Raw genomic sequence first — 56,362 nt, 5'->3', positions numbered from 1 at the left:
CATCGTACGTTTGAAATATAGCTTTATATTCGTGGAAAATATGCCTTGTCTTGTACAGATTTTGTAACAGATGACTGCTCCATTCCTCCATTTTCATACTTGTCAAACTGTATGATCGACATGGTATTATATTTGTTGTATTTTGTTGGAATAGTTCCTACAATATATCGGTCAGCAGAATATACAAAATGTAGTCTAAACAGACAGATCTCCCGTCAAAAATTGGCGAGAAACACCGCTTGACCTTAAATAAATGATATACAAATATTCTTGTTACAGAAGTATTGTTTGGCAAAATTGATCCGAGACATTTGAATTTTTAATAACCATCGGGTTCTCCCGAAAGTTAATCATTTTCAGGTCAGTATTGATAAACAATAGTAAAATGTCCATATAAAGAACCAAACTAAAAACAAACAAAACACGTACACCGCTGCACATGTTACCATCTCATACTTTTATCATGTTTTCGATCTGGGTTTTTATTTGTATGTTTTTTTAGTTCCCTTTTTTTCTTGTTTTTTTTTTCAGCTATCTTTTTGTTTATCTCCGAGATCTGAGATAACTTTAGCATTTCAACGATTGGTTTGTGATCTATTCTTTCAACTAATGTTTTAAAGCTACTTCCTTCTATCTTATTGGCCTTTCCACTATCTTCAAGAGGCTTATAAGTATCAGTTGTGGATTGACTTGAAACATCTCTGGGCGAAAAGGCTAGACTGTAAGTACACTTTTAGCTTTCGGGTTTTCCTTTAATTGTAGGATAATATTTTTATTCTCTTTTTATATGACAAATGCGCCATTCTCTGTAGATCAATTACATCACATTATACATATATTTCGATATCGCTTATGCTTATCTTTTCTCTTCTTTTTTTACGTATTTGATTATGATATAAATGTATTAAGATTTTAATACAGATGAAAGATTTTTTGGCGCTTAAAACTTGTTATGTTTTGTCTTTTCATTCGTGTCACTTGAGTTAAATGTGATATGTTTGACGAGGAAGTTATTTGACTAGGGGAGTGGGGCTGAAAAAAAGATGAGAGGATTATATTAATTATCTTTTTGATGCTAGCTGGTAGTACAGTAACTTTTAAAAATCACAAAAAAAATCTACAAAATGTTCTCTGCAAGGGAATCCTGATTATTCTGTACAGATGGTTTAGGAAATTTGACAATCTGAGTTGGAAGTAATGGGTGGTTACAAATGTCAATTACCTATTACTATAACAAATCAAAGCATCAACTGTTGATAACAACCGTACAATATAAATTTTATATATTTTATATCGAGATGAATTTATCATTTCTTCTTTTTTTTTAAATTGTTGATTCGCACGAGCACACTGATATGAACATGTCCATAAAAGTGCTTAGTGTTACTTAATTAATTGTTGTTCAGTGTATGATATAGATGCACATATATTAGCTGTCTTTAAATCATATTTTAATCAAAATCATATTTATTATATATACAATAATACTTTTTAAGACTGGCAGAATTGCTTTTTGTGTTCTAGCAGGCGTGCGTATGCGTGCATGTGTGTGTTTTGTTGTTGTTGGTCATTTTCATTGTTAACTAATCTTTGAAAAAACGTATTTGCATTAAAGATAGTAGTCTGTATAAGTTTTCCTTTTCAGAGAAAAATGGACAAAAGGACTATCTACTTTTCATATTCTATGTCTTTCCCCTAACCATGACAACTCTGGCGCTGTGTTTAAATATTAAGCAACAGCTTGAAAAGGAACAATTGACGAAAGAAGAGCAGGAAAGTGTTAAACTCGCCAGGCAACGCCGTCAAGCTGTACTGCCAATCGCGGCGTATGCAGGCATGGCCGTGGCACCATACGTGTTTGCAGCTTTAGTGGCGGCTTACGGCATATATTTGGTTAGGCGGTATAATATCAGGAAAGCATGTATCCTTTGTTTGTGAAAAAGTATGACGTATTTAACATTTATTAAACTCATTCCTAGTGTTTTATTTAATAAATCTTTCTGTTAGTCTGTCTATTTCTATACATCCGTCCCTCCATCCACCAATCAAGGCGTTTGGGAATTTGGAGATTTTATTTGATTTTTCATGAAAAGTTTTTGTTGTTTCTGCTTTTTGTTTTTCGTGTTGTTAGTTTTTCAAAAGGGAGGGACACAAAAAATTAAGTATAATTTTTAAACACATTACGAACATGTAATGTATTTTGAAAGTAAACAATTATGTTTAAAGCGAAACGTCAATCTTATCGGAAGTTTAAATCTTGTAGCGTATACTGATTTGTATCTGCCACTGGTTTCAAGGCTTATTGTCTTCTCGGCTGTCAACGATCCTTTTGTTTTTGTAATTTTCATAATAACATTTTCTCACGCAATTTAGCAAATATATATTTGAGAAGGAAGTTTCAATCTAAAATAGCATTTATTTACTTAAAAGGGATCTTCCCATCCCTATTGTTATCAAAATATCTATAGTAGAAATACCGGTAATATTATATTTTATATTTGGACCTTAACAAGAATCAAGCTGGCTGGAGTATCCCATGCGCAAATAACAGGGGTTGGTGTAGACCTACATGCCGTTCTAATGAGTACATTGATGATTACCATAGTGACATCTGCGGAGGAAATTATTGTTGCAGGCCAGGGAATCTTGGTTAAGACGCCTTTATGAAAAGAAAAGATAATTGTTATGGACTCTCAATAAACACAATTTAACAAGAACGAAGAAACTTTTTTTCATAATTTCTTAATTAAGTTAATGTTCTTGTCGGAAAACATCATTATATATTATCAAAAAGTAAATAAAGCAAAGTAAAAGTACATATGACTTATTGACTGTGTGTTGTTTTTTTTCCCCAAACGCAATATTTTCGGCCTTTTCTGTCACCCTTCGAACACAAGAGTATTAATGCATAGCACGTATACGGTATTTCGTTATAACCTACGCTAAGATATTAAACATGCAAAAAAGTTATGCTGGGAGTTGTTGACAAAGATCTTTACAATCTATCGACTAGATGTTCACCTGTATCGGTAAAAAATATATGTGAATTTCCGCAACTCCAGGTATGCTGATTTAGCACAAGAAACACATTGGCAGTAACAAAAGTTATCATAAGAACTCTAGGACATATTTTGAGTTATCAAAAGAACTCCGGGACATTTGAAAAATCGGGTATACATTTGTTACCCGGGGCTTTATGTTTGCACTTTTGCATTTTTATTAGATAATTATGTATTGCAAGGATGAAGAGTTGAAATAAACAGGTCAATACTTGCGAATTGGCAAATAATCTAGAAATTTTACTCTGAAACTATTAGATTTTAAGCAAGAGGCGATGAAAAATGGACTATGAACCAGTTTTTGACACATCATACAATATGTAAGGCAGACTTAATCATTAATTTAATTTAGCACCTAAACTCACTTTTTAAAGATGAAAATTACCATTTCTGAGGAGTGTTTTTGCAGTATATACAATAGTTTTCCGACGAACTCCGTGACGTGACAGTTATCACAAGAACTCCTTGACAAGTTATCATAAGAACTCCATCCCTCGTGTAACACTTCCTCCCCGTGGGTTTTAGGTTGACAGTTAACAACTTAATTCAATACGCATGGCGTTGAGGCAATTGCATATTTTGTTAACTGTTCTTTTTCTTCTCGTATTTCACATATTTAATTGAACTTACGATAAGATACGATCATTGTTCCTATACTACTAAACATCGAATGCAGAACTTTTCTATAAACAGAACTGTTCTCGCACATATTTATGCCCCATTTGATTGATTAAGCAGCATGTCTCTAGACTCATGTTAATTTCCTTGAAAATAAGAGAATATGTATTTTAAAAAAATACAAGTGAACAAAAAATTAATTTACAAATTACGGATACTTTCAGTCCACGTAAATGTGGATTAAGATGTGAAATACAGTCCTTACTTCATTTTATCATACGGTATACACATCGCAAAAATATTGTTTTTGCAAATGACATATAATTCAAAATTTAAGCACATTTTTCCCAATGTTGAATTTCTAATATTAATCTTGTTGGCTCATCTGTAGGACTGTAGCTTTAGGTCCTAGCCGATATCATTGTACTGTTGAGTGTATTGGTTTAAAGTGACGCTGTTTTCCTTTTTGCACTGTCAAGGTCGTATTTGTAAAATAATAACTATTTTAATAGCGGATGTAAAACAATGTCTTATTACCAATTGGTTCGGTAAATATAAAAGCTGCCTAAGATATAAAAAGACTGTTCAGCTCTGTTAAAAATGAACATTATCTATATAATTTTCGATGTTTATATGGGTTACATTACTCCGATGACGTCCACTATCAATATGTAAAATACTAGTATATGACACATTTTGTGGGGCGTCCGTGGCCGCGTGGTTAAGGTCGTTGACTTCAAACCACTTGCCCTTCACCGCTGTGGGTTCGAGAATCCCGATAGGGACTTTGGATTCTTTCATGTGATGAAGCTATCCAGCTAGCTTACGGTTCGTCGGTGGCTCTACTTAGGTGCCCGTTCGTGCCTGAAATAATGCACGGAAGGGCACCTGAGGTCTTCCTCCACCAGTAAAGCTGGAACGTCACGATATGACCTATATTGTGTCGATGTGGCGTAAACCCCCACCCCCTCCCAAAAAAAATACAAACAAACAAACACATTTTGTAAGTTTGTAATCATTAACCATTTAACCTACAAGTAAAAAGCTATCCTTGTTCCTGGAAGTATCCTCTACATTTTATAATTCATAATTTAATTAAATTTAATAAAATTTAATTTGATAAATTCATTGAGACCAAAATGACCTTGTCTGTATTAAACTATATTGGTTAATCCTTTAAAAAAGACATATATCACTAGATGCAGTGCTTACGGAACATATGTCAACACCGATAATAAGGCAGTGAATACCTTAAGAAAACGCACAATGCATGGTAGTATTAAGTTTTTGAAGATTTAACTTTGTTTATCCATCAAATAACACATTAATCATATTAACGGAAGAATGGTTTACGTAATGGCACCCCGAATTATATTTATAATATATCATCTGTAAATGGTCATTGAAGTGGGAAAAAAGGAAAAATTGCATGATGTCGAATATTTTATACTGATAATAGAGTTAATGTTTAATAGATAATAGAGCTTAATGACCCTGAACTACATATATGATACATGTTACACACAATTTGAATCAGGAAGTTATGGAGCTGCGAATTTATGCACACTTAATGTTTTTTTATCGACGAGGATACCTTTCAACGTAAGTCGCTATTTATTTAACGTTAACTGACATAAAGTTTAGAATACATAAATATCTTAACATATTAGAAAAAATATACAAACTACCAAATATACTAAGTATACAAATAAGTATCCGCTTATGTTCGCTTTATGTTTTATATGAAAAATGTTAATGTTATACACATTTAGTTCTTCTGCTCACAAAGTCTAAATATGTAAATGTTTGTCTTCGCTCTGTTTCCGACATGCCTAATGCGGTGACTAATTCATACAACTGGCCTGGAAGGCCCCCTTTTAAAAATAAAAATAAAAAAGTTATTCTTTGTAGAACTGTAGATGTCAAAGTCAAATTATGAATCTTCTTGTAGAAATCTGAATTATATTTGTATGTGGCTTTGAAATTCATTGATTATTTTCTACTTAAATTGTTTAAAGTATGACATTGGAGTTGACCTAAACTAAATTTGAAGTATTTGATTAAAGCATAATTAGTGGAGTAGGTAAATTATTATCAACGTTGTGTTAAATATTATAGATGCCATAAACGGATACGCTATATTTAAGGTGTAGTGAAATCATTTTTTTTATTATTGTTTAACGGAACAGGCGACGGACGATGGTCATTAGTCGGCCGTAATTGCTTACTCTGAGCCAGCTCAAGTGAGCCAAAAACATACTTTCTTCGTTGGCAAGACATAATTAAATTTAATACTTTTACTTTTTAATTCTCCAGTGAACTTATGATAAATTATCGAACTGCAATTACTCAGCAATGAAGAAGAAAAAGAACAGGACATTATTGAACATCGTTTCTAGTATATGTGTAGTTTTAGTCATTTTTTGTGTTTGTTTATGGTATGACAACATTGTAACTAAAACTAGATTTCTTGTGTTTATCTCAAACGTTTGATGCTCTTATCTCCTATCATTGCCTTTTCTTCTGATCACTTTCTTTGTACTCTCTATAACAGTGATGTGTTATAGGGATTGTATTACATTAAACTTAAGAAGAAAAATAGATGAACAAGTTGTTCGCAAGCAAAATATTAACGAGTCATTTTCAAAGTAAACAAACGCTTATATCCATTCATTTTTTTTTCGATACAGTTAAGGGTATTTAGAAATTACCAATATGTTCGATTGTTTAGGTCATGTGTGAAGTACGATGTGAATATGTTCAGTAGTTTCCGAGATTACTTTTGTCACAAAAATTGAACCAGCGACTCTTAGTTTTCAACGCTAATTTCATACATTTCAAACATGAGACAGAGTTATTGACCTTCAATACAAAAGTAATTTACTACCCTAAGATGGATGTCGAGTTTGAAGTAAATACCTTCAGTAGTTATGAAGAACTTTAACCAGGAAGGTTCCTGGTTCAATTCACTAATAATCAATGCAAGACTTATGGGTATTGAGTAGTTATTTGTAAAACTGACTTAAAAGGCCAATATGGAGTTTCAAGGAATTACAAGCGGAATTTTGCAAAAAACTGATATCCACAATCCCTTATTTGACTTGACAGGTGAGCTTATCTTACCTTACCATAAACAATATTGTTAAGATGAAATTTTAAAGCAAAATTCAAAAATACCTAAAATTCAATGAAATGCATACTTGAGTTATGGGCCGTGGATAGTGAGACATGACTGTACCTTACCTTACCATAAACAATAACTAGATTATTGTTAAGATTGAATTTTTACGCAAAATTCAACCAGAATTTTATATTAAAAAATACCTATAATTCAATGAAAATGAAGACATGACTTGAGACATGAATGTATGGATTGTCAAGAAATACTTTGAAGGGTTTAAGATACGTCGATTTTAAACACAGGACAGTTTTCTTAAATATTACCTATGCCGTAGTTTGGTCATTATTCGTGTCGTCCTGTGTGATTTTAATCTACTTCTTAATTTGGCATTCATATCAATACTGCAAGCAGTTTTATTGATGTTTCAAAGAAGTTTAATTTCAAATTGTCATTGTCAAAGAAAGTAATTAATAATCAGGAAATTATCAAATTTACCAGTACAACTAATAAAAGTCGAAAATAAAAAAGATGCTAGGACAGTCATTGAACATTTGTTGCATCTTTTTTTAAGTTTCGTAAAATCTAAATCCGGTTAGACAGTTGTGTAGTACATGTACAAAATATGAATTTTGCTTAAGCAACACATTTCTATATTTCTGTATTTGTTTGGTTATAAATCACACCGACATTTGTGTAGGTCATATGACTTAATTTGGGGAGTTAGACCTCAGTTGCCCCATCGTGTGTAAGATAGAGGAAAATAGCATATATTAGAAATAGCACTTCAAATAAACAGAAACTAATGCTTTATTTATTTTCGGCCAAACGATATTGATATATCTATGGTCGTGGCACATGGTTTGTATTTTTAAAAATTACCTATTGTCACATTGATAGAAATGGTTTCTCTCACATTTCCATCGTCGCAAGCAAATGAAAGAGTAGCGTGAGACGAATTCACCGAATCTATAGTGAGCTTAAATTCCCCAGCACTTTCATTGAAGGTAAATGTAAATGTATATGGTTTGTTTGGAGAATAACCGCATGTGCCTAAAAAACAGTCTGCGTATGGTTCATTGTCCACATACCAAGTCATCTCATTATAATAGGGAATAATTGTGCACACAAGTTCTACTGAAGACCCTTTAAAATAAGTCGTATTTCCATCACTTGTTTGCAGCAAAACACTTGCCTCTGAAAAAGTATAAACACTTTGTATAAGAAAGAGATTACAGTTTCCATGTTTAAAGTTACCAAATATGGTTTAAAGACATCGTTCTAAGAAAGGTAACTGAACTTATAAGGAGCAAGATATACATTCTGTTTTTGTTGTTGTTGTTATTTCAAAAATGTTTAAAGTTAACAAGACCTGTAAGGTTTGATTATTCTCAATTTTTGATAGTCAAACAAAAGCCTGGGTAATAAGCTCAAAAAGGGCCACAATTATGTCAGCATTCGTGTTAGAGTTATTGGTCTTAGATATTGACCTCAAATAAGAGTGCAAAGCTTGAGTCCATTCCCTTTTTTTAGTTTTAGAGATAACAACTGACATTCAAACACTTAGCCAAAGTTCTGTTCTTCAAATAGTGAAGCTAATAAACTTGAAAATTGATGTTAAGTAAGATGTTTCAGTGGGCAATATTATTTACCTTTTCAAGTTAAGATGTTTATATAATTAAAACTATATATAATGTTACATAACGAGTTAAACACTTAATAAACGCGAGAATTCAGTGATTAGTAGTTACATGAATGCACATTATGCCTTAAACATAAATAAGTTTTTTCAATCTTTGGAAAAACCAACCTGATTTTATAACCTTTAAATAAAGATTTCATAGCATTTTATATGTTTATCACCAGACAAAAGTAGCTTTGAATGAGAAATAATGTGTTATAAAAGTAGCAAAAAGTAAACAAAGTAGTATTTTACCTTCTATTCAAAACACTAGATCCCAATATTCTTAGTAATTACCAAAATGCAACAGAAACAAAGATGGTAATTGGCAAATGAGTAGCTTTTCGAAAACAATTACAGAACAAATTTGAACTAAAAATAAAAGCATTTCTGGAGCATTATGGGTCTTTATCTTGTTGCCGTGTCTAGTCTTATCACCTAGTTCGCTAAACTAGATTCTATAATTTTTAAATTAATGAATATTTTACTGACTGTTGATATAGTTTTCTAAAATGATTACCTGTGACTAAAATGTACACTCCAAAGATACAACTTTTTAGGAGGAACAATCGTATCGCCCACATCACAAAGGCTTATGAAAACAAAAAATATTACATTCATATTGATGAAAAAATCGTGCATTTAGATTTAACCTTTCATATATAATACGTTTTAATATGCGGTTTGCATTTAAGTAAAGAAATGTCTATCTACAAATATGTATAGCCATGTCCAAACATTTACTTAATAAATAAAAAATATATCACATATGATATGCTGTACAAAATTTATAAAACTAAATTTACTTACTTTTCTGAATCTAGATAATTAAAGCTATGTGTTGAACAGGTTATTTTTATTGATATCCAACTACTCAAAACACGTCAGATTGTACACGTTGATTTTTCAGTTAACTAACGTCTTGCTTTGTTATCTACTACATTTTACATGCATTCATGTTAAATGAAACGAAATGCGATAAAATGTAAACCATGACGAAACTTTCAAGCAGATTTAATGTCAATCAATTGAAATGTATGAAAGATTTTATGCTGGTCGTATCATCTTGCGAACCAATTATATTATTGAATCCATTTGTCAGTATCACGTTTATAACTACCAACTTCGTTATAATTGTGTTTTTTAAAACGAATTTAAATATATTTCGAAAAATGTATTCTCTAAATTAATTGTCTTTTGATAGATGTATCTATTGTTTGAAAAATCTATGCATTTAGTTTCGATTACACACCGATTGGGTTATCTGTTATTTAAAAAAAACTACACTTTAATCATTAACACATACACATGTCAATATTGATATCAATAAAACTGACTAACAAAAAATACAATGTATATCTATTTTGATTTGAAAAAAGTAAACAGAGTAAACAAAATAGTAGCCAAACAACTTTTGCAAGACTTACGGATTGATGTTTGCAGCACTCTAAAATCTGCAAGTCCTACATAAAAACAACTAAAATATTTGTCATTTATACACTATTTTACTTAAATATGCTGAACAAAAAGAAACTTCCACTGTGTTTAAGTGAAAATATACGAAAATATGGATAGCCGGTTAAAATATTCTTTACTTGTATTTTAAGATTGCGTCAATGTGAATATTGTGGAAAATTTTACTGCACGAGGTTTACCAGTAGTGATTGAAATAGTTGATTAAAGGTGATATGGATTATAGACCAAAATCATATATTGAAACCGTGTGTGGCCACTTTGAACACGGAGTACTGCCTGGCGTCACACATTCTGCAAACAGAATCGTCAAGTGTATTTATTTTTGTCTGTGGATTGTTACTTAACTCCAGGATTAAGGCTTGTTATAGTTCAATGATGTTCGATGATGAAATAGGGCTACGTTTAAACCGTCAGTCTAAATAATGCAACAAGTGATCTTGACACTTTAGCTTGTGGCATTATCTTAGTGAAACAGAAAATTATTGGGATTATTTTCTACCTTCAGAATGACGTTCCTTGCCCAAGATTCTTATCTTGATACACTTGGGCATCCTAATTCACATCGGTCACGACGAGAGGTGTGCGATAACCACGTCAATGAATTAATAGTCTCGACTCGTCGGAGGAAATATCGCTATTTTATTGGTGTCCTATCTTGCGATAGTATATACGTGTGCCCATTTAATATTTTATTCACATCCAATGTGTTCATTAATACAGCGCTCTTGACCAGACGTCTTGAAGCGCGGCCATCTTCATGGTAAATCTTTTGTTTGTCCTGTTGCTTGGAAACAATGCCAAAGGTTCTGAATAGAACGCCTAAAACTACCGACAAACCTTATTCGTTGCCAGACCAGAATTAAGCATTCCAACTAAACGTTCACGTAAATTTAATGGAATTATAGGGATGTCAAAATACTCTTATTGACAACAAAGACGATACGTGAGACTGAAATACGGATTATACTGGCAGGTGCATATACAAAAAAAATCGAGTTTAACGGATTCCCTGTGTGCTGTCCGAACTGTGTCTGTAATAACATGGAATTGAAATTATGGTGTATTTAGTTTCTACGAATTTATACGAAGTTCAATAATGTTGGAAGCTATAAACTTAATAAACACTATCAAATTCGTTCCTTGAACCAACCAGTACTTAGCAGCAATGAATGCAATGCTCAAGGAAACAACGGTTTCCCCATTCAAAAAGGTTTGAACCAACCGGCTCTTTTCTCTCTAAGCCACATATTACTATATTAAGTTCCTTTAAATTATGTTCAGTTGTTTAACCCATTTACTGAGCGTATAAGGAAGTTGCCATTAAAAACAGAAATGAAGATAGATTAACGGTTTTAGGCGCAATGCACTTTTTCTTAATGCCTTTCTTTTTATAGTTTCTTTGAATTTTCATCAATAATTCAAAGTTATTATCCGGACAAACCCAATCTGTACAGACAAACTTCTCCTATTTCTCGAGAGGAAGTTTCACCCTCTTCTGTTTATGCACATAGGTAATCATACAATAGACATGTAACACTCTATGCAAAGTTTTACTTTTTCTTTATTAACATGTTATGCAAAACTGATCGAAATAAACTTTATAAATCAATAAATATATAATATGAAGAAGCGAATGAAGAATTTGCAGGAGAGGGAGTTTACATGTATAGCAAGTTGCATTACATTTGTAATTATATTATATTTATCATGTTTTTTCATAACAAATGTTTTGTTTACTTGCAGATACTGTAAAGCAAGTTTCTTTTACATTTTGCAATTGTCACAATTAATAAATGTTTGAACGTCCGTCCTTCTGTATGTCTGTCTTCAATGATGTAGTAGATGTGTTCCTTTTTATATGCTATGATTTATCTCAATTGTAGTACAAAAGATAACATTTAGAATTGACAAAATCAATAGTTTAAGTTGTGGGGTTCACTGACCTCGTCTTGAGATATCTGAACTTGAATTTTAAATTAGTTCTCATGTTAAGGATAGATAAGTCAATATTAATGTTTACAATGGCTATTTGTTCTGCATTTTTTGTAGCTGACTTCAATTCTGATGTTTGTGCATTACTTATGAGAAATTCTTTATTTTTTCTAATGGTTATTTGAATCATGGTACCATACATGTCCAATGTTTATCTTCTATAGTTATAATTTGTCAGATAGCTATTCTTTGGTGATGAAATTGTCATTAATGATTGTTAAATGATTAATGAATGGAATATCACATCTTCAGGCTGAAAATCTGAATGCTCACAGAAACAGTGATATGACGCCATCTAACAATGTAAAACTAAAACTATACAGATTTTTTGCAGGTTACTTAATATCTCATCATGCAGTGATCTGCTAACTTTCGGAAATGCAGAACTGGAAATTCCATTTTAGCATCAATGCCCTGTGTTTCATTCATGGTAAGTACAAGAATTTGTCAATCATTGTCTTTTTATACAGTTAATAATGTTTTGTTAGCATCTATTTTTAGTACAGTTGCATTTGACATATGTCATAAACTTATTTCACAATAAACAATAAACGTTACATCCATTTTCGAATTCTTATAAATTTTCACTTGTCAGCAATGTGTTATGATTTATAAGCCATTATACCGCCACGAAAAGCTTTATTACTTACTGTATATACTCATTTCGAAATATTGTTCATTTTCAGTCACAAAAATTTGTGTGATTTAAAACAATAATAGCACTTTTAGAATACTTCAGCTATGAAATGTTTATGGTTTTCATAAATAAAACAGCTGGATTTAAGGATTGCGTTTTAAAACTTTCTCATCAAACAAATAGAATAAATAAATCACGTTAACTTAACTGATTAATTATAATTTTCAAAAAGGTGTTTCATGTCAAAGCATAGTTCTAACTCCAACCAAACCTTACGTCGATATAAACGAGGCACTGACGTTAACCTGCACCTATATTGGTTACAACAATGTAGCAGGGACGAAGTGGAATGTGAATAACGAAGTTTCACCAACAACAATAAGACATCAAGATAATACTTGTAGTGGTAGTGGAATCTTCGCCGATTACAACATTTACAGAGTTGGTTGTCCATCTGATACATCTTTTACTGTAACTATATTACGTGTACAACAAGAGGATCTGAATATATCATGGCAATGTTTTGATCGTGACAGAACAAGTAATACTGTCAGAATATTGGTAAAAGGTAAGTTATATACTTTTACGTTGTTAAAATAATAAATATAATTATACACCAGCCATCATTGTAATGGTCAATTTGACACTTGCATTATTGGCACCATTTAAAGGTTAGTTCTACATTTATATTTAATTTTTTCAAGCCCATGGAACAAATGTGTTTTATTTTCGTATTATGTCTTGTTTCGCCGAGCCTTTGTAGATGATTTTATTCCGTTATGGTCATTTGATTACATTTTGGTAGTATTATCAAGTAGACATGGTCATGTCAATGTTTTAGTTATTTCCTCTTCTGTAACGATGACAATTGATGAAATATTACTTGATGAGGATTCATTTCATTAACACTCTCTCATTATATATAATTTGGAGATTTTCTTGAAACCCGTTAAATCATCGCAGTTGACAATTCCATGAAAATGTCCCATTGTGTTCCTTCAAAATGTGTCTGTTTTGTTTTCGATAAGTTATCTTCGCAATTCACAATTTTAACTTCCTTAATTCACCTTTTCAGTGCAGTTGATAGCGTGTGTGCATTTCCCATGCATATTTACTTAAATCTAAACTCGGTATAACCTAAAAATTATGTTTTTCATCTTTTTTCTCGTTAATATGTTTTATGCCATAGACTGGAGAAAAATGAATGCGTGATCCCACACGTTAAGTTGTTTCTTTAAATTTCTTGGCTTCGATTCTTTTTGATCGAATACTTGTAATCTCTAAAAAGTTTTTTTTGTATTTAATGATATTTAGATAAAACATAGCATTTATAATTATCTATGATATCATTTCATTACATAAATCATTTCAGTTTCTGTTGCAAATGTAGTACTTTCTGGACCAAGTTCTCGTTTCATAAAAGAGCAATCCCGACAAACAATCAAGTGTAAGACATCACCTGGTCGACCACAACCAAGAGTCAGTTGGTATCTCTATGAATCTAATAAAGGCGTTAAACATAAAATAACTGTTAACTCGTCAACACAGATACTCAATGAAAGTGAGGATGGACTTGTTGCTGTCGAAAGTACCTTACAATTTTACCCAAATAGATCGATAAACAACTGGATGTTGAATTGTGAAGCGTGGACAGACGACGAAACCAGAGCAGTTCATAGCAATATATTGACTTTGAATATTGCTTGTAAGTCTTCTTTTTTAAAGAATCGTTAAATCTGTTTATCAATGATGTAATCAAAATATGGTTATTTTGCATAATATTAATTTGTGTAATCGGTCAATAATCGTCTATTTTTATCCAAATTACTGTTTGATTTAACTTTTTGTATTGAAACTATGTTAAAAAGGGTAGTTGAGTTTGCGAAAATTCCGGATTTGCAAACTTATTCCGGAGGCTGTTAATATACAATTGCTTAGAAACAGCCTTCATTACCAGCTGAATTTTTTGTCATGTATAGAAATTCCATTTATGTTCTTCCTACATTACTTATTTCCTATATTCCGGCATTTGCCCTTTCATTTTAATTAATTTTGATAAAAAAGAGAACTCTGTCATAAATATATTAGTATAAGCCAAAATTAATGAAATACTTTTTTTTCTCTCCAATATTCTGATGAATTTTATAGAAACTACCATCGATAGCTGTGAGATCAGGAGTAAAGAGAATATAACGGAAAATTAATTCATACATAACTAGATATTCATCGGTCCTCAGTCTGAACTTTATGCATTTTTTCAAGCACATTCGTTCAAAAGTAACGAATGTGCTGACACATAGCAATCAAAACCAAATGTTTCTTTTGTATAATAATTGTTCTTGACATATTGAATATACTAAATTAATGATTTTTGCAACAGCACTTTCCAAGTTTTTCGCCCTTAACAATCTATATACATGTAAATCGTAATCATTCAACGCATTTGAAGAAACATATCCATTTCCCGGCCCGGGGACATTTAGACTGTTCGCGGTGCATAAAATGCCAACACTAGCAATATGATTATGTTGTAGCATGGCATACATATTATTTGTTTTAGGGGTTTGTTTTTGGGTAAAAGTTTATTTGTAGGAACCGATATGTCGGAGAAAGAAAATTAAACTTGTTCTGAAAGTATTTTGACATCGCTTACTTGTTTTAAATTCTATTTTAACGTTTATTCAAATTGTTTGTTCAATCAAGAAGAAACAGCGATAATACTCAAAGATTTTAATTAAGGAATGTATTGAAAATGCATATATTATAAATGTTTGCTAAAATGTTATGTAGAGTAGTGAAGTATTAGTAAAGTGAAGTTTAAAGATATTAATGTTGCTTTAATAGATTTTGTCAATTATAATTATTTGATATTTTGCTGTAAAAATTTTCTAAAACATTTCAAGATCCTCCGCAGAAACCTGTAATCATTGAATTCACAGACGGTGAAAAATATACAGTCATAGAATCTGAGCTTGGCAACCTGTCTTGTTCTTCACATGGTGGAAATCCATTAGCTAATTTGACATGGAATTGCTATAACAGTAAACCAACGTCTGTTACCATTGAAGACAAAAGTGTAACCAGCACTGTTACTTGGTCAGGTTTTCGTGGTCAATCATCTTGCTCTTGTATCTCAAAACACTCGTGGTCTGGATCTATGCAAACTACAACTGTAATGATTGATGTTCTTTGTAAGTTTATATCTCATAACATATAAGGTAGTATCTTGTTTTGATTTAGAAGTTGAGTTAGTAAGCAAATTCATTGAACAATGTCACTGCTATTTTCAGAAATTGATAATTCAATGAAACTTTTTAACAAGTATATGAAATTATTTATTATATACCTTAATCAGAAAGGGCTTTCTTATTTTTTCATCTTATTATATTATGTTGACTTGAAAAGATACACATTTTTATGGGTAACCACTTATAGTAGAAATAACTAGGGGTAAAAACATCGGGCTTATAGAATTTGAAGACGATCGACATCTTCATTCACTCTCTTAATTATACATGTTATTTAATGATCTACTTTTATTATACACAGTCTCAAACCCTTGACCACATACTCAATTTGATATGGCATTACAAGCGCCGATGTTATCTATTTGACCTTCCTGGTATATTGTGAGCCACATCTAATATATTTTGACCACATAAACAAATACAGACGCATTATTTTGATATTCGTTAATCTAGACTGTAACAAATTGGACCAACACTAAATTTTACCATTAATTATCAATATTTTATCAGAGCTTATATACATGTAGACAGGTAGGCGGTTTAGGATCACTTTGACAATCTTGAATCTTTTGTTTATTTTGATTGCAGATAAAGCTCTTATCCTTAAATATTCAGTTTTGAACAGTGGAGCACATGATTCTGTTACGGTTGGTGAAAATGAAACAGTTAGTCTACAATGTGAAATAGAAGGAAATCCAACACCAACATGTGAAATATACAATGAACATAATTCGGAAATGGAGCATCAGATTAATTATTCACATAACTATGCGACATGTTTTATCAATTTCAAAGCAAGTTGTCTTCATTTTGGTGTTTATAAATGTAAAGGTGCCAATGTTATTAACACACCAGGTTATACGGAGAAAACAATCAATATCTTCGTAGAATGTTAGTAAGATTTATACATACTTTAAATCGGTAAATAATGTTACTTAAAACTGAGATGGAAAGTACAGGCTTTGACTTTATCACATTTTTTTAAACATGCGGGTGAAAATATGTCTGTTCTTTCAAATGAACGGTCATTTAATAAAATTTGATCTTTAACATATCTTGAATGAAAATAACATATTGAGAAAAGTATTACATACTTCATAATAAAAAGGAAATCAGAACAAACATTTTTTTCAAGTCAGCATTCAAACAATTGCTATGGGTGCCATTTTATTACATCCATGTTAAAGTTTCATGTTTTGTAGGTTCTCCAAGACCAAGCCCTTCTGTGCCAGTTAGGAATCGTGTGATTGCCGAAATGAATTCATCGATCAGCCTTTACTTCACAGCACTTTCCTACCCTAAACCTAACAGTGTCTTATGGAGCAAGTTTGATGGAAAAGCATGGAATTATGTAAATGAAAGCAACAATATACGGATATATCAATCGAATTTGGATTTTGGGATGACAATTATTCGAGCATCAAAAGCAGATTTTGGCGAATACAAGCTTTTTATTTCTAACATCGTTGGATCCTACACTCACATTTTCTATATTGAACATTCCAGTAAGTAAGAACATTTTCTTCAGATTCGAAGTATGTCTTTTGTATATTATTACATGCTAAAGTTTTGCTAAGCCTTGATAATTAACATAAAGAAAATACAAACAAAATCATCACCATCTTAAAAAAGAAAAAACACAAAGCAATCATAAAGCACATTTGATATTGGCTCTTTGAAAGAATTAAAATTATATTACATTGTATGACAAATTGACTACATGTCACATAATTATAAAGACGTTTTATGCTTGTTTGTTTATAAAGATAAACTCATTTTTATCTACATAATAAAAAACATTATAAATTTATCTTCAAGTTGACATGCTTTTGTAGTATGAAAGCTTCATTTATGCCAACATATTATCGGTAAAACCTTGTCTGATATCTTTCAGTGGTGTCATCAAAGTCTGATGTTCAGGGCAATACAGGGCTTATTATTGGATTAACAATAGTTGTAATATTTCTTGCAACGATTATCAGCGTTTTTGGTGTGATTTTGTACAAAAGAAGGTAATACGTTTCCATGTCGCAACTAGTATGTATAGGTGAACTTATTTATGTGTAAAATTGAAATAAATTTAGCTTAATAAATGAATTGACTTTCAATTTTTTGAGAAAAGAAGTTAGAACGTATGTTTTTTGGGGTTTTTTTGCATGAATCAATTATTTTTTATCATTAAAAACAATTCGCTTTTTAGGAGAAATCTTAAACGCCCAGACGTGGATGTTAACAATTCATATCTAAACGTATCAGGTAGGATATGATCAAGAACTTTTATCATGTGTTCACAATTTTGAAAAAGTTTGTGCATCATTTGTCTTTAAATGCAACTATTGTAGCTTCCAAATACCTTTATTAATCGAGCATAATACTTATTGAACATATTTCAACCTTTTGAATCTCTCTAACAAACTCACAGAAGAACGGTCTCATAACATTGTTAACCATTTGATTGATTTACTCAAACTTAAAAAAAGTCTTTGATTAAATTGAAACTGACAATGCGATATCACAATCAAATTATGATATATCTTTTTTCATTTTTGTATTCACTCTCCCTACAACTATTTATTTCTTATAATTTAAATGTTATCATTCATCTTTTCCTTCTAATAAGGTGCAAATACTCAACAAAAAATTGATGACAAAGAATATGAGATGATCGGATCGAATATGAGAGACCCGGAAAACAAAGACAATGGAATCAGTAAATCTATTGCAGGTGAGGCAAAAATAGTGGCGAAGTAAGCAGTTATTAAAATACATGTGCTTTCATCTTTTGCATTTCATGTATTGTTTAATTAGTCATATGTACAAGAAGAAGGTCAATATTTTCATCAAATGTCGTATTTTTGTCAGTTGAAAGTACAGAAGAAAACATTTTGATTTCAGATATGGAAGAAAATAATGACATTTCAGCAACGTACGAGAAACTAACAGATGATCGAAAAGACATTAACCAGTACAGTCAGATTTGTTATATGAAAGAGAAACAACGTGGTTATGGAAAGAGTATGTCTAGTGGTAAGGACGAACAACATACCGAACTGGCGAAAAATTATATCAATATGAAAATATAAGTACCTGACTATTACGAAAATGGTAAACTACTACCATGTTATTTGCATGTCCTGCATATAATTTTGTACGTGAATTGGAAAGAATCACACACATTATACAATCATATACTAATCAGAGCTGCATCCGTACTAAGGGTGTAGTACTTAAGTACCAGTACCAGTACTTGGCAAATTATGCAATACCAATACCAGTACCAGTACTAGATTTTAGCTCGGTACTGCAGTACCAGTACATTTTTGGGGGAAGTAATTAAGTATCAGTACCATTACTTTTATATAGTCATCAAAGTTTGAAAAAATACAGTGTCAAACAATAATTGCAAATATTATTTCATAATTTACTTTAAAGTTGACATAACATTTTTACAACTTTATTGTTTTAACATACTTTTTACAAACAATATTTACAACATTATATACATATATTCATGTCATATCTTATTGTTAAGTAACCAGTCAACTGTAATACAATGCAATCATCTTTCATTTAAAACATAACACTCTTTTGTTGCCTTTCACACCTTCACATCCCTGTTCAATTTATACCAAAGTAAATAACAACTTTTTATGGTGATAACAATATCACTTGAAATAGGATTATTTAGAATAGAAGCAATTAACTAGTTATTATTTTGCTCTTTTTCTAGTAAATACAAAGTAATTAAAGATGTTAATAAGGATATTTTAAGGTAAAGAGTTATAATTGAGTCTGTTTATCTCAATTTAATTTTTACTTAAAGCCTTTGGTGCTTTTTTATGATGAATACTATGTTAACATTTGAAGGAATATTGCAGCAAATTATCTATAGATTTTATAACTTACTTTTTCACCAAAATAAAATAATGTAATATACAGCTTTAGTTTATGAGAAAAATTGATGCTTTTTTATCAAAACCAAAAGTACTGCATAGTAATGCAGTAGCAGTACCACTTTTTAAGGCAGTAATGCAGTACCAGTAGTAGCAAAATTTTGTGAGAGTAATTCAGTATCAGTACCAGTACTTGCAAAATCGCTACAGTACGTACTGCAGTACCAGTACCAGTACCAGTAATGTAGCTCTGATACTAATATTCAGCAATACTTTGATATGTAGTTGAAAAATAAATATACTCACACATAATTCAGTTATTAAAGTTGTATATATGCAATTGAATTTTACTGAAGATAAACTTACTTTCATTGATGTTATTTTATGATTTAAGTCGTGTAAAATCTTACACATTTTTTATAATCATTTAATGTTGTTAAACCATATTTAATTGTGTAATTTAGTAAGTAATGTTGAATGAATAGAGCCTTTGAGATATACTCTGATTAACAAATATTTATCTTTGCAGATATATGTATTTTTATATATTAGAATCTTTGTATATGTTGAAATGTTCTGGTTTGCGGTATTTAGATATACCAAGACGAGTCTGAATTAACCCAAACTGTTTAAAGATACAAATGCTTTTAGAATGTTAATGCGAAAATCAGAGAACATTTATAACATTGAATACAATTGTAGATTTATATAGTAGCTTTGCATTGATGCAACACTCATTAATAAAGAAGATGTGTTTGTCTGCTTGCTTGCTGTCAAACCGTGCCAACCCGTGTTAACGAAATGGTCGGTTCTAGATTTTAATACTGCCTTTTGTTAAGAAATGTTGCATTCTTAGCATAGAACGTAACTTTAGACGTTCATTTTTATTAAACATGTTCTCTTTTATTGTAATTCTCGACTCTCAACAGGACACATTCAAATACGAAATAGTTACAACAGAAAAAGGCATGACATGCCCGTCAACTTAAAACAACCTCAGCAAACTGTTTGCATAGTGGCCAGGTCAAACAAATCTTAATTAAATTGAAAAATGAAAAACATATGTGTTACATTGATTCTACCATTTATGTCCAACAAATATACAGTTGCATGGTACGAACATATTTGCATGATAGGTAATTTCCAAATGACAACACTCCAACCTGACACACATGGGTCAAGTTAGGAAACCGCTATTTTGTTCTTTACATGAAGAAATGTTTTGTTCCTGTGACTGCCTAGTGTATTCATTTTGAGGAAATTAACAGAAAAATGAATGAAAACTTCAACACGAAGAAATGAAAATTTTGCCTGCGTCTCCCTTTTAAATCCAATTTTACAATGTACAAACATACAGCAATTTAATAAACTAATCATTTAATATACAATACAACTGATAGATTTGATAACAATTTAACACACAAAGTGTGGTATTTGCATTATCATAGTCACTTTTGAATGTTTGATATCATCATGAAAATGTACTGATCTGATACCCAATCAGTATCAGTACCCAATTTGTTTTGGTTCTCTAGCGTATTTCCAATATCTCGAACTGTAATTCACCTAGCAAAAACTGCCAAAAAAATCCGAAAATAGCCTGTTTCCCTTTCTGTAATTTCGTTGTCCATCTATTGAGTAGACTGGTTATATTACAATCTTTTATTTTCGCGGAAAAGCGTTATATACTTATGAGAGATAACTAAATCGAAGCCCAGACTAAGGTTAATTTACTTTCAACAAAATGGCGAAATGGGGCGGAAAAAAATATTATTTCAGTGCAGTCTAACAAAATACTTGGTTATTTTACAGAGTCAGAGCCTGAGGATGTTGAAAAAAAAATTGTTAAATGAACTTTTAGACAATGTTGTTTGCAGTCTTTGTATATTGTTTCCAAGATACTGGACAATATTTTGACCGATGTTTGTCGGTCTCGGAAAACCAAAATAAAGCATTGTTTGGAACGGCTGACTTTAGATACAAACCATGATTGGGAAAAGAGATTTCCATGGCTTGTTATTTTAGAAGACAGTGATCTGAACACTAGACTGCAATGCAATGTGTGTAGATCAATGAAAACTGAGTGTAAACTTACAAGTGTTTGGGCGAAAGATGATGCTCTAAGCTTTCAGATATCAAGCATTATAAGACACAACGGTACGAACACAAAAGTGCTTGTGCAAAAGAAGAACAGAACAAATATTTGAACACTGTCAATGAATGTGACCAAGTGAAAATTAATATTTCGAAAGAAGATGAAATACTTTTCAACACTGTGTATTTCTGTGCAAAAGCTGAACTTCCCACCTCTTAAATAAATGGAATGTTGGAATTACAAAGATTGAATGGCCTTGATGTTAAGTATCAAAATTTAAGCTGGGATACTTTACATGAACTCCAATCAACAATTTCCAGTGTTCTTACAACTTCAGTAATTTCAGATATTGAGTAATCTCCCTTTTATTCACTTATGCTTTAGAGAGCACTGAAATTACTGTAAACATAAAATTACTGTAACACTTGAGCATTTGTGTGCGTTATATAAAATGTAAACAGACAAGCCACACAAACACGAACATTCAGTAATTAAATTTTATTGTATACGTTTCGGCTATATGCCTTCATCAGTGCAAAACATAATAAAATTACCGGAAGCGACGTCATAACGGAACACGCGTTAAACGCGCGAAAAACGTTATGGCGTTTAGCGGCAAAAATATGATAACATGCAGAAACAAATATTTATGCTATAAATAAAGCTGGTACATGAATTAAAATGGATCAACAGTGATACAGATGTCTATTAGACAGTGTTAATAAAAATAAGATAATAGACAAACATATTAATATTCATGTAACGCATTATAAATCAAACAATACTTTATTATTTAGTCCATTTGGAATCATGGTATTTAATTTATGTATTCAAAAAGATTCTTTACATAACCGGTCCATGTTGTTTTCTATAATTTCTATAGGCAAAAATGAAAAATCTCACAATGAACACTTATTATCGTTTGATCCGAATTGGATCGCAACATGTGAAACTGGATTTACGTCACAATTTCTTATATAAAATCTATGTTTATTCATTCTGCATGATACATTTTGATTAGTCTGACCTACGTATTGCTTTTTACAGCCTTTACATGTAATGAGGTAAATTACATTATGCGAAGTACAGTTAACTTCATTGTGTAAATCAAAAGAACGACCTGTTATGCTGCTATTAAATTGTGAACGAACAATTATATTGTTACAATATACACATTGGCTAGATAAAAATGTGCGATCAAGTAAAGCACTTCTCATAAGATAATCTCGAATGTTTTTAGGACGTCTATATGCTAAAATAGGTTTGAACTTGGTATGTATATTTTTAACGCTTTCCTTATCAGACAAAAGTAATAGATCCCAATTTTTATTTAAGATTTCACCATTTTTTTTATATTTTAAGCCAAGTGACAAGGTTATTGTGCAATGTTGCTCTCACTAATGGGAAAGCTCATACTATTGTCAACTGTATGATGGAGATATTACAGGAACTTGGCCTTAATTTGTCAAACTGTACCTCTATAGCAACTGACGGTGCTGCCGTAATGGGGAGGCATACAGGTGTTGGGGCTCAAATGAAATCAAAGTTTTCACCATTCTCTGTTCAGGTACACTGTATAGCACACCGCCTCAACCTAGCATGTGTTGATTCAATGAAGAAGAACGAGTTTATGAGTAAGTTTAGACAAAAGTTTGATTCGTTATATCACTTTTCAGTAGTTCTAGTGAGTGCACTGCGTACACTACAGAATGTTCTCGAAGAGCCTGAACTTTCAGTCAAGGAACCTCACTCTGTGAGATGGCTTGGCTTACGGAATGCTGTAAGAGCTGTATGTGAAAGTTACGGATCTATTTTAACTGCTCTTTCAAAATATTCAGCAGAGAAAAACGCAGTAGCCAAAGGGCTGTACAAGTACTTTACAAATTATTAAGTGGTTCTGACAACAGCGTTTATGTTGGATGTTCAAAATGAACTGTAACTACTGAGTTGTGAATTTCAAAAGCAAAACCTGATCTTTAGTTCAGTTCAGCCTCTGCTTGATGTCACTCAGCAAAAACTGTGCAGTATGCTTGAAAAAGATGGAGAGAATCTTATCAGCATGAAGCAAACAATCAGAATGTTAGTGAATGAGGCTTATCATCAAGACGAAAAGTTATCATACAGAGCAACATGGACTCAGAATTTAAAACTTAAAGAGCCATGGACATTGAAAGTCTTAGAAAGAACATTAAAGGGAGATTTAGAAAAGAGGACAGTACAATTTTAATTGACCTCAGCAAGGTGTAAGAGCCAGTTGTTGTAAATTCATGTACAGGTACTGAATCTGAAGTAGCATTAGAACGCTTGGGATCATTTTATTGCCACTCAAAAGAAGTCCGAGTTGTTCACGGGAATTTAGTTGACGGGACAGAAGAGGAAGTCAGAGAAATGGATCCATTGTTAGACCCAGTACAGTTGGAAGCTGAATGGCCTAGACTAAAAGGAATGATAGGTGGTGCATATGCCCTGCTACAGACTGATGTGCTATGTAAGAGAATCATTCTCATCCATAAAGCAGTGCTTCCAAACTTGGCAAAGCTTGCATCTATTGCTTAAACTGTGCAACGTAGCTGTGTAGAATGTAAACGTAGTTTTAGTATGCAGAATCGGTTAAAGAACAAATTCAGGACATCTTTAGCTACTGAGAAACTGGAGATTCTTCTGAGAATAGGCATGTTGGGACCTGAACAGCAAAGAAGCAGTGAAAGTGACTATATTAACATTATTAAGTCAGTAGTAACTCAATGGCTTTCAAAGAAGAAAAGGAGGAAAGGTCGGCTTGTTTGTGAGTACGAACAAAGAGCTAAGATACAGAAACTTAACCTCTGCTAGTTATGTAGGAGAGTTCAGTGCGGAAATAGCAACAGAAACTTTATAGTATGACTATGTTACTTGTGTTTTCAAGTTTGTTTGATTTGTTTGTGTTTTAGCTAAAATAAGCATACAACATTATCTGGTTAATGTAAATCAATAAATTTTTCGATGATACCCAATTTTGTTTCTGTGTTACCCAATTGCTTGTCAAGTCCAGGGGAAAATACCCAATTAACTCAAAAGCTTACACATTCACATGCGGTTGGTTCCAAAGTCGTGTCAGCATAAGTTCCGACCGGAAGTAGAGCTTGGCGGTGCTATGTTGCACCCGTAAAAATATGTTCATTAGCGGGGACCTGAAGTGTTTATCAAATTTATGTTAAAGTACTTTGTTTTGGAGGTTGTTATAAAACTATTTTTCTGAGTTCTTTCTCAAACCTCAGGATTTTCATTGATCAGCGTACAATTTGTGGCAGTTTCTGACTCAGAGAATTTCTTCATTGGACTACTAGACTCAATCCATCAACCTCCCTAATCACGCCTTGTAGGAACATATTTGTCTCGCGAGGTGTGACCGATGTGCTCGTAAACATTCATATTTGAGACGAATTGGAAATGAGACAGATGTGTTCGACTCACAATAGAAAGGACTCTTTAAGCACATTTGTCTCACATTTTTCCATAAAATTATAAAAAGGTTATAATAATGCCCGTCCGTTGACCGTCTACCAGCCATTGTTCTGTGTTTTGCGTTTTAATAATACCGTTTTTAGGTCACTTCCGGCCAATCAAAAACTTGTACCACAATGAAAATTTCTACCAGTGTAGTATCCAGAACCCAAACATAAGAGTCCTTTTCTATCGTTTAATTGTGACACGTTTCTATCCGATGCTTAAAGTTTTATAAATGATATAAGAAATATTCTAAGCAACATCAAGGTAGTATCTACAGTGGCATAAAGGGGCCACACGATACTAGTATTATTACGTGTGCATACGATAGCTACTACGTTATGAAGGGACAGTTATTGCGTACGCCCGCAGATAGGTATAGATATAAACCCTGGAAGGTCTTCCTCGCATGAATAGTTCGACGCCCCAAGTGAGTGTCGAACCTACAGGGGTTAGGGGCAAATGGTTTTTTGACATCACTGGTCACTCGTCCTCGTCCCCTAAATAATCTCAAGAAGGAAATGTGAAGACCATCCTACACGTATTTTGTTTTTATCAGAAATATATATAAAAAATAACCATTTTCCGAGAATTTCTGTTTTTAGATCCGCCATTGAAAAAGCACTTTCAACGTGCATGAGTTCCTAAAAGAATCTGGGTAATACTATAATTATGGAATATCCGGCCTTGCAGAATCGGGCGAGACGCAATATTCCGACTAGACATGAAGCGAGGCACGACATTGTAAAATTCTGGAAACAAAGTGATCCCTTTGAAGCATAATCACAACAAAATTACATGAAAATTGCAGACTCGGTTTGATTGAGTCTGTACATGAGTTATAATGAAAAAATGCAACATCCCTCTAGCACCGGCTTGAACGGTTCTTAATTCTCAACACTAAATAGTGCTCGAATAAATGGTCCCGAAGTACCAGAAAAATATCAAAACACGAAATCTTGCAATGTCGAAGTATTCCGTCCACAAGCTTTCGCAGTAGGATATCGTGCCTCGCTTTATGTTTTGCTGGAATTTCGCTTTTCGTGTCTCTCGGTAAAATATCGCGCATCGCTCCGTGTCTTCTATAACTTACAGGATCATTGTTGAAATACATTGTTATAGACTGAATATTGCTCGAGTCGGCGCTAGTTGTCTTTTTTGTTATTTCTTAAGGACAGACCCAATCAAATCGCGACAGCATTTTGTTTCGTTTTGTTTTGTTTCATTTTCATTGCTCTTAGGAGAACTCTAGTTCTCGAGATTGTTTAACATTTGGTCCCATTTTCTCGGATTCGGCTTAAAAAAAAGACGATGCTTTGTCAGACTTGAAAGCTTCCCAGTTAGGTAATTAACTGCAAGCAAAATTCAATCAGGTTTGCTTAGAGTTTTAACAAGCGAAAGAGAATAAAAAACACAAGTTAGTTTTTAAATGTATATTATGTATAAGGTTAAGTGATTTCACTCATAAATGTTTTTAATACATTTTAAACGGAAAAGAGTCGTGATTTCTTTATTTCATACATATATAACAGTAGATATTGAAAGCCGTCAATGAAACAGCGAATAATCGGGCCTCCGCATTCAAGCTAGCATAAACTCTCATTTCATTAGCAAACATTCTGAAAAGGGAAAATCATTCGAAGGCAATGACAAAGGTTTGAAATTTATTTACACAGGTTTATTGAGTCTGTTCATAAGTGGTTATGGAAAGTGCAACATCAATTACGCACATAGCACTGGCCTATGTGATATACAACCATCAACACTATAAGTTTTGAAATCAACTATGCCGAATGCGAATTATAATGCAACAAGACTTGGATAAAATACGGGACAACTCCTTACAGCTGCCACACGCCACATAAACTGTTTACTCAAATAGTAAAACAACAATCTGGTGAGCTATAAAAATAAACAACAAAAGGCTGATTTTCCTGGTTGGTGCAACATTTTCCTGCTATAAATTCTTACAATCGGCCTTGTATTAATTATCTAACATCTGCATGTGAAGAGTATGTCAAGTACTATGAAACAGATGTGAAAATTCATGCTGCGCAATTGTTAAAAAATGTATATGTCTTGGATTACATATACATTTTAGAAGTGTCTAACAAGCATTGTTTTTAACACTACTTTCTTTTAACCCAAAACGCATTTTCATTGGGTGAATGGCAATCGCCAAAATATACTTCATTGGTCAAGAGCTGAGACTGAGTCAGTATAATATTGTAAAAGAGAGTCTGTCATTTTAAAGCCACAATTGCATTGTTATTGTCAGACTCAAAACTAATTTGGCAACTAAGATATACCGATGACAGATTAGGTTTATCATTCTCTGTGCAACAACAAATCTGTAAGTACTATTTTATTTTTCTACCTACGTAAAACATGTCACTGTTACACAAATATTTCCTACGTTAATGTTTAGATAGATTTAGATGTCTTTTAGATTAAATACAGTTTGTTTTATCTATGGAATAATATCAACATAGCTCCTTGTTTCAATGTTTCAATATGAGGCTATCATAAAAGAACAAGTAATGTGTTTATATTATTATTATTATTATTATTATTATTATTATTATTATTATTATTATTATTATTATTATTATTATAAAATATAGAATTTGATACTAATAATGGTTATAAATATAATTATTTTTATAATTATCTTTATTTTGGTTCTTATTTTATCGTTCTTTGAATATCAATCGATATATTTAATATCTTAATATTTTGTAAAAATATACTTGTAATAAGAAGTACCTAAATTTCTTTGCAGGGTAACTGTTTAATAATTCATTAGAATTTGTCATATTATGCAAAATCGATATGATAAATTGCATTAAAAAGTATTGCTGTCGTGTGTGTGGCGCGTTTACAAACTAGACAGCTTTACCTCTGGTCATTGGGCCATTGATCTCCCAAATCTTTAACTCCGCTTATTGCAAACGATATATATTTTTTACGAAATACAGGTACACCACCCTCTCAAATACATAAAATACATATTAACAATTGGATGAAGTGAAGAACTATATTGTAGATTACCTGCTCCTGGCCAGTACTTTTAACAGTATCCTTAACAGGGATCTAACAAATGGACCATTTCTCTATGAATGCCGTCGATTTTAAGCTGTTTAGTATTACTATGATCGTTGTGATGTTTTTCAATCTACAAATTATAAAATAGTTTTTTTTTCCTTCATAAAGTAGGGCTTATATTCTCAAAGAATAGCACAAGATGGACAAAAGGACTATCTACTTCGTATTCTATGTTTTTCTCCTAACCATGACAACTCCGGCGCTGTGTTTGAAGCAAGAGCTTGAAAAGGAACTTTTGACAAAGGAAGAACAGCCAAATGTTAAACTCGCCAGGCAAAGCCGTCAAGCTCAACTTGCACTGCCAATCGCGACGTATGCAGGCAAAATAAATAAGAGTCCATTTTTATCGTTTAATTGTGACACGTTTCTATCCGATGCTTAAAGTTTTATAAATGATATAAGAAATATTCTAAGCAACATCAAGGTAGTATCTACAGTGGCATAAAGGGGCCACACGATACTAGTATTATTACGTGTGCATACGATAACTATTACGATATGAAGAGACAGTTATTGCGTACGCCCGCAGATAGGTATAGATATAAACCTTGGAAGGTCTTCCTCGCATGAATAGTTCGACGCCCCAAATGAGTGTTGAACCTACAGGGGTTAGGGGCACATGGTTTTTTGACATCACTGGTCACTCGTCCACGTCCCCTTAATAATCTCAGGGAGGAAATGTGAAGACCATCCTACGCGTATTTTGTTTTTATCAGAAATATATATAAAAAAATAGCCATTTTCCGAGAATTTCTGTTTTTAGATCCGCCATTGAAAAAGCACTTTCAACGTGCATGAGTTCCTAAAAGAATCCGGGTAATACTATAATTATGGAATATCCGGCCTTTCAGAATCGGGCGAGACGCAATATTCCAACTAGACATGAAGCGAGGCACGACATTGTAAAAATCTGGAAACAAAGTGATCCATTTGAAGCATAATCACAACAAAATTACATCAAAATTGCAGACTCGGTTTGATTGAGTCTGTACATGAGTTATAATGAAAAAAATGCAACATCCCTCTAGCACCGGCTTGAACGGTTCTTAATTCTCAACACTAAATAGTGCTCGAATAAATGGTCCCGAAGTACCAGAAAAATATAAAAACACGAAATCTTGCAATGTCGAAGTATCCCGTCCACAAGCTTTCGCAGTAGGATATCGTGCCTCGCTTTATGTTTTGCTGGAATTTCGCTTCGGTAAAATATCGCGCATCGCTCCGTGTCTTCTATAACTTACAGGATCATTGTTGAAATACATTGTTATAGACTGAATATTGCTCGAGTCGGCGCTAGTTGTCTTTTTTGTTATTTCTTAAGGACAGACCCAATCAAATCGCGACAGCATTTTGTTTCGTTTTGTTTTGTTTCATTTTCATTGCTCTTAGGAGAACTCTAGTTCTCGAGATTGTATAACATTTTGTCCCATTTTCTCGGATTCGGCTTAAAAAAAAAGACGATGCTTTGTCGGACTTGAAAGCTTCCCAGTTAGGTAATTAACTGCAAGCAAAATTCAATCAGGTTTGCTTAGAGTTTTAACTAGCGAAAGAGAATAAAAAACACAAGTTAGTTTTTAAATGTGTATTATGTATAAGGTTAAGTGATTTCACTCATAAATGTTTTTAATACATTTTAAACGGAAAAGAGTCGTGATTTCTTTATTTCATACTTATATAACAGTAGATATTGAAAGCCGTCAATGAAACATCGAATAATCGGGCCTCCGCATTCAAGCTAGCATAAACTCTCATTTCATTAGCAAACATTCTGAAAAGGGAAAATCATTCGAAGGCACTGACAAAGGTTTGAAATTTATTTACACAGGTTTATTGGGTCTGTTCATAAGTGGTTATGGAAAGTGCAACATCAATTACGCAAATAGCACTGGCCTATGTGATATACAACCATCAACACTATAAGTTTTGAAATCAACTTTGCCGAATGCGAATTATAATGCAACAAGACTTGGATAAAATACGGGACAACTCCTTACAGCTGCCACACGCCACATAAACTGTTTACTCAAATAGTAAAACAACAATCTGGTGAGCTATAAAAATAAACAACAAAAGGCTGATTTTCCTGGTTGGTGCAACATTTTCCTGCTATAAATTCTTACAATCGGCCTTGTATTAATTATCTAACATCTGCATGTGAAGAGTATGTCAAGTACTATGAAACAGATGTGAAAATTCATGCTGCGCAATTGTTAAAATGTATATGTCTTGGATTATGTATACATTTTAGAAGTGTCTAACAAGCATCGTTTGTTAACACTACTTCCTTTTAACCCAAAACGCATTTTCATTGGGTGAATGGCAATCGCCAAAATATACTTCATTGGTCAAGAGCTGAGACTTAGTCAGTTTAATATTGTTAGAAAGAGTCTGTCACTTTTAAAGCCACAAGTGCATTGTTATTGTCAGACTCAAAACTAATTTGGCTACTAAGATATACCGAGGACAAATTAAGTTTATCATTCTCTGTGCAACAACAAATCTGTAAGTACTATTTTATTTTTCTTCCTACGTAAAACATGTCACTGTTACACAAATATTTCCTACGTTAATGTTTAGATAGATTTAGATGCTTTTTAGATTAAATACAGTTTAATTTATCTATGGAATAATATCAACAAAGCTCCTTGTTTCAATGTTTCTATATGAGGCTATCATAAAAGAACAAGTAATGTGTTTATATTATTATTATTATTAATTATTATTATTATTTTTATTATAAAATATAGAATTTGATACTAATAATGGTTATAAGTATAATTATTTTTATAATTATCTTTATTTTGGTTCTTATTTTATCGTTATTTGAATATCAATCGATATATTTAATATCTTAATATTTTGTAAAAATATACTTGTAATCAGAAGTACCTTTCTTTGCAGGGTAGCTGTTTAATAGTTCATTAGAATTTGTCATATTAAGCAAAATTGATATGATGAATTGCATCAAAAAGTCTTGCTGTCATTCGTGTGTGTGGCGCGTTTACAAACGAAACAGCTTTACCTCAGTCTGGTCATTGGGCAATTGATCTCCTATATCTTCTACTCTGCTTATTGCAAACGATATATATATATATTTTTAACGAAATACAGGTACACCACCCTCTCAAATACATATTAACAATTGGATGAAGTGAAGAACTATATTGTAGATTTCCTGCTCCTGGCCAGTACTTTTAACAGTATCCTTAACAGGGATCTTACAACTGAACCATTTCTCTATGAATGCAGTTGATATTAAGTTGTTTAATATTACTATGATCGTTGTGATGTTTTTTAATCTCCAAATTATAAAATAAGTTGTTTTTTTTCTTTCATAAAATAGGGCTTATATTCTCAAAGAATAGCACAAGATGGACAAAAGGACTGTCTACTTCGTATTCTATGTTTTTCTCCTAACCATGACAACTCCGGCGCTGTGTTTGAAGCAACAGCTTGAAAAGGAACTATTGACAAAGGAAGAACAGCCAAGTGTTAAACTCGCCAGGCAAAGCCGTCAAGCTCAAATAGCACTGCCAATCGCGGCGTATGCAGGCATGGCCGTGGCACCATACGTGTTTGTAGCTTTAGTGGCGGCCTACGGCATACATGTGGTTAGGCAGTATAATATCAGGAAAAAATGTATCCTTTGTTTGTGAAAAATTATGACCTATTTAACATTTAATAAACTCATTCCTAGTGTTTTATTTAATAAATCTTTCTGTTAGTCTGTCTATTTCTATACATCCGCCCCTCCATCCACCAATCCAATCCATTGAACAAGGCGTTTGGGAATTTGGAGATTTTATTTGATTTTTTTTATGAAAAGTTTCTGTTGTTACTGATTTTTTTGTTCGTGTTGTTAGTTTTTCAAAAGGGAGGGACACAACAAAATAAAGTATAGTTTTTAAACACATTACGTACATGTAATGTATTTTGAAAATAAACAATTATGTTTAAAGCGAAACGTCAATCTTATCGGAATTTTTATCTGCCCTTGGTTTCAAGGCTTATTGTCTTCTCGGCTATCAACGATCCTTTTGTATTTGTAATTTTCATAATAACATTTTTTCACGCAATTTAGCAAATGTATATTTGAGAAGGAAGTTTCAATCTAAAATAGCATTTATTTACTTAAATGGGATCTTCCCATCCCTATTGTTATCAAGATATCTATATTAGAAATACCGGTAATATTTTTTTATTTTATATTTGGACCTTAACAAGAATCAAGCTGGCTGGAGCATCCCATGCGCAAATAACAGGGGTTGGTGTAGACCTACATGCCGTTTTTATGAGTACATCGATAGATACCATAGTGACATCTGCGGAGGAAACTCTTGTTGCAGGTCAAGGATTCGTTAAAACAATTGTTATAAACTCTACAAAAACAATTTAACAAGAGCAAAGAACATTTTGTTACTAAATTACTTCATAAAGTTAATGTTGTTGTCGGAAAACATCATTATATATTATTAAGAAGTAAATAAAGCAAAGTAAAAGTACATATGACTTATTGACTGTGTGTTTATTTCCCCAAACGCAATATTGTCGGCCTTTTCTGTCACCCTTCGAACACAAGAGTATTAATGCATAGCACGTATACGGTATTTCGTTATAACCTACGCTAAGATATTAAACATGCAAAAAAAAAATTAATGCTGGGAATTGTTGACAAAGATTTTTACAATCTATCGACTAGAAGTCAACCTGTATCGGTAAAAAATATATGTGAATTTCCGCAATTCCAGGTGTGCTGATTTAGCACAAGAAACACATTGGCAGTAACAAAAGTTATCATAAGAACTCCAGGACATATTTTGAGTTATCTCAAGAACTCCGGGACATTTGAAAAATCGGGTATACATTTGTTACCCGGGGCTTTATGTTTGCACTTTTGCATTATTATTAGATAATTATGTATTGCAAGGATGAAGACTTGAAATAAACAAATTGGCAAATAATCTAGAAATTTTACTCTGAAACTATTAGATTTTAAGCAAGAGGCGATGAAAAATGGACTATGAACCAGTTTTTGACACATCATACAATATGTAAGGCAGACTTAATCATTAATTTAATTGAGCACCTAAAACTCACTTTTTTAAAGATGAAAATTACCATTTCTGACGAGTGTTTTTGCAGTATATACAATAGTTTTCCGACGAACTCCGTGACGTGACAGTTATCACAAGAACTGTTTGACAAGTTATCATAAGAACTCCATCCCTCGTGTAACACTTCCTCCCCGTGGGTTTAAGGTTGACAGTTAACAACATAATTCAATATGAATGGCGTTGAGGCAATTGCATATTTTGTTAACTGTTCTTTTTCTTCTCATTCGTATTTCACATATATAATTGCACTTACCATAAGATACGATAATTGTTCCTTTACTACTAAACATCGAATGCAGAACTTTTCTATAAATAGAACTGTTATCGCACATATATATGCCCCCTTTGATTGATTAAGCAGCATGTCTCTAGATTCATGTTATTTCCTAGAAAAAAAGAGAATATGTATTTTAAAAAAAATACAAGTGAACAAAAGATTAATTTACAAATTACGGGTACTTTCAGTCCACGTAAATGTGGATTAAGATGTGAAAAACAGCCCTTACTGCATTTTATCATACGGTATACCCATCGCAAAAATATTGTTTTTAATTCTAAATTTAAGCACATTTTTCCAAATGTTGAATTTCTAATATTAATATTGTTGGCTCATATGTAGGACTGTAGCTTTAAGTCCTATCTGATATCATTCTACTGAGTGTATTGGTTTAAAGTAACGTTGTTTTCCTTTTTTCACTATCCACCTAAGATTAATAAGTCGTATTTGTAAAAGAATAACTATTTTAATAGCGAATGTACAACAATGTCTTATTACAAATTGGTTGGGTAAAATATTTATAAAAGCTGCCTAAGATATAAAAAGACTGATCAGCTCATGAACATTATCTATATAATTTTCGAAGGATATCTATAAATGTTTATATGGGTTACATTACTCCGATGACGTTTACTAAATATATGTAAAATACCAGTATGTAACATATTTTGTGGGGCGTTCCGTGGCCGAGTGGTTAGGTCGTTGACTTTAAACCACTTGCCCTTCACCGCTTGTGGGTTCGAGAATCCCGATAGGGCTTCTTGGATTCTTTCAATGTGATGAGCTATCCAGCTAGGCTTACGGGTTCGTCGGTGGCTCCTACTTAGGTGCCGCGTTCGTGCCTGAAATAATGCACGGAAGGCACTGAGGTCTTCCTCCACCGAAGTAAAGCGCTGGAACGTCAATGATATGACCTGTAATGGTCGCTGTTGAACGTACCCCCCCAAAAAAAAAAAAAAAAACAAACAACAAAAAACAAAAAACAAAACAAAACAAAAAAAAAACAAAAAAAAAAACAAACAACACATTTTGTAAGAGTTTTGTAATCCTTTACAATTTAACCTACAAGTAAAAAAGCTATCCTTGTTCATGGAAGTATCTTCTACAATTTTATAATTCATAATTTAATTAATTTAATAAATTTAATTTGATAAATTCATTTGATGACCAAAATTGACTTTCTGTGAATAAGTACTTAATCACTTTTGTTTTTTTTTAGTTTATTTTTTGCATTTGCTTTTTTATTCGTGTATTATTTCATTTAGCAACATGTCTTTGATTTATAATGTGCTTATTTATTTGTTTGTATATTACTTTTAATGGATTCGCATTTCATATCATGAAAGGTATTTTTAAGTTATTTGAAGTATTTGTTAAACTTGGTTTATTGTCTTCCATCAAATAACATTATCCATTTTAACGGAAGAACTGGTTACACGTAATGGCACCGCAGCTAACCTGGCGGTGGTTTCTGAATTATAAATAATGACGGCGTCAAAGTGTACAAAACGATAGAAGCGTAATGTGTTTGCGCCTAGGCATGGAATCAAGACGTAGCCATGCGCATCCTGTGATGCGTATGATTTTGTTCGTTCGCGCGGAGCTGATCGGATTCCATGCTGTTCGCTCCACAGACCATGATCAGTAAGAACTGTAGGAACACGCATGGATCTGACAACTGGCGGATGCGCATGCTGGTCTAGATTCATCGCTGGTGACCACGCACTATGTGGTTTTGACGTGAACGGCTCATTTAATTCACATTGTAAATGGCCATGAAGTGGGAAAAAAGGAAAAATTGGCATGATGTCCGATATTTTATAACTGATAATAGAGTTACATGTTTATAGATAATAGGCTAAATGAACCCTGAAACTACAATGGGTATGGGCAAATTTACTGTTTTTTACAAAAATTTTTTGTGGAAAAAAATTCCCAAGGAAAAAAAAAGTTTGTAGCTGCGAGTTTATGCACACTTAATGTTTTTTTATCGACGAGGATACCTTTCAACGTAAGTAGATATTTATTTAACATTAACCGACATAAAGTTTAGAATATATAAATATCTTAACATATTAGAAAAATATAGAAACTACCAAATAAACTATACAAATAAGTATCCGCTTATGTTCGCTTTATGTTCTAATATTAGAAATGTTAAATGTGATATATATTCAGTTCTTCTGCTCATAAAGTCTAAATATGTATATGTTTGTCTTGGCTCTGTTTCGACATGCCTAATGATGCGACAAATTCATACAACTGGCCTGGAAGGCCCCCTTTTAAAGATAATAATAAAAAAGTTATTCTTTGTAGAACTGTAGATATCAAAGCCAAATTATGAAACTTCTTATAGAAATTTGAATTATTTTTGGCTTTGAATTTCATTGATTATTTTCTACTTAGATTGTTTAAGAAGTATGATATTGGAGTTGACCTAAACATGCATTTGAAATATTGAATTAAAGCATACTTAGTGGAGTAGGTAAATTTTTTATCAACGTTGTGTTTAATATTATAGATGCGATAAGCGGATACGCTATATTTAAGGTGCAGTGAAACCTTTTTTTTTATTATTATTATTGTTAAACGTAACAGGCGACGGATGGTGGTCATTTATCTGCCCTAATGGTATTCTGAGCCAGCTCAAGTGAGCCAAAAACATACTTTCTTCGTTGGCAAAACATTATTAAATTTGATACTTTAACTTTTTAATTCTTAAGTGAACTTATGATGAATTATCAAACTGCAATTACTCAGCAATGAAGAAAAAAGCATAACAGGACATTATTGAACATCGTTTCTAGCATATGTGTAGTTGTAGTCATTTTTTGTTTTTGTTTATGGTATGACAACATTGTAACTAAAACTAGATTTCTTGTGTTTATCTCAAACGTTTGATGTCCCTATCATTCAAGGTTCCTGGTTAAATTCACTAATAATCAATGCAAAACTTATGCGTTTTAAATAGTTTTTTGTAAAAAATTACTGAAAATGCCTGTAAAGAGTTAAAAGAAATTACAATCGGAATTGTTGCAAAATAACAAACAGATACTCAGTCACAATTCATTATGTGACTTGACAGGCGACCTTATCTTACCTTACCATAGACAATAACTACATTATTGTTAATTAAAATAAAATTTATACGCACAATTTAACCAGAATTTCATAGTTAAAATACCTAAAATTCAATGAAATTCATACTTGAGTTATTGGCCATGAATAGTGAGACATGACTGTATGGATTGTCAAGCAAATACTTTACATTACGTTACCATAAACAAGATGGAATTTTCGCGCAAAATTCAACCAGAATTTTATATTTAAGATACCTAAAATTCAATGAAAATGCATGCTTGTGTCATGGGCCCTGGATGACATGACTTGAGACATGAATGTATGGATTGTCAAGAAGGGTTTAAGATACGTCGATGTTAAGCACAGGACAGTTTTCTTAGACATTACCTATGCCGCAGTTTGGTAATTATTCGTGTCGTCCTGTTTGATTGAAATTAACTTCTTAATTAAGCATTGAATATCAATACTGCAAGTCGTTTTATTGTTGCTTCAAAGCTTTTTGATTTCAAATTGTCATTTTCAAAGAAAGTAATTTGTAATCAGGATGCGATTCATTTTACCAGTACAATTATATAATAGTAGAAAATAAATAGATGCTAGGAAATCCATTGAACATTTGTTGCAACTTATTTAAAGTTTCGTAAGATCTCAATCCAGCTTGACAGTTGTGTAGTTCAAAATATGAATATTGCTATAGCAACAAATTTCTATATTTCTGTATTTGTTTGGTTATAAATCACACCGACATTTGTGTAGGTCATATGACTTAATTTGGGGAGTTAGACCTCAGTTGTCCCACCGTGTGTAAGATAGAGGAAAATAGCATATATTAGAAATAGCACTTCAAATAAACAGATAATCATGTTTTATTTATTTTCGATCAAACGATAATGATATATCTATGGTCGTGGCACATGGTATGCATTATTAAAATTACCTATTGTCACATTGATAGAAATAGTTTCTCTCACAAATCCATCGTCGCAAGCAAATGAAAGAGAAGCGTGAGATAAATTCACTGAATCTATAGTGAACTTGAATTCCCTTGCACTTTCATTGAAGGTGAATATAAATGTATATGGTTTGTTTGGAGAAGGTCCGCATGTGCCCAAAAAACACCCTGCGTATGGTTTATTGTCCACATACCAAGTCATCTCATTATTATAGGGAATAATTGTGCACACGAGTTCTACTGAAGACCCTTTAAAATAACTCGTATTTCCATCAAATGTTTGCAGCAAAACACTTGCCTCTGAAAAAATGTAAACACTTTGTATAAGAAAGACATTACATTTTCCATCTTTAAAGTTACCCAATATGGTTTAAAGACATCATTCTAAGAAAGATAATTGACTTTATAAGGAGCAAGATATACATTTTGTTTTTGTTGTTGTTGTTTTAAAATTTTAACAAGACATGTAAGGTTTGACTATTCTCAATTTTTGATAGTCAAACAAAAGCCTGGGTAATAAGGTCAAAAAGGGCCACAATTCTGTCAGCATTTATGTTATTGGTCTTAGATATTGATCTCTTGTTATGCTCTCACAAATAAGAGTGCGAAGTTTTAGTCCATCACCTTTTGTAGTTTTTAGAGATAACAACTTACACGCAAACACTTAACCAAAGTTCTGTTCTTCAAATAGTCGAACCAAGATAATAATGTTAATAAAACTTATGGAAATTGTATGCTTTAATGAAAAAAGATTTTGAAAATTCATGTTAAGTAAGATGTTTCAATGGGCAATATCATTCACCTTTTCAAGTTAAGATGTTTATATAATTAAAACTATAAATATTGTTACATAACACGTTAACCACATAATAAACGCGAGAATTAAGTAATTTACTAGTTACATGAATGCACATTATGCCTCAAACATAAATAAGGTTTTTCAATCTTTGGAAAAACAAACCTGACTTTATAACCTTTAAATAAAGATTTCATAGCATTTTATATGTTTATCACCAGACAAAAGTAGCTTTGAATCAGAAATAATGTGTTATAAAAGTAGCAAAAAGTAAACAAAGTAGTATTTTACCTTCTATTCAAAACACTAGATCCCAATATTCTTAGTAATTATCAAAATGCAACAGAAACAAAGATGGTAATTGGCAAATGAGCAACTTTTCGAAAACAATTACAGAACAAATTTGTACTAAAAATAAAAGCATTTCTGGAGCATTATGGGTCTTTATCTTGTTCTGGTGTCTAGTCTTATCACCTAGTTCGCTAAACTAGATTCTATAATTTTTAAATTAATGTATATTTTACTGATTTTGTTGATATAGTTTCTAAAATGATTACCTGTGACTAAAATGTACACTCCAAATATACAACTTTTTAGAAGGAACAATCGTAGCGCACACATCACGCAAAAGCTTAAGAAAACAAAAAAAATAGTTCGTCAATATTGATGTTGCGACAAAAATCGTGCATTTAAATTTAACCTTTCATATTATAATACGTTTTAATAAGCGTTTTGCATTTAAGTATCTACAAATATTTATAGCCATGTCCAAACATTTACTTAATAAATTCAAAAGATAATCAATTATATGTGATATGCTGTACAAAATTTATAAAACTAAATTTACTTACTTTTCTGTATCTAGATAAATAAAGCTATGTGTTGAACAGGTTATTTTTATTGATATCCAATTACTCAAACACGTCAGATTGTACACAAACACGACTGATATTCAGTTGATTTTTCAATTAACTACCGTCTTGCTTTGTTATCTACTACATTTTACATGCATTCATGTAAAAGGAAACAAAATGCGATAAAATGTGAACCCTGACGAAACTTTCAAGCAGATTTAATGTCAATAAATTGAAATGTATAAAAGATTTTTTGCTGTTCGTATAACCCAGCCAATTATATCATTTAATCCATTTCTCAGTATCACGTTTATAACTACCAACTTCGTTATAATTGTGTTTTTTAAAATGAATTTAAATATATTTCGAAACATGTATTCTCTATATTTTGTCTTTTGTTTCTATTGTCTATTGTTTGAAAAAAATCTATGCATTTAGTTTTGATAACACACCGATTGGGTTATCTGTTATTTAAAAAAACTACACTTTAATCATTATAACATACACATGTCAATATTGATATCAATAAAACTGACCAACAAAAAAATACAATGTATATCTATTTTGATTTGAAAAAAGTAAACAGAGTTAACAAAATAGCAGCCAAACAACTTTTGCAAGACTTACGGATTGATGTTTGCAGCACTCTAAAATCTGCAAGTCCTACATAAAAAAACTTAATTATTTGTCATTTATACATTATTTTACTTGCATATGCTAAACAAAAAGACACTTCCGCTGTGTTTAAGTAAAATATACGATATATGGAAAGTAGATTAAAACATTCTTTACTTGTATTTTAAAAGTGTTTTAATGTGAATATTGTGGCAAATTTTAATGCACAGTGTTTACCAGTACTAATTCAAATAGTTGATTAAATGTGGTATTGATCAAAGACCAATATCATATATTGGAACCATGTGTGGCCACTTTGAACAAAAAGTACTGCTTGGCGTCATTTACAAACATAACCGTCAAGTGTCTTTATTTCTGCCTGCGGATTGTTGCTTTAATCCAGGATTAAGGTATGTGTTAGTTCAATGATGTTCGCCGATGAAATAGGGCTACGTTTTAACCGTCAGTCAAAATAATACAACAAGTGATCTTGACACTTTAGCTTGTGGCATTATCTTATTGAAACAGAACAATAAAAATGGGATTATTTTCTACCTGCGGAATGACGTTCCTTGCGCAAGATTCTTATCTTGATACACTTGGGTATCCTGATTCACATTGGTCACGACGACAGGTGTGCGATAACCACTTCAATGTATTGAAAATCTCGACTCGTCGGAGGAAATATCGCTATTTTATTGGTGTCCTATCTTGCGACAGTATGTACGTGTGCCCATTTAACATTTCTTTCACAGCCATTGTATTCATTAGTACAGCGCTCTTGACCAGACGTCTTGAAGCGCGGCTATCTTCGTGGTAAATCTTTTGTTTGTCCTGTTGCTTGGAAACAATGCCAAAGGTTCTGAATAGAACGCCTAAAACTACCGACAATCCTAGCAACCTTATACGTCGCCAGACCAGAATTCCAACTAAAAGTTCACGTAAATTTGATGGAATTATAGGGATGTCAAAATATTCTTATTGACAACGAAGACGATACGTGAGACTGAAATACGGATTATACTGGCACGTGCATATACAAAAAAATCAAGTTTAACGGATTCCCTGTGTGTGTACGTGCGAACTGTGCTGTCCGAACTGTGTCTGTTATAACATGGAATTGAAATTATGGTGTATTTAGTTTCTACGAATTTATACGAAGTTCAATAATGTTGGAAGCTATAAACTTAATAAACACTATCAAATTCGTTCCTTGAACCAACCAGTACTTAGCAGCAATGAATGCAATGCTCAAGGAAACAACGGCTTTCCCCAGTCCAAAAGGTTTGAACCAACCGGCTCTTTTCTCTCTAAGCCACATATTAATATATTAAGTTCCTTTAAATTATGTTCAGTTGTTTAACCAATTTACTGAGCGTATAAGCAAGTTGCCATTAAAAACAGAAATGAAGATAGATTAACGGTTTTAGGCGCAATGCAATTTTTCTTATTGCCTTTCTTTTTATAGTTTCCTTGAATTTTCATCAATAATTCAAAGTTATTATCCGGAAAAACCCAATCTGTACAGACAAACTTCTCCTATTTCTCGAGAGGAAGTTTCACCCTCTTCTGTTTATGCACATAGATAATCATACAATAGACATGTAACACTGTATGCAAAGTTTTACTTTTTCTTTATTAACATGGTATGCAAAACTGATCGAAATAAACTTTATAAATCAATAAATATATAATATGAAGAAGCGAATGAAGAATTTGCAGGAGAGGGAGTTAACATGTATAGCAAGTTGCATTACATTTGTAATTATATTATATTTATCATGTCTTTTCATAACAAATGTTTTGTTTACTTGCAGATACTGTAAAGCAAGTTTCTTTTACATTTTGCAATTGTCACAATTAATAAATGTTTGAACATCCGTCCTTCTGTATGTCTGTCTTTCATGATGTAGTAGATGTGTTCCTTTTAATATGCTATGATTTATCTCAATTGTAGTACAAAAAATAACATTTAGAATTGACAAAATCAATAGTTTAAGTTGTGGGGTTCACTGACCTCGTCTTGAGATATCTGAACTTGAATTTTAAATGAGTTCTCATGTTAAGGATAGATAAGTCAATATTAATGTTTACAATGGCTATTTGTTCTGCATTTTTTGTAGCTGACTTCAATTCTAATGTTTGTGCATTATGAGAAATTCTTTATTTTTTCTAATGGTTATTTGAATCATGGTACCATAGATGTCCAATGTTTATCTTCGATAGTTATAATTTGTCAGATAGCTATTCTTTGGTGATGAAATTGTCATAAATCATTGTTAAATGATTAATGAATGGAATATCACATCTTCAGGCTGAAAATCTGAATACTCACAGAAACAGTGATATGACGCCATCTAACAATGTAAAACTAAAACTATACAGATTTTTTGCAGGTTACTTAATATCTCATCATGCAGTGATCTGCTAACTTTCGGAAATGCAGAACTGGAAATTCCATTTTAGTATCTATGCTTTGTGTTTCATTTATGGTAAGTACAAGGATTTGTAAATCATTGTTTTTTTATACAATTAATAATGTTTTGTTAGCATCTATTTTCAGTACAGCTGCATTTGACATATGTCATGAACTTATTTCGCAATAATCAATACGTTACATCCTTATTTGTTTCCATTCTTGAATTCTTATAATTTTTCACTAATCTTTCTTTTTCAGCAATGTGTTATGATTTATAATCCATTTATACCGCCATGAAATTCTGTATGGCTTACTTTTATACTCGTTTCGAAATATTGTTCATTTTCAGTCACAAAAATCTGTGTGATTCGTTACAACAATAACACTTAGAATACTTCAAGTAAGAAATGTACACGGTTTTTTATAAATAAAACAGTCGGAATTTAAGGATTGCGTTTTAAAACTTTCTCATAGTGCGAAGTTTTTTTTTAAACAAATAGAATAAATAAAACACGTAAACTTAACTAATTAATTATAATTTTCTAAAAGGTGTTTCATGTCAAAGTATTGTTCTAACTCCAAACAAACCTTACGTCGATATAAACGAGGCACTCACGTTAACCTGCACCTATACTGGTTACAACAATGTCGAATGGACGAAGTGGAATGCGAATAACCAGTCTACACCAACTATAGTAAGACATCAAAATGGCAGTTGTAGTGGCGGTGGGATCTTCGCTGATGACAACTTTTACAGAGTTGGTTGTCCATCTGATACATCTTTTAACGTAACAATATTACGTGTACAACAAGAGGATCTGAATATCCCATGGTATTGTTTTGGTTACGGCAGTACAAGTAATTCTGTCAGAATATTGGTGAAAGGTAAGTTATAATACTTTTACGATGTTACAATAATAAATATAATTATACACCAACCATCATTGTAAAAGTCAATTTGACACTTGCATTATTGGCACCATTTAAAGGTTAGTTGTACATTTATATTTAATTTTTCAAGCCCATGGAACAAATTTGTTTTATTCTCTTATTATGTCTTGTTTCGCCGAGCCTTTGTAGATGATTTTCTTCCGTTATGGTCACTTGATTACATTTTGGTATTATTATCTAAATGGTCATGTCAGTGTTTTAGTTATTTCCTCTTCGGTAACCATGGCAATTGATTAAGTATTAATTGATGGGGATTCATTTCATTAACACTCTCTCGGCATATATATTTTGGAGATTTTCTTGAAACCCGTTTAATCATCGCAGTTGACAATTCCATGAAAATGTGCCATTGTGTACCTTCAAAAGTATGTCTGTTTTGTAATCGATAAGTTATCTATGCTATTCACAATCTTAACTTCGTTAATTCATTTTTCAGTGCAGTTGTTAACGTGTGTGCATTTCCCATGCACATTTATTTAAATCTTAACTCGGTATAACCTAAACATTATGCTTTTCATCTTTTCCCTCGTTAATATACTTTATGCAGTCGACTTGAGATAAATGAATGCTTGATCTCACACGTAAAGTTGTTTCTTAAAATTTCTTGGCTTCGTTTCTTTTTGTTCGAATAGTCTCTAAAAAGGGTTTTATCTAATTAATAATATTTACATAAAAATATGCATTTATTATTCTCTATTTTATCATTCATTACATTAATCACTTTAATATATTTCAGTTTCTGTTGCAAATGTAGTACTTTCTGGACCAAGTTCTAGTTTCATAAAAGAGCATTCCCGACAAACAATCAAGTGTGAGACTTCACGTGGTCGACCACAACCAAGAGTCAGTTGGTATGTATATGAATCCAATAAAAGCGTTAAACATAAGATAACTGTAAACTCGTCAACGCAGATACTCAATGAAAGTGATAATGGACTTGTTGCTGTAGAAAGTACCTTGCAATTTTACCCAAATAGATCGATAAACAACTGGATGTTGAATTGTAAAGCGTGGACAGACGACGAAACCAGTGCAGTTCATAGCAATAGATTGACTTTGAATATTGCTTGTAAGTCTTCTCTATTAAAGAATTGATAAATCTGTTTTTCAATGATGTTATCAAAATATGGCTATTTTGCCTAAACAATTCCTAAGAAGACACAGCCTTCATTACCAGCAGATTGTTTAAATTTTTTGTCATGTATAGAAAGTCCATTTATTTTCTACCTACACTACTTATTTACTATATTCGGCATTTGCTCTTTCATTTTAATGAATTTTGATAAAAAAGATAACGCTCTCATTAATTTATCAGTATAAGCAAAAATCACTGAAATCCAATTTCTCTCCAACATGTTGATGAATTTTATAGAAACTACCATCGATAACTGTAAAGTCGGGAATAAAGCGTACATAACGGGAAACTAATTGATACATTTAAGGATCTTCATCGGTCCTCAGTCTGAAATTTATGAATTTCTTCAAGCACATACGGTCAAAAATGAAGAATGTGCTGACAGTTAGCAATCAAGACCGAAACATGTTTTAGTATAATAATGTAACAGACAAATTGAATCTATTGAATTTTTGAAAGATTTTTGCAACACCACTTTCCAGGTTTGTCGGCCTTAAACAATCTATTATCATCAATCTACCTAATATGAGTACTCGTATTTTCAGCATGGCATACATATTATTTGTTTTAGTGGTTTGTTGTTGGGTTATAGTTTATTTGTAGGAACCGATGCGTCGGAGAAAGAAAACTAAACTTGTTCTGAAAGTACTTTGACATCGCTAACTTGTTTTAAATTTTATTCAAACATTTATTCAAATTGTTTGTTCAATCAAGAAGAAACAGCGATAATACTCAAAGATATTAATTAAGGGATGTATTTAAAATGCATATATTATTAATGTTTGTTAAATGTTATGTAGAGCAGTGAAGTATTAGTTAAGTGGAGTTTAAAGATAATAATGTCGCTTTAAAAGATCTTGTCAATTATAATTATTTGATATTTTATTGTAAACATTTTATGAAACATTTCAAGATCCTCCACAGAAACCCGTTATCATTGGATTCACAGACGGTGAAAGATATTCACTTATAGAATCTGAGTTTAGCAACCTGTCTTGTTCTTCACATGATGGAAATCCATTAGCTAATTTGACATGGAATTGCTATAACAGTAAACAAACGTCTGTTACCATTGAAGACAAAAGTGTCACCAGCACTGTTACCTGGTCAGGTTTTCGTGATCAATCATCTTGCTCTTGTATTTCAAAACACTCGTGGTCTGGATCTATGCAAACTACAACTGTAATGATTGATGTTCTTTGTAAGTTTTATATCTCATAACATATTACATAGTATCTTGCTTTGATTTATATTAAGACGTTCGACAGTAAGCACACAACTTAGTTCTTGAAGGATTAATAAGTCCATTACTTTGAAGTGATAATATTGTCAGTATTTATTTGTTCATGCAAAACGTGCTTTGATTTATTATGACTATGTTATATCCTAATGAAAATTAACAATTATCTATATTTACTATTTTGACAACCATGTTTGAAGACCCTCCGAGCAAACCAATAATTACCATCGGCAGTACAATCGTCTCAGATGTTATTAACGTTATTTTGAACAAAACATTGCAAGTCAAATGCGAAAGTAAAAGCAACCCAAGCTCAAACTACTCATGGATAGGCCCACATGACTTAAGGAAAAGAAATCAAATACTAGAAATAAAAATAAATGGCACAATAGACAGGATGTTTAAATGCATTGCAACGAACAACATGTTTAGACAAAATGGTACACACGTAGATGGACGTAATGAATCTGCTGTTAAGATAAAGGTGTTGTGTATGTAAAACATTTTACACCTCACTATCTTTAAATATCTAACTGTGATAAATGTCAAGATATTTTCAATATAATAATTTATTATTACTTCTCAAAATGTTAATTATTCTCAATGCATATCAATTTGATTAGAATTAGACTGTATTATGATCTAAGAAATATAAGTCTGGACCATTCAATAATGAAACAGATTTATTTTTTAAATGTACAACGCTTTTCAACATTATTGTCGTATTCAGTTATAAAAGGAAACTGTACACGCAGGGAAATGACGTATCATTAAAATTCATTTTGTTATTTATCAGATCCACCATCGAAGCCCTATTTCATATATGAATATAGCAATGGAACAAAGGTCAGTACACAAAACATGATAGACGTTATAGCAGGAGACTCGTTTTCAGTACATTGTAATGCAGCAGGAAACCCATTACCTACTTACATGTGGAACAGTAATGAACGCAACAGTGTTCTAAAGATTTCTTCTATTTCATTCAACACAAACAAAACATGCAATGCAATGAACATAATGGAGGAAACAGTTGGTGAACGTCTAACAGCGTCGACGTCTTCCCAATTTTCTATCAGGGTTCTTTGTATGTAGAATTATAATATTATATTACCATGTATTTCAGAACTGATCCGAACACATTTTTAATCATAATGACACTGATATTTTTAAATCAGTCGTATCAACATACTCGCACTACATATATTACTTACCACATCCGCCCAACCAGTTGAATTTAGCCGAGCCTGCATTATTGTCAGTTTTACTGTTTTGAACATTTTAAAATGTCCTTATTATTTTGTATTTTTATAACTTAAAATGCCACCGTGCTTCTAACTTTATGCTTAAGTTAAAACATTCTTATATAGCAGTATATATATTTTATATATAGCAGTATTGTGTTAAGCAAATTGTGTACTCGCATTTTTAATTTTTTTATTTGCATATCAAATGAAATGCTCATAACGATTTAACTAAACTTAAAATATTATAAGTACATTGTTCCACAGTGAATCTTTATCATTGTATTCATAGATCCACCACACATTCCTACTATCACAATTTCGAACGGAACGAGACAAATAAACGTCACAACACCAACAATTCAATTAAAAGAAAGAGATAACATCAATATGACCTGTTTTTCAAAAGGAAATCCTTTTCCAAACTACACATGGGATAGTCCCAATGATCAAATACAAGAAAATATACGGCAATTTGCAAATATCAGCCGACAGGATTCCGGGAATTACACGTGTTATGTGAGTAACTTGATGAAACGCACTTTTGGTGACACTGAAAATGGGTTGAACATCTCTAGCATATATCTGGACATATTGTGTAAGTATAAATTACATATCATTTATCCGTAAAAATCCAATATATATTCAATGTTGAGAAAAGCAATATTTCAAACATTTTCATTCTGCATACGTTCATATTTTAAGTTATGTATCACCAGTTTCTAATATCGTTTTATTCAAATTAAAACAGATCCGTCGACTATATCATCATTAGAGGACGTAAGTATTCTGGAAGGGTCAAACCTGAATGTAACATGTCAAATTCAAAGAGGGAACCCAACTACCGAAATTATTTCGTGGACTAGGCCAAGTGATTCCAAGAATTGGTGGAATAGTCGGCTTACTATAACTAATGTTTCTAGAGCTGACGATACAAATTATACATGCACTTTACAAAATACAATCATTCCAACAATTGGAGGTAAAACATTGGCTATAACTAGCAGAACAATCCATCTTAATGTTGTTTGTAAGTATGTTTTGTTAATGTAGCTAGAAACTTATTACTAGTTTTTTTTTAAGGAATTTTATGTTAAACATCATGTATTATTAGTTTATAAAATCTTTTCTCTGATAAGCCTAATTCAGTGATGTTTTTATTGTTATAGTTCAAATTTCTTAACTAAAAACTATGAAACTGTTTTATTGTGACATATACAAACCACAAAGTAGGTGCAAACTGCCAATTAATAAACGTTTGCCTACTGGGACTGACAGTTAGTATGCAAATTTATTGAACAATGTCAGCGCTATTTTCAGAAATTGATGAATGAATAAAACTTTTTAACAAGTATATAAAATTTATTATTCTTATTTTTTTCATCTTATTATATTATGTTGATTTGAAAGTATTTTACCATTGATCAGAGCTTATATAGACAAGACGGCGATTTAGGGAAACTATGACAATCATGAATCTTTTGTTTATTTTGATTGCAGATAAAGCTCTTATCCTTAAATATTCAGTTTTGAACAGTGGAGCACATGATTCTGTTACGGTTGCTGAAAATGAAACAGTTAGTCTACAATGTGAAATAGAAGGAAATCCAACACCAACATGTGAAATATACAATGAACATAATTCGGATATGGAACATCATATAAAATATTCACATTACTATGCGACATGTTTTATCAATTTCAAAGCAAGTTGTCTTCATTTTGGTGTTTATAAATGTAAAGGTGCCAATGTTATCAACACACCAGGTTATACGGAGAAAACAATCAATATCTTCGTAGAATGTTAGTAAGATTTATACATACTTTAAATCGGTAAATAATGTTACTTAAAACTGAGATGGAAAGTACAGGCTTTGACTTTATCACATTTTTTAAACATGCGGGTGAAAATGTGTCTGTTCTTTTAAATGAACCGTCATTTAATCAAATTTGATCTTTAACATATCTTGAATGAAAATAACATATTGAGAAAAGTATTACATACTTTATAATAAAAAGGAAATCAGAACAAACATTTTTTTCAAGTCAGCATTCAAACAATTGCTATGGGTGCCATTTTATTGCATCCATGTTAACGTTCCATGTTTTGTAGGTTCTCCAAGACCAAGCCCTTCTGTGTCAGTTATGAATCATGTGATTGCCGAAATGAATGCATCGGTCAGTCTTTACTTCACAGCACTTTCCTACCCTAAACCTAACAGTGTCTTATGGAGCAAGTTTGACGGAAAATCATGGAAAACTGTAAATGAAAGCAACAATATACGGATATATCAATCAAATTTGGATTTTGGGATGACAATTATTCGAGCATCAAAAGCAGATTTTGGCGAATACAAGCTTTTTATTTCTAACATCATTGGATCCTACACTCACATTTTCTATATTGAACATTCCAGTAAGTAAGAAAATTTTCTTCAGATTCGAAGTATGTCTTTTGTATATTATTACATGCTAAAGTTTTGCTAATCCTTGATAATTAACATAAAGAAAATACAAACAAAATCATCACCATCTTAAAAAAGAAAAATCAGAAAGCAATCATAAAGCACATTTGATATTGGCTATTTGAAAGAATTAAAATTATAACATTGTATGACAAATTGACTACATGTCACATAATTATAAAGACGTTTTATGCTAGCTTGTTTATAGAGATAAACTTCTTTTTATCTACACAATAAAAACATTATGAAATTGTCTTCAAGTTGACATACTTTTGTAGAATGAAAGCTTCATTTATGCCAACATATTTCCGGTTAAACCTTGACTGATATCTTTCAGTGGTGTCATCAAAGTCTGATGTTCAGGGCCATACAGGGCTTATTATTGGATTAACAATAGTTGTAATATTTCTTGCAACGATTGTCAGTGTTTTTGGTGTGATTTTGTACAAAAGAAGGTAATATGTTTCAATGTCGCTACTAGTATGTATAGGTGAACTTATTTATGTGTAAAATTGAAATAAATTTAGCTTAATAAATGAATTGACTTTCAATTTTTTGAGAAAAGAAGTTAGAACGTATGTTTATTTTTTTTTGCATGAATCAATTATTTTTTATCATTAAAAACAATTCGCTTTTTAGGAGAAATCTTAAACGCCCAGACGCGGATGTTAACAATTCATATCTAAACGTATCAGGTAGGATATGATCAAGAACTTTTATCATGTGTTCACAATTTTGAAAAAGTTTGTGCATCATTTGTCTTAAAATGCAACTATTGTAGCTTCCAAATACCTTTATTAATCGAGCATAATACTTATTGAACATATTTCAACCTTTTGAATCTCTCTAACAAACTCACAGAAGAACGATTAACATTGTTAACCATTTGATTGATTTACTCAAACTTAAATAAAGTAATTGATTAAATTCAAACTGACAATGCGATAACACAATCAAAATTATGATATATCTCTTTTTTCATTTTTGTACCCACTCGCACTACAACTATTTATTTCTTATAATTTAAATCTTATCATTCATCCGTTTCCTTCTAATAAGGTGCAAATACTCAACAAAAAAGTGATGACAAAGAATATGAGATGATCGGATCGAATATGAAAGACTCGGAAAACAAAGTCAATGGAAACAGTAAATCTATTGAAGGTGAGGGCAAAAAAAGTGGCGAAGTAAGCAGTTATTAAAATATATATGCTTTCATCGTTTGCAATTCCTGTATTGTTTGATTAGTGATATGTACCGTACCAGAAGAAGGGCAATATTTTAAGTAAATGTCATATTTTTGTCAGCTGAAAGTACAGAAGAAAACACTTTAATTTCAGATATGGAAAAAAATAATGACATTTCAGTAACGTACGAGAAACTAACAGATGATCGAAAAGACATTAACCAGTACAGTCAGATTTGTTATATGAAAGAGACACAGCATGGTGATGGAAACAGTATGTCTAGTGGCAAGGACGAACAACATGCCGAACTGTCGAAAATCTATATCAATATGAAAATATAAGTACCTGACTTTCACGAAAATGGTAAACTACTACCATGTTATTTGCATGTATGCATATAATAGTGTACGTTACACGCAAATTATACAATCATATTCTAATATTCAGCAATACTTTGATATGTGGTTGAAAAATAAATACACATATACATAATTCAGTAATTAAAGTTGTATATATGCAATTGAATTATTTTGTTTCATTGATCATTGATCATTTAATGTTGTTAAACCATATCTAAATATGTGATTTAGTAATAATGTTGTATGAATAGAACCGGTGTGATATACTCTGATTTACAAATATTTATCTTTTGACATATAACACAAGATGTAAGACAAACTTAATCATTAAAGTTTGATTTACCAATTGTAACAGTTCCCCCCCCCCCCCCGTTGTCTTTATCAATCGACGAATTATCATGTTTAACAAGCGCATTACACTAGAATCTATCAATTTGAATATACATATTAGAATATATAATGTCAAAAATCTCTTTGGAGTTGCATATGCCAGATTGCAAAGTCAAAGCAACATACGTTTATATATAAACTATATCGTCTACTATAAAGAGAGGGATTGGGATATAACTATCTAAAGAAGCGATAGTAGATTTGTTTCCGGTGACAGTCTGACTACCTTACTATTTCCTTTTAAACGGCACAAATAAAATAACTATGCTGGATTGTTTTTGAAATTAAGCGTAACTTGAAAGTTATTAGTACTCTTCAAAAAAAAATCTTCTGCATGCATTACATATAGATATATTATGGTCAAAGAGGCAGATATACGTTGTCATTTTATAATATGGATATATCCAATTAAAAGGAATTTATGCTTATAATTCATAAGATCTTCCGTTAATCCGTTATTAGATTGAAATGTTAGATATGGAGCAAATTTCCACATGTTGGTATCTTAATATTTTTGTTGCGATTCCCTTTCTGAAATATTTAATCAAAATGTGTATATACAGTGTATATGTTAATATCACAATTACGGTTCTAGATTGCTTGGTGTTTTGTATGCGCTCCATACATAGACTGTAAATTATGTTATATGTATATAAAAAGGAACCTTAATACTTTCTAAAGAAGCACACTATAGTTATCAATATACGTTGGTTCCACTTGTACCATCGCTACACTTACTTTATAGTTATATTCCAATTCCTCTGCATAAAACAACACTTTGACAAGACTATTAATCTGCCGTTAGTTTCATATATAAACATATGTTCTTTTGACTTTGTCTATTGGCATTTGGAACTATAATTACACTAGATTTTTTTTTTAATTTTATACCTTTAATATGTATATACATCTTGAAAGATTTTAGTGAAGTGCCTTTGTTCAACATAAGAATTCGGTGAAAGATTGAGAGTTGCAGTGAGCTTCAGCCCGTTGCCTTGTTTTCCCTTAATATGAATCAATCTTGTGCCCTAAAATATTTTCTCGGTTGCTACAAAAAAAAAATGATTTACAAATTCATTACTAAATAAAACATTTTACTAAAACCATTAGATTATCGCGGAATGATTTTTTTTCTTAAAAAATGATCATGAAATACCTGAAAAATCAGAGACAATGGCAATTTAATGCTTGTGTTCCCTACTACTTCACTGTCATGTGAAATTTGTATTTCGATTCCAACTGATAAAAGACCGTTATCAAACATAATAGAGTTGTACATGAATTCCTTAAACATTGCAATGTTCCGCGCAAGTAGAATATTCAAAGACGAAAATAGATATAAATGCGTTTATTGTCTATCCAAAGACAAAGTAAGAGCTGATATATGGATTAAACAGAACATCAAGTATAAAAAGAATAACAGACAATGATCAGATATTTATAATAAAACATCTAATTGGCTGATTTCAAATAAGAGACAAATAAAGTGAAATAAGATACGTATCGACATACAGCGGCAGTATGCTATGGAAAAAAATGGCATACTGCCGCAAATAGCATACTGCGTCACGACAATGCTTTATACCCCGGTCACATATTCACGGGATACGCCCACGGAAGAGCCACGGATTAATTCCGGCATCGTCCGTAGCTACCCGTACTGGTCTGTAGCTCTCCGTATTTTAACCATTATCAATCGTAGTAGTCCTTGTATATCCGTAGCGATCCTTGACAATTTTTGAACATGCACAAAAATTTGCTACGGAAAAATCAACCGTAGCGTATCCCTACTAGTCCGTTTTAAACCGTACTGTTACGTACTGGTCCGTACGGAAACCGTACTAGTCCGTACTGATTCGTAGACCTCAACCTGCTACGGATTTCTACGGTTTGGTACGGAGAACTACGTATTTGTACGGTTAGGCCGCTATTCCATTTATACGTGATCAGGGGTCCGCGTCAGTGATCCGTGTCCGGGCATGTCCGTGGGTATTATTCCATAGGTACGTTATTTTCTATATACTTTTAATTGAAGTATAGCGAACAGAGGATAATTATTTGTAGAATATGATATAATTTCATTCTAAATACCAAAACAGTTGTAACATCAAGAATTAGGTAACAAACATTGAATATCAGTTAGGTTTTCAAATAACATCTCTTTAGCAACCGATGACCAGATATTGTTTTTTTTTTTATCTGTCATTGCCTGCATCATAAACTAATATTTCTCCTACACTAACTTTTGGTGACTTCTTTAGTATTTTCTTTTCGAAATCGATAAGTTTTTAATTTCGTTCGAGGCATTTTGTAGGGATGAGACATGTCAGTGACTGTCCGCGTCTGTAAAAAATCGCTCATCCTGCGAAAGGTCGCGGATGCCGTCGCGGAAGCGGATGGTAAACGGACAAAAGGAATAGATTCAACGTATTCTTTGATTAGCGAATCGGTAACGGATGCGGATGACGGATGCGGACCACTGATCACGTATAAATGGAATAGCGGCCTTACCCTACGTATAAGCTACGGTTTTAATACGGATTAATACGGCACTGTCACGGAAAGCTACGATCGTAATACGTTGTACTACGGAGAGGCAGGATTAGCACGGTCTTATATCGTTTATTGCGTTGCAAACACACGAAAACGGTACGAATGGGTACGGTCCACCACTGTTTAGTACGGATAAACACGGATTTATATTACATACGTGGAATAAGTTAATAGTATCATGTGCTTTTTCAAAGGGTATAAATACTACTTCTATGTTAAAATAGACATATTTTGCGTGAACATTTTAATAAATGATATTGCCATTTACTGGCTGCAACTTTATATTGAAATAGCTCAGAATGCGGAGGCAGTGGTCGAGCTGCTTAATGACATGCACAGAGGTAAAAATATATTGATATCGTACTAAAATTCATAAGTAATAGAATAGAATTTAATGTTACATATTTAACAAACATTAATTTGGATCGTGAAATTGGAGTAAATATGTACATAAAACGAAGTGTCTCATAAGCCTCGAACGCTCGCCCTTGAGTGATAATAAGATTAATTAATAAGCTTTTTACATATTTTTAAAACATAAACATTCATGATAATTAATATTATTGTAAAATGAACAGCAAATTTCAAAATCAAAAGAGAAGCAGTATTGATCAACATTTTTCTTTAATGATCACTAGCCCATATCTAATCAGGTAAGAGGAGATGGTGGACTAGAAATGGGGTTTACGACATGTACGAAGACCCCTTCATGTTTAGTATGAGGTTCTCATGGCCGAACCTGTTGAGGATCCGGCGTCTCTCATGAAATTCACTTTAATCGGACCTGATATGACTCGGGGGTCGGACGCGATGAGGCCGAATCCCCTCCGCCAAACTCATTGAACTCTGCACTTCGTTTTCTAGGTGTTCTTTTCTTGTGAGGCATTTTGAAAATGAGCATGCAAGGGGTTGTGGACGGGTATAATAGGTCCGTATAGGGCCGTGGCAATACGTTCTTCTCCGTATCAATTCGTTCTTCTCCGTATCAGACCCGTACTAATTCGTACTAACCCGTGCTTATACCGAAGCAGACCGTAGTGTATCCGTAGTGCATCCGTCCTGATTCGTGTCGCTCCGTACCAAACCGTGTTGGTCCGTAACAATCCGTGTCTCTCCCGGGGATTTTGGAGGTAAATCCGTCAAACTCCATACTCATACCGTTGTGTGTCCGTACTGGAACCGTAGCGGACAACGGAATTTCACATTTCCGTAGTAATCCGTGAACGATTAGACCGTAGCTCTTCCGTGGCATTATCCGTGAAAATGTGACCGGGGCATAATAGCTTTTAAAGAGAATAAAAATTTACTTTCGTTTGAGGAAGCGAATTAGAAAATACTTGCATTTACATATGTACAAATGTATTACGATTCATTTAACAATATCTAGTAATTCAATCTTGTCACTTTGGTTTTATTAAAAGTGAAATCGTTTTGTTCCATCAGATACTATTACTTGATTCTTAAAAGAATTTTAAAGGCATGATATGCCTCATAAACAAATAAATTTTTACAGTGTCAGAAAGTGCAAACATTAATTTAATAATTTTAAATAATGGCCTTAGAGCATGTAAGATACTTATCAACAGAAGGAAGAAGTGCTAAATGTGGTGCAATTTGTCATGAAAATTGAATAATGCAAACAAAGCAGTATTCCATACAAATCACTATTACTGTACTTATTGCTAAAAAGCAACAGAAGAAAACGATGGTTCAAATAATTTGTCAATAAGTAACTTTTTGGAAACTACACTAAAAATACAAATCTTTTGAGACTTAATAATAAAAGCATTTGGTCCTTTAACTCAGTAAAACAGATAAAGTCATCATAACTCCTAGCCATAATTTTTCTTGTCATATTTTTACTATATTTTTTTAAACTAAGCATGAATTTACATTTGTTCGACAAACGTATGTGAGAAGTTAGCAGTGAACAGGGAGCTAAGCAAAAAGGCATTTCAATTTATATAGGGAAGGTAATGATCTGCTCTAATGCTCAGCTGTTTTGGGCATCTAGCAGGCATTCCTAAATATAGTGTAAAAATGCTCTGCGGCAATACTCAGCTGTCTTGGCAATCTAGCAGAGCATTCCTACCTTTAGTGAAAAAATGCTCTGCTGGAACGCTCAGCTGGCTAGGCAATCTAGCAGTGCATTACTAAATATAGTGTTAAAATGCTCTGCTGGAATGCTCAGCTGGCTAGCTAAGCTGGCTAGGCAATCTAGCTGGGCATTACTAAATATAGTGAGAAAATGCTCTGCTGGAATGCTAAGCTGGCTAGGCAATCTAGCAGAGCATTACTAAATATAGTGTAAAATGCTCTGCT

General features: G+C 32.2%; 2 protein-coding genes, 2 long non-coding RNA genes and 1 pseudogene across 6 annotated transcripts; 3 read left to right on the top strand and 2 right to left on the bottom strand.

Moving 5' to 3' along the window:
- Positions 1-1,651: 1,651 nt before the first annotated feature.
- On the top strand, positions 1,652-2,816 carry LOC132742835 (big defensin-like; annotated as a pseudogene). The gene is made up of 2 exons (XR_009627489.1): positions 1,652-1,921; positions 2,521-2,816. The product of XR_009627489.1 is annotated as a big defensin-like (transcript).
- A 2,132-nt stretch (positions 2,817-4,948) lies between these two features.
- Positions 4,949-51,252, top strand: LOC132742834 (hemicentin-1-like). Of its 2 annotated transcripts, XM_060731331.1 has the most exons (15): positions 4,949-5,279; positions 12,279-12,374; positions 12,814-13,149; positions 13,954-14,286; positions 45,516-45,803; positions 46,043-46,333; positions 46,639-46,929; positions 47,379-47,684; positions 47,838-48,116; positions 48,587-48,889; positions 49,200-49,502; positions 49,889-50,006; positions 50,191-50,246; positions 50,611-50,715; positions 50,892-51,252. In XM_060731331.1, the coding sequence occupies exons 2-15, from the start codon at positions 12,323-12,325 to the stop codon at positions 51,077-51,079; spliced, it is 3,249 nt and encodes a 1,082-aa protein (XP_060587314.1). In that variant the 5' UTR covers positions 4,949-5,279; positions 12,279-12,322; the 3' UTR covers positions 51,080-51,252. The 2 variants fall into 2 exon arrangements, with proteins under 2 accessions (XP_060587314.1, XP_060587315.1); XM_060731332.1 differs by lacking the exons at positions 45,516-45,803; positions 46,043-46,333; positions 46,639-46,929; ... (6 more) ...; positions 50,611-50,715; positions 50,892-51,252 and adding exons at positions 15,485-15,772; positions 16,418-16,720; positions 17,032-17,334; ... (2 more) ...; positions 18,450-18,554; positions 18,725-20,929 and having other exon boundaries at positions 4,954-5,279.
- Positions 7,588-9,276, bottom strand: LOC132742838 (uncharacterized). Its single transcript, XR_009627491.1, has 2 exons — positions 8,997-9,276; positions 7,588-7,992 (listed from the first exon to the last, which is right to left on the bottom strand). It is a non-coding gene; the product is annotated as an uncharacterized LOC132742838 (long non-coding RNA).
- Positions 30,743-32,805, top strand: LOC132742836 (big defensin-like). The gene is made up of 3 exons (XM_060731333.1): positions 30,743-30,910; positions 31,752-32,047; positions 32,640-32,805. The coding sequence occupies exons 2-3, from the start codon at positions 31,780-31,782 to the stop codon at positions 32,768-32,770; spliced, it is 399 nt and encodes a 132-aa protein (XP_060587316.1). The 5' UTR covers positions 30,743-30,910; positions 31,752-31,779; the 3' UTR covers positions 32,771-32,805.
- On the bottom strand, positions 37,729-39,637 carry LOC132742837 (uncharacterized). Its single transcript, XR_009627490.1, has 3 exons — positions 39,480-39,637; positions 39,186-39,259; positions 37,729-38,132 (listed from the first exon to the last, which is right to left on the bottom strand). It is a non-coding gene; the product is annotated as an uncharacterized LOC132742837 (long non-coding RNA).
- Positions 51,253-56,362: the final 5,110 nt, after the last annotated feature.

The sequence above is a fragment of the Ruditapes philippinarum genome, unplaced genomic scaffold (assembly GCF_026571515.1).
Source record: "Ruditapes philippinarum isolate M1 unplaced genomic scaffold, ASM2657151v2 ctg5758_1_1_1_1, whole genome shotgun sequence".
In the NCBI taxonomy this organism is placed as follows: domain Eukaryota; kingdom Metazoa; phylum Mollusca; class Bivalvia; order Venerida; family Veneridae; genus Ruditapes; species Ruditapes philippinarum.
This window is presented reverse-complemented; position numbering and strand designations above follow the sequence as displayed.

Coding starts and splice junctions, on each gene's coding strand:
- LOC132742834 (XM_060731331.1), top strand. CDS start 12,323: ATGCAGAACTGGAAATTCCATTTTAGCATCAATGCCCTGTGTTTCATT. Junction 47,685..47,837: donor CATATATCTGGACATATTGT/GTAAGTATAAAT, acceptor AAATTAAAACAG/ATCCGTCGACTATATCATCA. Junction 48,890..49,199: donor AATCAATATCTTCGTAGAAT/GTTAGTAAGATT, acceptor CATGTTTTGTAG/GTTCTCCAAGACCAAGCCCT.
- LOC132742836 (XM_060731333.1), top strand. CDS start 31,780: ATGGACAAAAGGACTGTCTACTTCGTATTCTATGTTTTTCTCCTAACC. Junction 32,048..32,639: donor GTATAATATCAGGAAAAAAT/GTATCCTTTGTT, acceptor ACAAGAATCAAG/CTGGCTGGAGCATCCCATGC.